The sequence below is a fragment of the Dendrobates tinctorius genome, unplaced genomic scaffold (assembly GCF_039654945.1).
Source record: "Dendrobates tinctorius isolate UK_male_01 unplaced genomic scaffold, ASM3965494v1 ptg000056l, whole genome shotgun sequence".
Classification (NCBI taxonomy): Eukaryota; Metazoa; Chordata; class Amphibia; order Anura; family Dendrobatidae; genus Dendrobates; species Dendrobates tinctorius.
In genome coordinates, this window is record NW_027361724.1 from 18,754,432 (window position 1) to 18,826,520 (window position 72,089).

The following is a 72,089-nucleotide window of genomic DNA, read 5'->3' on the forward strand; positions in this document are numbered from 1 at the left end:
CACTTACCCTGATCATGTGTCCCCCCGCCTGCTGCTGAGCTCCCTTGCGTCCTTTCTCCTCTGGGTAGGCCGAGATGTCCTCCTCCAGTCGCGGCCCACCTTGCACTGAAGCCGGGAGTTCAATTTGTTTGGCGTCCGCCCTAGTCGCGGGGGGCGGGCGCCGGAAATGACGTCACACCGGGGGCGGGACTTCCACCCGCGGCCTAGTCTCGGCCGAAGCCGCGGACTAAATTTTTTATCTGCCTGCCGGCCGTGTGGTGGATGTGCGCAGGAAACCCCGCACTCTATGGGCGCTGGAATCGGCGCCAGAACTCGGCGACTGCGCCGGGGTAGGGAAGGGGGACGGGGCTGACATCCTCTTTTTCACCTGCATTCCTCTGATGCCTGACGCCCTCCGAACGCTGCCGCAGGACCCTCCCCAGCCCTCCATACCTGACGAAGGAGATCCTCATGACAATTCCAGGTAGAGGGAAGGGGGTAATCTTCTGGACGGTGCAGGCACCCTAGCTCCGTCCAACTTCCAGGGTGAGGAGAGGGACCGTCCGCCGCCCTGCAGCACCGCCGTCTAGCGTTGGTGGAGCAGTAGGGGCCGCGCAGACCAGTCTTGTGCCTCTGTACAAGCCGACGGTTTCTATACCTAGGGGTGGACAGGGCTAAGTCTGGCATAATCTCCCACGTCGCGGGAGAGGATACGTGGAGGGACACTCGCACGTGCTCGCCCGTTGATAGTTTGGGGAAATCGGACCCTTTCAATAGGATCTGTTGCTCCGGTATTTTCTTCACAAAATAAAAAATAAAAAAAAAATAGAAGTCTGGGGAAAAACGGCTCAGATATGTCCCACGGTGCGGGAAAGGATACGCGGAGACGATACTCAACGTGTGCTCGCCCGTTGATGGTTTGGGGAGATCGGCCCCTTTCAATAGGGTCCGTCGCCCCTGTCTTATCTTCATAGTAAAAAGAAAAAGGAAAAAATAAATAAATAAAAGTCTGGAGACATGCAGACGTGTGTGCCTCCACAGGACACTAAGCAAAAAACTGGTTTCCGCCCGCGATTGGGGCAAGGGTGTATGTGGCGGAGGAGGAGCTAACCTTTTTTTGTTCACTTAGTGTCAGCCTCCAGGTGGCAGTAGCATACACCCACAGTACCTGTGTCCCCCAATGAGACGAAGGAGAAAATATTCAGCCTACCATACATCAGTGTCCATATAGTCCATAAGCGGTCTGATGCCAGGAGATGTCCAGTGCGGTTCAACTGGTGCTGTAAATCCAAATCCAAAGGAAAAAAGAGGGGGTCTCCAGCACCAAAATTAGTGACAAAAGATAAAACTCACATTTATTAGGAAGGTTTTAAAATCATATTCTTCTTAGGCCGGAGTCACACACAACGTGTAAAAAAATCAGTCCGATTTTGTAATGCAATAATTGCACAACTGTTTTCCGTATGTAGATCCGTATATAATTCATTTTAAATGCGATGATGCGATTTCCTTGCATCTAAGGATCCGTGTGACATCCGTATGGCATCCGTATGACGAGATCTTCTCGCCGGCTTGAAAAACGAGCAAATGATTGATTTCTGAGCTGAAAATAATTTTAAATTAATGTTTTAGGCTATTTATTGGTTGACCACCAAGTCAGCTTCTCCTCCTAGTTTGCTGTTGTGTTTCTCGAGCTGACTTGTGTGCAACATGTCATACAGGCTAACCTTTAACACCACTGAGCAGGTTCTTTTATACTGGGTTTTGCACCAACGTTTCGGGGAGCCTTACCCAGTGATTGTTGATCTGAGGAGGCGGACAAGAAGAATGTGGGTCCATCCACTTTTGAGACAACGGGTGACAAAAGGCCATTTTCACCGTCTGTATGCTTCACTACGCAGCCATCCAGACATGTTCTATCAATATTGCAGGATGAGCTTGCCCACATTTGATCTTCTCGAAACTGTGCGCTCTGGGATCACGTACAAGAACACTGTGATGTGCAAGCTATTTCGGCAGAGGAGCGTCTTCTACTGACTTTACGGTATGCTACCAACCTTAAAATGTTGTGGGGCTTTTTAAGATTTTTTTTAGATCCTAATTTTTTTTATTTGTGCCTCTAGCTTTCTGTCCACTGGTCTATCCTATGCGGGCCTACACCTTGAGTTCTTACTCGGTAAATCCACCATTTCAGGCATTGTCAGTTGGATCTTCCACCCCCACGTCAGCTTCCAGGGTCTAATCTAGAACCAGTGCCTTATGTGATGGTTGGTGATCAGGCTTTTCAGTTAACCAGGATCCTCATTAGGCCCTATCCAAGGTGAACGCTGGACCACCAGCGCAGAATTTTTAATTTCCGCCTATCCCATGCACGCCGCCTGGTGGAGTGTGCCTTTGACATTCTCACTGCCAAATGGTGGGTTCTGCAGCCTGCAATCCAACTAAGCGAACAAAATGTAAATCAAGTTATAAAAGCATGTGTGGTACTACACAACTTTACCCGAAAACATGACTGTCTTGCCAACAAAGCTTATGATGTTGCTGGTGTAAATACTGTCGGGCCTACTCAACATGGACATCAAACACGTCGGCCACCATCTGGACTTAAAGTGCGTGATGTCTTCGCTACTTATTTTGCTTTGCCGGAGGGATATACTCCTTGGCAAGACAATGCATTGTCTATGTTATGATTTGTTTGGGTGTGTGTGTGCTAAACACAAAATTTTGGTAAATTTCCCTTTTTTTTACCCAAAAATATAATATGTCTCAAATAAGACATTCCAAGCATCATCTAAACATTAAAAAAACTAGAAAACCATATTGACTTTACGCTTTTTACTTGCATAAATTGTAGTAGTTAACATACCATATTAATGTCATATGGCAAATATGGCCTGTATTTGAGGCCAGAAAGAAAGTTTGACAAAAGCAAACAATACTAAGAAAATTTTTAACACAAAATTATAAAACCAAGGCAAAAAAACACTCACAAATTTATATATGTAGGTGGTGGAGATGGTGGAGCAGCAGCCTGAGTGTTTTCGGTACTTTGTTGGCCTAATTGGCCATGATGCTGATTGGTGGCTGAGGCGGCATGATGGAGCATGGAAGGTACTTGGGGTGGAACATGCTGGTACTGTCCACTTTGGTAATGCGGGACATGCTCAAGGGCATTGACAGGGCCCATGTGCGGATACACCCCAGAATGTCCATGTTGACCATACCAATGTAGTGGCCACTCTCCTCCACTGGGTATGGTCAAGTGGCCATACTGGTGATGTACTGCAGGAGGATATACATGCCCATGTTGTGGGCGGTGTTGGCTAACACCTTGAGGTAGTTGTGGGGATGGACTACGCGTGGAAGGGGATCACTTTCAGGTCTAGTGTTATCCTCTGGTGGCACAGGCATTTGGAGACGGTTTGCCGGTGAAAGTTGGCATCTGTCTAGATAAGCCAAGATCTGAGTTGGGTTATTGGGTGGGGTGCAGGCATCTATTACAATTTGTAGAGCACCTCTGGCCCACAGCCTGACTTCTCGGGGTATTGTGCGTAGATAGCGAGCCAGACTCCGGGCATATGCCTCTTCCCCATCATCATTTGCAGTGCCGGACAGGTAGTTCAATACCCCAGTATCCACTTGGCGTTTGGTATCCAGTTTGCATCGCTCAGGCAGTGACACTACTGCAGCCTGTGGTGAGGTATCAAGTGGGAGGGTTGGGCTGCTACTCTGCCCACGGTCCTCCTCTTCTTGATTTGCCTCCTGTCCTGCAGATGGCCATGCTGGTGGTGGTGGATGGTGATTGCTAACTTGATGGGATGATGGTCCAGCCTGTTCTTCCCCTTCACCAACTGGGTCCACTTGGACCTCAGAGTCAGAGCCTGTCTCCCACTCTGTTATATTAGATTCAGTTCTATTTTTTAAGAAAAAGCCAATAATTAGTATCATACCTTAAGGAGTGGGGCAAACGTGCGGGAAAACCGGCTCTTTGGGACTGGAAGCCGGAGTGAAGAGAGTGCTACACTGACAGTGAGTGACACATTAGCCAATGATGGAACAGTAGTAGTCCCATCATCAAGTTAATGTTTTGAATATAAAAAAACAAACAAAAAAAACATACAGAACATACAACATATATCATACAACATAACATAGAGTACATACTTACCAATCAACTAATTCCCTGAAGCCCTCGTCTCCTTTAATAAAAATAAAATAAACAAACCTATACTTACCTTTCCAGTCCAGTTAATAACGAGGGTCCCACGACGATCTCCGGTGTAGAACACTGACATCGGGTAAGTCAGTGCTATACAGGGGCTTTTACGATGAACTGACAGCGGATCTAATCCTCTGCAGAGTATATCCCTCTGCCGCTGGGAAAGAGGTCCCGCAATCCTAACACTAATTCTCATGCAGCATTGCTGTAAAGTGAGAGCCTGAACTCAGGTACCTCAGTGATGCACTGCAGGAGGCATTGTCTCCTGTGTTATGAATGGGTCACCGCTGAGGATAGCAGGCCCAGGCTAAGCCACAGAAAACCAGAGAGGTTGGTAACTAAGCGGATGCAGACCCCTGATCCTGTCCAAACAACTAGCAGTAGCCGTGGAGCGTACCTACGATGATCCTAGACGCCTCGGCACAGCCGGAGAGCTAACTAAGCCTAAAGCAAGAAAGGGGAAATCTAAACTGCCCCGGAGCAGACCCCAAAGGAATAGATAGCCCCCAAACATATATTGTCGGTGAGACAAGATGAAAACACAAACGCAGGCAGAAAAATTGACTGTGCAAACTATGGGGCCCACACTGACTAGACAGGACAGGAAAGGAAAGACACTGTCTGCAATCACGCAAAAAACCCTGCAAAAAAGTCCAACACATCTGCTGCACAAAAACACTGAAGTTGCACGACTTCGCCCCCACTAATCAGCACTCTGGTATATTCTGAAAGCAAAGTAAAAAGGGACCAATAAAAAAGGGGACAAAACAAACTGGTACATGCAGTAACATATGGGCGGTGATTCAGCACAGCCACAGCTGGAGCTAGCTGACCCGCACAAAGCAGAGATAAACAAAACCAGATCAAATGCAAACAGAATAGCAAATGAACCACTTAGCTGAACATGCAGGGAAAGAGCAGGAGACATCAGACCTCAGGAGGCACAAGAAGAAAATCACCAGCATTGATAGAGGGAGTCAACTGTCTTAAATCCCAATCAGAAACCCCAGATCTCCAATCGTCTTCCTCATTATCAGGTGGCAGGCCTCTGTCAATCAGACCAGCTTCACTACCTCCAGTAACCACCAGAGGGAGCACAGAAAGAGGACTCTCAATCTGACCAGCTCCACTATCTTCAGTAATCACCAGAGGGAAGCCAGAGAGAGAATTCACAACACTCCTGTCAGTTCATCACTGGGAGGCCCTATAGAGCAGTGACATCACCTGATGTCACTGTTCTGTAGGGGAGATCGTCGTGGGACACTTGTTATTAATTGGACTGCGTCAGACAGGGAGTATACAGTTGCTTTATTTTTTTACTTTTCATTATAGGAGACCGAAGGTGTCGTTTGGATGTGGGCGTGCAATAAAAATATGATAACGGTGTTGTGTTTTATTTAATTAAAATACTTAATTCTTATGTGTGTGGTTTTTTAACTCTTTATTTATATAAGATTAATAATGGATAGGTGTCTTATTGACGCCTCTCCATTATTAACCGGGCTTAATGTCACCTTACAATAGCAAGGTGACATTAACCCCTTATTACCCCATATCCCACCACTACACGGGAGTGGGAAGAGAGGGGCTAAGTTACAGAATTGACGCACCTTATAGATGCGCCATTTCTGGGGCGGCTGCGGGCTGGTATTTGTAGCCAGGGGGGGGCCAATATCAATGGCCCCTTCCTAGGCTATGAATATTAGCCCGCAGCTGTCTGCGTAGGCTTTTCTGGCTATAAAATATAGGGGGACCCCACTTCATTTTTTGGGGGGTCCCCCTATTTTAATAGCCAGTAAAGGATATGCAAACAGCTGCGGGCTGATATTCAAAGCCTGGGAAGGGGCCATGGGTATTACCCCCTTCCCAGGCTACAAATATTGGCCCCCAGCCATCGGCTTTCCCCCTCTGGCACAGAAAATTGCGCGGGAGCCCACACCATTTTTTTTTTTTTTAAATGAAACATATTGTTCATTAATAAACATGGATATGGATAGATCTATGGATATATCTGTGGAAATATCTATTGATATATCTATGGATATATTTATGGATATATGTATAGATATATCTATGGATATATCTATACATATATGGATAGATATATCTATGCATCTATCTATCCCATATCTATCTATCTATCTATCTATCTATCCCATCAGGGGAGGACACTGACAGCTTGGGGCCCCAGTGCAAGAAATGTGCCTGGGCCCCCTTCCTTTTATGGCGACAAAGCTAAATATATACATAAATATTATATATATATATATATATATATATATATATATATATATATACACACACACACACACATTATATATACTAGCTGAAGAGCCCGGCATTGCCTGGGTATAGTAACCAACTGAGGTTAGCTATAACAAATTATAATGAATATATTGCACATAAAAACTTTTCACATCATATATTCAACACTACAGATTTGCAACACAAATTAATTAAATGATTACCCAAGTATTGATAGTATTTTATTTTCAGCCTTTTGAAAAACAACATGTGTATCTGTGTATCTAATCCTATCCTGTGTGATAATGTCTGCTGAGCTGTGTACCTAATCCTCTCCTGTGTGGTACTTTCTGCTGAACTGTGTATCTAATCCTATTGTGTGTTACTGACTGCTCAGCCGTGTATCTAATCCTATCCTGTGTGATACTGACTGCTGAGCCGTGTACCTAATCCTATCATGTGTGTTAGACTGCTCAGCCGTGTATCTAATCCTATCCTGTGTGATACTGACTGCTGAGCCGTGTATCTCATCCTATCCTGTGTGATACTGACTGCAGAGCCGTGTATCTAATCCTATTCTGTGTGATACTGTCTGCTGAGCTGTGTATCTAATCCAATTCTGTGTGATACTGTCTGCTGAGCTGTGTATCTAATCCGATCCTGTGTGATACCGTCTGCTGAGCCGTGTATCTATTCCTGTCCTGTGTGATACTGACTGCTGAGCTGTGTATTTAATCCTATCTTGTGTGATACTGACTGCAGAGCCGTGTATCTAATCCTATTCTGTGATACTGTCTGCTGAGCCGTGTATCTAATCCAATTCTGTGTGATACTGTGCTGAGCAGTGTATTTAATCCTATCCTGTGTGATACTGACTGCTGAGCTGTGTATCTAATCCTATCCTGTGTGATACTGACTTCTGAGCCGTGTGTCTCATCCTCTCCTGTGTGATACTGACTGCTGAGCCGTGTATCTAATCCTATCCTGTGTGATACTGACTGCTGAGCTGTGTATCTAATCATATCCTGCGTGATACTGACTGCTGAGCAGTGTATCTAATCCTATCCTGTGTGAAACCATCTGCTGAGCCGTGTATCTAACCTTATCCTGTGTGATACTGACTGCTGAGCCGTGTACCTAATCCTATCATGTGTGTTACTGACTGCTCAGCCGTGAATCTAATCCTAGCAAACAAAATTTCAAGGGCAGTGAACATATAATTATAGGTGGCCCTGACCCATGGTGACCACCCCATAACATGCACTAGCTGTGGAAAAACTCCCTATACTTTGTATACAAAAACACATGGAGTAAAAACATCCACCAAGGAAAATATAAAAAATAGTTTTATTCTGAAAAGTTAATAATATAGACAATGAAGTACATAAAGACGGGTCACATAATAAAAGAGCTCCATATGATAAGGAATTCAGGTACAGAAAAAACACACATGTAGCAATACTAACAGCAATGGAATGTGTATAATGGATATGCAGAGATAAATAAAGTGCCAGTGCTTAAAGTCTTTCTTTCAGATATCCAGAGAATCCCACAAAGTGACCCCCTCACAGTAATAAACCATCACAACATAATAACTCAAAATCTTAGTCTGGAGGCCACATAATGGAAAACCTGTTCAAAACCACTTACCCATAGCTAATTAGTATGCCACACGTGTAGCCCCTACGCGCGTTTCGCGTGGGCTTCGTCGGGGGGCTGTGATGGCATGTTCTGTCCCACTCTCCCTTATATCACCCCATCACAGCCGTGGATAGTCATCATAGATGGCGCATGTCATCACAACGGGACCCGGAGTTCGCGTCAATAAACAGCGCCAAAATGGCGGTGCGGCTCACCCAGAACGACTGGTGACGTCACTGAACCGCACACGTCATCAAACGGCGCCGGAAGTGGCACGCCGGTTATCTCAATGTGTAGGACATGCGCACTGATGATCTCCCAGAGCTGATCACCAGAACAACAGGTGAAGTCATCGGACCACCCACACAATACAGCGGCACCTAAAGATGACGCATCCATCGTCTCAGGATATGCGTTCTACCCATCTGGCGGTGCAATCTAGCAGCTGGAATCAAAAACAAATCCAAAGGCGCATCTCCAACAACAATACAGGAGATCTATACGCTATGAACCAATGCAATATTATATGCACCGCTGAACAAGATATAAAATATAATATTCACAAAATATTAACGCATCGGTGCACAATTAGCCCAATCCAGACCATTATAGACACGGAAAACAAAAAATATATATATATGAGAAATAAAAAATAATAAATAATATAAAATATAAGTGTTATATACATAAGTGTATGATACCATATGCATTAGAGACACGAGGTGAGAGAAAAACCTCAATATGTATGAATGCAGCTTTTTTCACAAAACTATCCCGCAGGAATATACAATAAAAAGGTGAAAATCTGAAGTGAAAAAAAAAAAAAAATATATATATATATATATATATATATACACATTCATATATATATATATATATATATATATATATATATATATATATATATATATATAATGTGAGAAAAATTCATTTAGAATATAAATCAATACCAAAGGTGAAGTGAAAACGTAAAAAGTGAAATACAAAAAAAAAAATATTAAGATAATAAAACATATTCAGACCACTATAAAGTGGAAACTATACCAAATAGTGCAAAACAGAGAAAAAAAAAAAACCAAAACACATGTGTACATATATATAGAAAGGTCGTGAATATATGATCCAGGCGCTCCAACATGTGTGAAAGTCTTCTTCCCGAAACCGTTGCTCAATGTCAGGGGTCCAAGAGGGAGGATGCTCACAGATACTCATTCTCATATGGCAATAAACTATAAAAGACACAGAACATACAAAATAAAAATAAATCCAAAAAACACAAATGTTATAAAAAGGAGGAAAAACTAATTTGCTCGTTTAAGCCTTTCGGTGTTACAGTGTCCAGAACTGCAATCCACTTGCATTCTCTCTGGGTGAGGAATCGCACCGCATCCCCACCTCATACCCGCAGCTCATACCCGCACCTCATACACCGCATACCCAATTGGATACAGTCAATCCCATATATCTGCAAGTCATTTGGATTACAGTTATGTCTCAGTTTGAAGTGCCGGGGAAGCGACTTGAGTCCACCAACATCATCCACATCACAGGCGGCCATAATGTCCCTAACGTGTTCACGTGTCCTTACTCGTAACTCACGTGATGTTAATCCTACATATATTAGGTTACACTTGCACTTTGCGTAGTAAACAACATGTGTAGTTGTACATGTAATGAACATGTTGATGTTAAAGGTTTTAGAGCCGTCCGAAGATGTGAATGATGTGGCCCGTACATGGTTTTTACATGCCAGACAATTTTTACATGGAAAAAACCCCTTCCTCCTATCTGCATTTCCAAATAAGGATGTGGGCCTAGTCACATAGTGACTATTCACTAGCATGTCTTTAAGATTTCGACTACGACGGGCCGTCATTTGAGGCACCACTGGTAAATTTTTACTGAGAGTTTGATCTGTCATAAGTATCGGCCAATGCTTTTTAAGGATCATCCGCATTGTTTCCCACTGTTGGTTTAATGTATATATACTTATGTATATAACACTTATATTTTATATTATTTATTATTTTTTATTTCTCATATATATATATATTTTTTGTTTTTCGTGTCTATAATGGTCTGGATTGGGCTAATTGTGCACCGATGCGTTAATATTTTGTGAATATTATATTTTATATCTTGTTCAGCGGTGCATATAATATTGCATTGGTTCATAGCGTATAGATCTCCTGTATTGTTGTTGGAGATGCGCCTTTGGATTTGTTTTTGATTCCAGCTGCTAGATTGCACCGCCAGATGGGTAGAACGCATATCCTGAGACGATGGATGCGTCATCTTTAGGTGCCGCTGTATTGTGTGGGTGGTCCGATGACTTCACCTGTTGTTCTGGTGATCAGCTCTGGGAGATCATCAGTGCGCATGTCCTACACATTGAGATAACCGGCGTGCCACTTCCGGCGCCGTTTGATGACGTGTGCGGTTCAGTGACGTCACCAGTCGTTCTGGGTGAGCCGCACCGCCATTTTGGCGCCGTTTATTGACGCGAACTCCGGGTCCCGTTGTGATGACATGCGCCATCTATGATGACTATCCACGGCTGTGATGGGGTGATATAAGGGAGAGTGGGACAGAACATGCCATCACAGCCCCCCGACGAAGCCCACGCGAAACGCGCGTAGGGGCTACACGTGTGGCATACTAATTAGCTATGGGTAAGTGGTTTTGAACAGGTTTTCCATTATGTGGCCTCCAGACTAAGATTTTGAGTTATTATGTTGTGATGGTTTATTACTGTGAGGGGGTCACTTTGTGGGATTCTCTGGATATCTGAAAGAAAGACTTTAAGCACTGGCACTTTATTTATCTCTGCATATCCATTATACACATTCCATTGCTGTTAGTATTGCTACATGTGTGTTTTTTCTGTACCTGAATTCCTTATCATATGGAGCTCTTTTATTATGTGACCCGTCTTTATGTACTTCATTGTCTATATTATTAACTTTTCAGAATAAAACTATTTTTTATATTTTCCTTGGTGGATGTTTGTACAGTGTATCTAATCCTATCCTGTGTGATACTGACTGCTGAGCCGTGTATCTAATCCTATTCTGTGTGATACTGCCTGCTGAGCTGTGTATCTAATACTATTCTGTGTGATACTGTGTGCTGAGCTGTGTATCTAATCCTATCCTGTGTGATACTGTCTGCTGAGCCGTGTATCTATTACTATCCTGTGTGATACTGACTGCTGAACTGTGAATCTAATCCTATCCTGTGTGATACTGACTGCTGAGCTGTGTATCTAATCCTATCCTGTGTGATACTGACTGCTGAGCCATGTGTCTAATCCTCTTCTGTGTGATACTGACTGCTGAGCTGTGTATCTAATCCTATCCTGTGTGATACTGACTGCTGAGCTGTGTATCTAATCCTATCCTGTGTGATACTGACTGCTGAGCTATGTATCTAATCATATCCTGTGTGATACTGACTGCTGAGCAGTGTATCTAATCCTATACTGTGTGAAACCATCTGCTGAGCTGTATATCTAACCTTATCCTGTGTGATACTGACTGCTGAGCCGTGTACCTAATCCTATCATGTGTGTTACTGACTGCTCAGCCGTGTATCTAATCCTATCCTGTGTGATACTGACTGCTGAGCCGTGTATCTAATCCTATCCTGTGTGATACTGCCTGCTGAGCCGTGTATCTAATACTATTCTGTGTCATACTGTGTGCTGAGCTGTGTATCTAATCCTATCCTGTGTGATACTGTCTGCTGAGCCGTGTATCTATTACTATCCTGTGTGATATTGACTGCTGAACTGTGTATCTAATCCTATCCGGTGTGATACTGACTGCTGAGCTGTGTATCTAATCCTATCCTGTGTGATACTAACTGCTGAGCAGTGTGTCTAATCCTCTCCTGTGTGATACTGACTGCTGAGCCATGTGTCTAATCCTCTCCTGTGTGATACTGACTGCTGAGCTGTGTATCTAATCCTATCCTGTGTGATACTGACTGCTGAGCCGTGTATCTACTCCTATCCTGTGTGATACTGGGCTCCCCCTGCAGTCTGTGTCAGAGGGTGGTCTGTGTTGGCACGGTAATAAATTGTGTTATTTGCAGCTTTACAGGACGATAACACCATAAAAATTATAAACATAATAGGCAAAATTGTTTGGTGAATTGGAATGCACGGGGTTAAAATTTCGCCTCACAACATAGCCTATGACGCTCTCGGGGACCAGACGTGTGACTGTGCAAAATTTTGTGGCTGTAGCTGTCACGGTGCAGATGCCAATCCCGGACATACACACACACATTGAGCTTTATTTATTATATATACATACATATATATATATACAGTATATATATAGCCACACACGCATACACGTATACATATTACATAGTCTCCTTTATTGTGTATATTGCTGTCCCTTTTACAGTGCCCTCTCTTTTTATGTACAGCACCGTCCCTTACATATTGGATTATATAGAGCCCTGTTTTTTATTACATACCGTCCTGTCTTGTTAGCTGTATAATGCAATGATGGCTGATGGAGCATGGGAAAGCTTCCTTTCTAATGGAGGAGCTGATGGACTTGTAGTCTGGTCACCGGCTCCTCGATCAGCAGTCATTTTATATCTAAAAAGAGAGGGGACCATGTTATAAAAGAGGGCACTGTGAATAGCAAAATTAACAAGAATACACTAAGCAAGAGACAGCACTATACATAACAGCAGAGGAAGCTGTATAATAAGGGACGGCACCATATATACTGTAACTAGAGAGGATGGTACGTAATAAGGGATGGTGTTATACACAATAAAAGAGGAAAATATGTAACTAAGGATGGTGTTATACAGAATTATTGAGTACAACATATGCTAAGGGACTGTGATATACATAATAAGCACGTACACTATATGCTAAGGGACTGTGTTATACATAATAAGTACGTACACTATATACTAAGGGACTGTGTTAGACATAGTAAGTGAGTAAATTATATACTAAGGGACTGTGTTAGACATAATAAGTGATAATGTCTTCCTCCACCTCCCCTTGTTCCTAAGGCCATTATAAGTCCCCCTTCCTCCCATCCCAATCACCCCTCATTGTCCTCCTCCCCCCTGCATCCCATTATTTTCCCCTCTCCCACCCTATCATTGCCATCTTCACCACCTCCATCATTGCCTTCTCCACCACCACTATCTTTGCCTGCTCCCCCACCACTCCCATTCTCATCATTGCCCATTCCACCACCTCCATCATTGCATTCTCCACCACCCACATTATCATTTATTTTTCACCCCACCACCCCATCATTGCCCTTTCCACCACCTCCATCATTGCCCTCCCCATCAGCCCCATCATTACCTTCTCCAGCACCCCCATCATGGCCTTCTCCTTCACCCCATCATTTCCTTCTCCCCATCACTCCCATCATTGCCTTCTCCAGCACCCCCATCATGGCCTTCTTCTTCACCCCATCATTTCCTTCTCCCCATCACTCACATCATTGCTTTCTCTCCATCACTCCCATCATTGCTTTCTCCCCGTCACTCCCATCACTGCCTTCTCCATCACCCCATCATGGCCTTCTCCCATCACCACATCATGGCCTTCGCCATCACCCCATCACTGCCTTCTCCCCATCACTCCCATCATTGCCTTCTCCATCACCCCCATCATTGCCTTCCCCCATCACTCCCATCATTGCCTTCTCCCCATAACTCCCATCATGGCTTTCTCCATCACCCCCATCATGGCCTTCTCCATCACCCCATCATTGCCTTCTCCATCACCCCATCACTCCCATCATTGCCTTCTCCATCATCCCATCATGGCTTTCTCCCATCACCACATCATGGCATTCGCCGTCAACCCATCACGGCCTTCTCTCCATCACTCCCATCATTGCCTTCTCCATCACCCCCATCATTGCCTTCCCCCATCATTGCCTTCTCCATCACCCCATCACTGCCTTCTCTCCATCACTCCCATGATCCCATTAATGCATTCTCTCCATCACCCCCATCATGCCCTTCTCTCCCCATCACGGCCTTCTCCTCATGCCCCCATCATATCATTGCCTTCTCTCCTCCAGGGCCAGGCTCCACCCACACACACACACACACACAATCACACACACAGACAGACACCACCTCTCTCCTCTCACCTGTCCGCAGCATCGCCCGCGCTTCCTCACTCTGGCACAGCAGCGGCCGCTGAATGATGACGTCATTCAGCGGCGCGCTCCTCTCTGTGTCAGAGACAGGAAGCGTGGCCTCCGGGCAGGAAGCAGGATGGATCCTTGTAGCTCCGTTCCTGCTATTTTCTCTTGCAGGCAGTGGAGCTGCTTGGATCGCTCCCTGCCTGTCGCTGCACATGAGGGCAATCTGGCCAGGGGCCTCCAGAGTCTCGGGCCAGATTGTCCTCATCATTAGCCGCCTTGCAGGGCCCCCTGGAGGCTCTGGGCCCCGATGCAGTCGCACGGGTTGAACCGGCGGGATGTCCGCCCATGTATCCCATATCTATCTATCCCATATATCTATCAAAATGCAACACGGTGCGTTTTTGTGCGCTCGGCGCAACGCCAAAAGGGCGCAAGCGCCGGCAAAATCATACCAGCGAACGGCCATGTATTGCCAAGTTTTTAACACTAAGGTTTGGATACGGCTTTAAAGAAGGCTACTACTTGCGATATACAGCAATTTTATTACAAAGCACAAAATTAAAGGAATTATATTAAATAGTATGATTGCGTATACTTTTGTATATTTTAAGAGACAAAGGTTAAGTACATATAAAGATTTAATACATATAAAAAGGTTAACTATATACAGTACCCCAGCAAAGAGCAAACAGATGAACGGCAAACTAGGGCACATAAATCACCACATTACCAGACGGAGCTATTTATCTGAAGTATTGCGGTATATATTTCTGTCAAAAACAGAGGTGCTTGCATGAAAAAACATGAATATTTCAATATGAAATGAAAAAAGAAAGAATATGCAGCACTCACCAATGAAGCTGAAAAACTGTGCGTCTTTATTTCACATGAATTCCATCAACAGATATGTGGACATGCAGGACGTTAGAGGAATGCTAGGGGAGGGAGGTACCGGACAACGGCTGTTACGCGATTGCTTGCTTCTACGGGTCCAGGTTAAGTACATATAAAGATTGAATACATATAAAGGTTAACTATATACAATATACTCACATCATCAATCACCAAGAGGCTTTTAAACATCATCCGTTTGGAATATCAGAGAAGCAATGCCAAGAAAGAGAACCCCTGGGAGATTCAATACACTGCATGGGCGTCCCCAATTATGCAGGTATCAACACTGTACATGTGTGTATAGGTATCCAAGTTGTGCTTCTGTCTTAGTCATGTTTCTCTGGCCTTATATACTAAATTACACTTATGTGTAACTTTAGCTTCATCCCATCTCTTCAAGTGGCTGGCTTTCAAGATTGGATGAAACTGATAACATGGCATCATCAGACATTGGGTCATAAACCCTTACAATAGAAAAGCCACATGGTTTTAGATAAAACCACCACAGACAGAGGTTAAATAAACCTTAATGTTTTACATTGACAAACAACAAATATAGATAAACATAGAACTGTTTGTGAAGTGAAATGGTTTCAGGTAATAAACAATAGTTCTCAAGATGAGCATTGTCTTGGTCTGTAACTGTTTGACCAGAAATGCAGCTCTGTCATGGTCTGAATGCATTCTGTATATTTCAATATGGACTCAAAAATAGCCATTTTTATATTCGCACTACAGGCCAGGGTACCCAATGCTAAATATAGGGTACGCTGATCGCATGCAGTGTCATGCGATCATAGGAGCTGACCGGAGGAGGCGCGGATGGGGTGGAGCTTAGCGGCGGCCCTGTGCTGCGCCTCAGAACGCTAGTCTGAAAGTAGCCTTAGTTGTGTGCCAGGAGCTGCCCCCTCTCACTACTGCGTGCACACTGCTGATGACGGCCATGGCTGCAGCCACGTGTGCACGCTGCGTTTCCCACTCCCCCATGATGCTGCACAATATGGAGATGCGCCCCTGCCCCCTCCTGACAATGACCCTCCCCCCACTCCGAAAAGACAACAGATTTCCTGGATTGCCTAAAGGAGGGGGGGAGGTTAAAAAACAAAACAAAAACATTCTCTTCCATGTCTTGGTGCCGCCCCCTGCAGCCCAGCACCCTAGGCACCTGCCCTCCAGTGCCTAGTGTTCAATACAGCCTGACCTTCCCATATGGGGTCAGGGAATTCATCGTCCACCACCTCATGTTCCACTTCCATACTCTGGACCTCCTGACTTGTTGACTTAAAGGGAATCCGTCACCCCATTTTTCCCTATCAGCTGCTGTCACCACCATCAGGGGCTTATCTACAGCATTCTGTAATGCTGTAGATAAGCCCCCGATGTAACCTGAAAGATAAGAAAAACACGTTAGATTATACTTACCGGGGGGGCGGGGGCGGTGGGTGTCGCGGTCCGGTCCGGCACCTCCCATTTTCATACAATGATGTTCTCCTCCTTGCTTCTCCCTCGGCTCCTCTGCTGTTGAGGGCAGAGTAAAGTACTGCAGTTCGCAGGCGCCGGGAAAGGTCACGTAAACTTCCCTGTCCCTTACTCCACGCCTTGTGCTTTTTTAAATTAGGTATATAGTATATGTTTGCGAATTTTCTGTTATTAATGGTGAAAAGACAATATGTAGCCTTGAAAAGGACTTTTGATTTTAGGATACAGCAGCAGTATACCTATGGTAGGAGGGTAAGGGAATAAACCCTGCCTTATACTTCTAATCCAAAACTATCCCTCCTCCACCAGCTCTCCCTACACTTAATGCAGATAACAGCAGTTTTACTAGAGAAATCACAGTATGGAGCCCTGAAAACGACTTTTGTTTTCAGGGTGTAGCAGCGGTATACAAGTGCAGCAATAGTAATTAAACACTGCCTATATGCTTGCTCTAATCTAAGCTCTCCCTCCTAGATCAACTCTCCCTTAAATTCTTCCAGAGGAGATTATGCCGAGCATCACATCATCGTGTCTTATATTAAGCCCCCATCACATATAGCGATCTCGCTAGCGAGATCGCTGCCGAGTCACAAGTTTTGTTACGCAACAGCAATCTCACCAGCGAGATCGCTGTGTGTGACACTAACCAGCGACCGGCCCCCCTGCCGGTTATCGCTGATCGTTCTGAAATAGCCAGGACATTTTTTTGATTGATGGTCTCCTGCTGGCCAGCACGCATCGCTGCGTCTGACAAGCGGGAGACCAGCGATCAGCGAACAGCGCGCTGGTAACTAAGGTAAACAGTGGGTAACTAAGCGGCGCGCGCTGGTAACTAAGGTAAACAGTGGGTAACTAAGCGACGTGCATCGCTTGTTACTCTGTGTCGCTGGTGCTGATCGCTGGTGAAGCTGCCTGTTTGACAGCTCACCAGCGATCGTGCAGCGATGCACCAGCGATCCTAACAAGGTAATATCGTTGTCGGGATCGCTGGTGCGTCGCTATGTGTGATGGGGCCCTAAGACCCAGTGGCGCAATGTGGCCGTCCAATCACAGTAATGCCAGTAGCCAACTGTAATATTAATATTGAGCAGAATGAATTTAAGCCTATTGGTTCTGCCCTCCACAACAGTCACAGTCTCTCATGTAGCCCCTTGGGAAAATTAATAGCCCAGCACTGGAATATAAAGTAACATTGCCTATAGTGTCCTCTCCTATATACTGGCCATTTATTCTACAGTAGTGTATCTACCTCCCCATCCAACCATCCATATAATCTAATCTTCTGTAATACTGGGATATATGGGTTATTATTGTCGATTTATCCCTGTTCAAATCAGTAGAAACTACTCCGCAATCACACTGTATGGCAATAATGACATTGTGGCATTTTATAAAAGTTTTAAGAGGTCAAGGTGGATAATTAGAGTTCATTTAATGTATATGGTAATGACTTGGTTGTATGGTCTGGTCACTTTAACCCCTTAGTGACAGAGCCAATTTGCAACTTAATGATCAGGCCAATTTTTACCATTCTGACCACTGTCACTTTATGAGGTAATAACTCTGGAACGCTTTAACGCAGGGGTCTCAAACTCGGCAGAGTAAATGGGCCGCACATAAAAAAAAATAAATAAAGCTGGCGGGCCGCATTCCTTTCAAACTTAATACAGTCACAATTGATAGCGGTATCTAAGGGGTTAAATGGCCGCGATCGGTGCTAATACCGATCGTGGCCGTTCAAATAGGATGTCAGCTGCGATGTACAGCTTACCTCAGCAGATGATAGTGTCGGCTCTGCATGTCAGCCGGTGCTATCATCTCGCTGTACACGCACAGCCACAGTCACCTGCACAATCCAGCAATGGGGGGAAAGTCATGCCTCCACTCTCTGCGCGCTGCTGGCATGATGTCATTACACAGCGCCAGAGGGATGTCGTCAGGCAGGACCACAGCCACTACGGAGCGGCGCACTCCTCTCTTCTAATGTGAGCAGTGGCGTAACTACAAAGTTATGGGCCCCCCATGCCAAAATACACGCACATCTCCGCTAAGCACACCTCATACACACGCGGCTCTGCTCCACACACCTCGTACATGCGCGGCTCAGCTCCGTACACACGTGGCTCCGCTACCTACACCTCGGTCCTCGTACACACGCGGCTCCGCTCCGTACACCTCGTACACACGCGGCTCCGCTCCGTACTCCTCGTACACACGCGGCTCCGCTCCGTACTCCTCGTACACACGCGGCTCCGCTCCGTACACCTCGTACACACGCGGCTCCGCTCCGTACACCTCGTACACACGCGACTCCGCTCCGTACACCTCGTACACACGCGGCTCCGCACACCTCGTACACACACGGCTCTGCTACATCCACCTTGTAAACCCCTCCTGATCCACACAGAAACTTACCCAGCACCATGACAATCAGCACAGACAAAGACAGCAGAGGTCTGCATACACTGAGGCCCCTGATCATGTGGCCCCCTGACTCCTCCTTCTCCTCTGACCTCACCCCCGCTTCCTGTGCACACAGAACACACAGCCATCGCGCACTCCTGGATGGCTGCGTGCCTTCCCCTTTCTACCTGCCTCAGGGGGTGAGACATGTGGTGCACCGCGGGCCGCAGATGACTGCCTCAGGGGCCGCATGAGACCTCTGCTTTAACGGATTCCGCTGATTCTGAGAATGTTTTTCGTGACATATTGTACCTCATGGTAGTGGTGAAATTTCTTGGACATGACTTGCGTTTATTTATGCAACAAATGGAAATATGGCAAAAAAAATTTAAAATTTTGCAATTTTCAAAATTTAATTTTTATGCCCTGTAAGATAGGGCTGACTGTGTGTGTTGGGGGCAGGGCCAGACTGGGACTAAAATTCAGCCCTGGCATGTGAAGGCGTTACAGGCCCACTTGTCACATGGTGACTCTATAACATATAGTCACAGCTGTGTCCAGTATTACAGCTCAGTCCTATTTATTGCTCTTGATTTGAACCCAGGACCCAAGAGCTGCATCCTGCTGATACCCCAACACTGGGCCGCTGCCCTGTCTCTATTACTGCACCTGCTGTGTGGTACAATGACCATCTTACTGCCCCACATAATAATGCCTCTTTTGTGCCCTATAGATGGTAAAATTGCCCCAAAACATATTAATGCACTGTGCAAATGCACTAGAAAACAGTATCTGCATTTTCCCCCCTAGAAAGTAATAATGCCCTATGTACACATATGATGGCCATTGTATTCTGAGTGCCCCTACAACAAATATGCTTCTTAAAGGGAAGGTCCCGCAATTTTATATAATTTGCAAAAAAGAGTAAGTAACAAAACACATTTTTTCAGCAAATGTTGTACTAACTAGGATTTATGGTTTGTTTGTAGTAATGTTTTAATGTAGCCACTGGGCGCTGCCATCTTGATTTGCAGATCTGTGGAGGATTCATACAGTCTGCAAATACGGCCATCCCTGGACATAGGAGACTGCGGCGTGCGGCGGTTCCCGACCCCACCATGCAGCCTCATTAGCAATGAACTGGGCACCCCCCTGTGGGCTGCACCATTCACTGCTGTAGGTGTGGCTGGGCGCCATTTTACTGTAGCCCAGTGCTATCTGCTGAGCTGCACTTACCCTCTATCACAGGACCACTTGTGGCATAACGGGTCCTGTGTTGTGAGGAGAGGCTGTAGATATGGAGAAGGTGGTCAGCAGAGGAGAGAAGCGCTCACTGGAGCCGGAGGATGGAGAGTGGTGAGTGCGGGTGACTTTCCTCTATGCTCCTCTGTCCTGCTTACTCCAGGCTCGGCCCTGTGCTTCCTGCTCTACTGTGTTCTTCTGCTCTGTCTCTGCCTCCTCACTCACCGCCCCAGTGATCTCCGGTAATCTGACACCTTCCCTTTTATGACAGCTTTTATGGCTGTCTGAGGAGGACAGTGACTTATACAGCCCATAGTCTAGTGTATAATTGGGGGGGCTGGAAGTTTCACCAGTGTGGGCATATCTGTAATACTGTCTGCTGAGCCGTGTATCTAATCCTCTCCTGTGTGATACTGACTGCTGAGCCGTGTATCTAATCCTCTCCTGTGTGATACTGACTGCTGAGCCGTGCATCTAATCCTCTCCTGTGTGATACTGACTGCTGAGCCGTGCATCTAATCCTCTCCTGTGTGATACTGACTGCTGAGCCGTGCATCTAATCCTATCCTGTGTGATACTGACTGCTGAGCCGTGCATCTAATCCTATCCTGTGTGATACTGACTGCTGAGCCGTGCATCTAATCCTATCCTGTGTGATACTGACTGCTGAGCCGTGCATCTAATCCTATCCTGTGTGATACTGACTGCTGAGCCGTGCATCTAATCCTATCCTGTGTGATACTGACTGCTGAGCCATGCATCTAATCCTATCCTGTGTGATACTGACTGCTGAGCCGTGCATCTAATCCTATCCTGTGTGATCAGGGCTGCCACTAGTAATTTCGGGGCCCCATACTGGCAAAATTTTCGGGGCCCCTTGAAACTCCGCCCAGGCTCTACCCAGCCCCGTCTCCACCCCTCGAACCTTCCAAAGTCCCACCACTCTCTCTTGGAACAACTCCACTTCTGCACCATGTCCTCACAAATCACACATTAACAGTTCCCATCACCACATACATAGCCAGCAGCTTTTGTTTTGGCCAAAAGATTTTTTTAATCCGCCACCACAACAAAGTAGACTCTTTTGGTCGGGCCCTACTCTACTGTAATTTACTAAACATTTGCTAAAATATCCAATACAATTTCGGTATATTTTTATTTATTTTTCCATTTTTAAAATTACCAATAATGCCACATACAAGGGACAAATACCACCGGACCATGACCAGCCACCATATTACCACCACACGGTGAACTAAAATCCCATATACAAGGAACAAATACCATTACGCTATGACCAGACCACATTTTACCACCACATAGTGACCGGGGCCCCACTCCAGGCCCACTCTGGTCATCGGGCCCTATCCAGTAAGGGCAGTAATGCCCTGATAGCGGCCCTGCTTAGGTCAGTGGGTTTGGGAAGAAGGATACTTATATTATAAAGTTTTCGGGAATATTAGGAATAATTAAGGTATATAAAAGAATTGTCCAGCTGAAAAGTGTATGGCCGGGGTCACACGAGTGATGATTCTCTCATGTGAGAGAATCAGCTTAATTATGCTACTGACTCTCGGCCCAAACTCTCATCCAAGTGTCATCTGATTCTCTTGCATGAAATAATCGGAGCACATTGAGAAGACAGGGAACTTAATTTCTCCATCTTCTCCATTGTCTGAGGTCGTGGATTCAGACTGCACTCAGCTGACAACTGAGTGCAGCCTGATGGTTCACACGCATCCATAGATTTCAATGGGTCCGTGTGATCCGAATTCCAAAGCCACTCACGGCATGCTGCAGATTATTTTTCCACAGACGAATTCGGTCTGTAGAAAAAAATCACAGATCTGCGATGCCGCATAGTATAACACTGTGCTAAGTGTTATGCAATAAAACATCACATAGCGCTCAGCCGTGTTATACGCTTGTGTGAGCGGGGACTAAGACCTTTCATTCCCCCTGCAGATCTTCTCTTATTAGCCTCTCATGCTGGAGTCCGGCCTCAGTTACTTTTCTGTAATACTGTGGAATTTTTGCATACTTTTAGGGTGTGTGCACATGTTGCGGATTCTGCTGTGGATTTTTCCACACAAATTTCACTGAATCCGCCAGTAAAATGACCTGCGTTTTACCTGAGGATTTTCTGCAGATTTTGTGCAGATTTCCAGAGCGTTTTTACACTTGTGGATTCCTATAATAAGAGGTGTAAAAATGCTGCGGATCCGCACAAAGAATTGACATGCTGCAGATTTAAAGCCGCAGCATGTGCACAACAGTTTTGGTTTTAGATAGACTTTTGGGCTATGTGCACACGTAGTGAAACTTGCTGCGGATTTTTCTGTGCGGATTTGGAAAAATCCGCAGGTCAAAAGTCCTGCGGTTTACCTGTGGATTAGCCCTGTGGTTTCACACCTCACAATGGAGAAGGTGTGAAACCACTGCGGATTCCGCACAAAGAATTGACATGCTGCGGATTTGAACCCGCTGAAAAATCTGTAGCATGTGCACTGCGTTTTTCATTTTCCATTGAAAACAATGGTACTGTACACCACAGCTTAGCTGCGGTTCCACAGAGCCAAAACCGCTGCGGATCCGCAGCAGAATCCGCAACATGTGCACATAGCCTAAGGCCTCTTTCACACATCAGTTTTTTGCCTTCAGGCGCGATCCGGCTTTTTTTGGAAAAAACGGATCCAGCAAAATGCAATGCCGGATCCGGTTTTTCCCCATTGACTTGCATTAGCGCCGGATCGTGCCGGATGGCATTGCGTTTCATCCGTTTTTTGCCGGATCCGGCAACTTGTCTCATTCCGGCGTCTTGAAAAAACGTCTACTGTAACTTTTTTTTGTCTCCGGCGAAAAAGCCGGAAGCGCCGGATCCGGCGCTTCCAGCTTTTTGCTACAATGAAAGTCTATGGGCGCCGGAATGCGCCGGATCCAGAAAAATACGGATCCAGCAACCGGATCCGGTTTTTGTAAGTCTGCGCATGCTCAGATCCAATTGGCCAGCCTCCAGGAACAGAGACGGATCCAGCAAAAAAACGGATCCGTTTCTACAGTTCTCCAAAATTTATGCCGGATCCGTTTTTTCTAAAAAAAGCCGGATCATGCCTGACGGCAAAAAACTGATGTGTGAAAGTAGCCTTAAGGGTACTGTACAATGCAGCAGAATCTGCAATGTGTGCATATACCCTAACATATACTGTGTTTATGAATATATATATATATATATATATATATATATATATATGTGTGCGGTTGTGTTACATGACATCTCTGGGAGATGCTATAAATCCTGATGAGCAGAGTCCTGGCCCCCTGTCCCCCTCCAGAGAAGGATAAGGCTGTTGTGCCCCCTCTGCCCCTGACAGGACACCACAGCTCCATTCTGAAGACTGAAGTGTTTTTTTTACAAAAGTTTGGAGAGTAAATGCAGGGAATCACGAGAGGGGGCACTCAGCTCTGCTGCTGTGTCCTGTCAGGGGGCAGGCTGTGCTCAGGGGTCTTATGCTTCTCTGTAGGAGGTGAGGGGGGCACTCAGCTCTGCTGCTGTGTCCTGTCAGGGGGCAGGCTGTGCTCAGGGGTCTTATGCTTCTCTGTAGGAGGTGAGGGGGGCACTCAGCTCTGCTGCTGTGTCCTGTCAGGGGGCAGGCTGTGCTCAGGGGTCTTATGCTTCTCTGTAGGAGGTGAGGGGGGCACTCAGCTCTGCTGCTGTGTCCTGTCAGGGGGCAGGCTGTGATCAGGGGTCTTATGCTTCTCTGTAGGAGGTGAGGGGGGAACTCAGCTCTGCTGCTGTGCTCAGGGGTCTTATGCTTCTCTGTAGGAGGTGAGGGGGGCACTCAGCTCTGCTGCTGTGTCCTGTCAGGGGGCAGGCTGTGCTCAGGGGTCTTATGCTTCTCTGTAGGAGGTGAGGGGGCACTCAGCTCTGCTGTTATCTTGGACTATAGCTGATACAGACAGGGGTCAGACTCAGGACATCGCAGCTTCCTTCCTTGGTGAGCAGCTGCTGTGCTGATAGTGTGACTGACGCTGTCACTGAGCACACAGCCCACTCACTGAGGATCCATCTGCTACAGGGACTGGACTAGATCCTGGCAGGACACTGGCCATACACTTAAACAACACAGGCTCAGACACTCACCGGGGGACTGAGGGCTGCACTGCTGCTCAGTGACTCACTCCTGACTGATGGGAGAATACTATAACTGCACTGCACTAAGCCCGCGCTCAGCCAGGATTGGTTGCTGGAAAGTCCCACCCTCCTGTTGCTCAGCACTGGCTGCCTCTCCCAGCTGTCTGTCACAGTGACTCCTGCTCCCTCCACACACACAGAACGCCGGTTTATGAAAATTCTGAGCGTGGGGCCCCTCCAGCTCCCGGGGCCCCTTACACCAGTAAGGCTAGTAATGCCCTGATGGCGGCCCTGTGTGTGATACTGACTGCAGAGCCGTGTGTCTAATCCTCTCCTGTGTGATACTGACTGAGCCGTGTATCTGATCCTCTCCTGTGTGATACTGACTGCTGAGCCGTGCATCTAATCTCTCCTGTGTGATACTGACTGAGCCGTGTATCTAATCCTATCCTGTGTGATACTGACTGCAGAGCCATGTATCTAATCCTATCCTGTGTGATACTGACTGCAGAGCCGTGTATCTAATCCTCTCCTGTGTGATACTGACTGCAGAGCCGTGTATCTAATCCTCTCCTGTGTGATACTGACTGCTGAGCCGTGTATCTAATCCTCTCCTGTGTGATACTGACTGCTGATCCGTGTATCTAATCCTCTCCTGTGTGATACTGACTGCTGAGCCGTGTATCTAATCCTATCCTGTGTGATACTGCCTGCTGAGCCGTGTATCTAATCCTCTCCTGTGTGATACTGTCTGCTAAGCCGTGTATCTAATCCTATCCTGTGTGATACTGACTGCTAAGCCGTGTATCTAATCCTATCCTGTGTGATACTGACTGCTGAGCCGTGTATCTAATCCTCTCCTGTGTGATACTGACTGCTGAGCCGTGGATCTAATCCTCTCCTGTGTGATACTGACTGCTGAGCCGTGGATCTAATCCTCTCCTGTGTGATACTGACTGCTGAGCCGTGTATCTAATCCTATCCTGTATGATGCTGTCTGCTGAGCCGTGTATCTAATCCTATCCTGTATGATGCTGTCTGCTGAGCCTTGTATCTAATCCTATCCCGTGTGATACTGCTCTCCTGAAATACTCTGTGCTGCTGTCACCCTGCTCCCAGAATCCTTGCTGCCTGCCATCCTCGGTGACTGAAGACCCCATTCCTCTCCTCAGATCCTGTCCTGGCGATGTGTGAAAGTGAGGAGACAGGTGCCTGATATATGGTGGAAGGAGCAGGGTGCTGTGCAGCACAGAGTATTTCAGGAGAGCAGTGTGCTGGTCTGTGGGGGGCACCCTGTTCGGTGCCAGGGATTGTACATAGAGCGCTGTGTTTTAGACACATGGATGGACCGTCTGCTCCACAGAAATCCAGGACACATTTCTGCTGATTGATGGCCTGTTCTGATCCAGACTTTACATGCAAAGACAGTCAGTAACTTTGCAGGCCCCATCAAAATGGCGGCTCACTGTGTTCCTAGATGTCATCCGATCTTTTCCCTTAGCAAACACCCAGAAGGGGAGGAGAGGAGTGACACCACACCCATGTCAGCGGACTCCACCCATAATTACTCCAGTGCAGTAATGTGAGCTAGTTGCACTAGGTTTTTGTGCCAAACTTCAGTAGCTGCTCCCCCTAGTGTTAACAAGTGGAAATGCCAAACTTTTTAAAATTATTTTTCATATTTTACAAATTTAAAAACAAACGATAATATTTTTTAAGAAAATGTAAACATTATTTCTTCACATTTTTTTCAATTACTGAAAAAAAAGTTTTTGGATGGCACCTTCCCTTTAAGTGCCTGCTTAACATCTACTAATGTCCCCTGAGTCCCAATGTACAACTCCTCTATATACATTATGATGGGGGAACTGTAACCCCTATATACAGTATAATACACCCACAGTTCTCTATACACAATATGTTCCCACAACTGCGCTCTACACAGTATGATGGGCCCACAGCTCCTCTGTACACATTACGGTGATTCCACAGCTCCACTATACACAGTATGGTGGTCTGACAGCTCCTCAATCATAGTACGGTGGTTCCACAGCTCCACTATACACAGAATGATGGGCCCACAGCTCCACTATACACAGTATGGTGGTTCCACAGCTCCACTATACACAGAATGATGGTCCCACATCTCCACTATACACAGAATGATGGGCCCACAGCTCCACTATACACAGTACGATGGTCCCACATCTCCACTATACACAGCATGGTGGGCCGACAGCTCCCCAATACACAGTATGGTGGGCCTACAGCTCCCCAGTACACAGTATGGTGGTCCGACAGCTCTGCTATACAGAGTATGAATGGCCCACAGCTTCCCTATACATAGCATGATATCCCCACTCTTCCCCCTAAAATACTGAATTATGAATCCCATAGTAGCCCTCAGACTATATAATGGCCCCCGCATTAGTCCCCAAACTGTATAATGGTCCCCGAATTAGTTCCCAAACTAAATAATGGCCCCCGCGTTAACTCCCAAACTGTACAGTATAATGCTCCCCCACATTAGCTCCCAAACTGTATAATGGCCCCTGCATTAGTCCACAAGTTATATAATGGCTGCTGAAATAGTCCTGAAAATGTATGAGGGCCCCCACACAGTTTTGGGGTCCCTCACACTATGTATACAGTAAGGTTCCCCCATTCTTTATTATGCCCCCACATGACACCACAAGTTTTAATAAAAAAAAATCATATACTTTTCTAACCCAGAATCCAGTGGCAAGGCAATGTGCTGTAACAGCACCGACTCCCGCACCAAATGTCAGAGTCCCGGTGCCAGAACTCTGACATCCTCGTTGTGCTTCGTTCTGTAGACCTGAGGCATAAAGTGATCTGACGTCTACAGAACAGAAAGCGGTGGTGCCGGAAGATCGTGTCTCCCTGCTCTACCGCAGGGCTTACCGGTGTATGCGCATCATACATGCTGATTAATTAAAGTAAGGGCAGTGTAGCTCTGGATGGGCGCCCTGAGCGCGGGGCCCGGGACAACCGTACAAGCTGCACCCTGGTATCTACGCTACTGTATACTGTGACTACAGACATCTGATATTACACCAGGCACATATTACCCTGTATATAACATCCGATGTCTGCGCACACAGTATATTATATCCCTAATATATCCTATACAATGTGTACAGACATCGGCTGTTATATACAGTGTAATATGGCATGCTAGATATTACACTACTACTGCAGACATCAGATTTTACACTATCACATATTACCCTGTAAATAAAATCAGATGTCTGTGCACATAGTATTGGATATGTCAGTGACATATTCTCCTATACACTGTATGTACTAAGTGCACTGTGTATATATATGACTGACTGATCACTCGCCCCAATTGGACAGACCATCAGCAGATTTGGCTTTCAGTACCATCTTTATGCTGATGACACACAACTATATACGTCTTCCCCCGACCTTACCCCCGCTGTACTACAGAACGCCAGTGACAGTCTGTCCGCAGTCTCCAACATCATGTCCTCCCTCTATCTGAAATGCAACCTCGCTAAAACTGAACTTCTTCTGCTCCCGCCATCTACTAACCTCCCTAAATCTGACATTTCCCTCTCCGTGGGTGGTACCACAATAACACCCCAGGAGCAGGCGTGCTGTCTGGGTGTTATGTTTGACACCAATCTCTCCTTCACATCCCATATACAATCTCTAGCTCGCTCTTGCCGCTTACACCTAAAGAACATCTCTAGAATCCGCCCTTTTCTCACTATGGAAACAAAAAAAACCCTCACTGTTGCATTGATCCACTCCCGCCTGGATTACTACAACGCTCTATTAATTGGCCTCCCCGTCACTCGACTATCCCCTCTCCAGTCCATACTTAATGCAGTGGCCAGGATCGTCCATCTGGCTAATCGGTACTCGGACGCGTCCGCTCTTCGCCAGCCCTTACATTGGCTGCCCATTCATTATAGGATCCAATTCAAAGTACTTGTTCTCACCCACAAAGCTCTCCACAGTGCGGCACCCCCTTACATCTCTTCCCTCATTTCTGTCTATCGGCCTAGCCGATCGCTGCGTTCTGCAAACGACTTTCGACTAACCTTTGCACTAATCCGTACCTCCCACTCCCGACTCCAAGACTTCTCCCGTGCTGCTCCTATCCTCTGGAATGCTCTACCCCAAGAAATCAGGACTATCCACAATTTTCAAAGTTTTAGGCGCTCCCTCAAAACACATTTGTTCAGAGCGGCCTATCACGTTCACTAATCAAAGTCATTCTATGTGTAAGTGTGCGTGTGTAGCTCATTCACTATCTCCATCCTTCACTCCCTCAAGATGGCTGGACCTTCATTGTAAATACACAATTGTAAATACACCCCTGTACTTTGTATCTCCCCCACCTCACTGTAGATTGTAAGCTCTCACGAGCAGGGTCGTCTTATTTCGTCTTATTTTGCTTTAATTATTGTATTGTTAACGTTGTTACTTATGACTTGTGTTTTGAAACTGTTAAACTGTAAAGCGCTGCGGAATATGTTGGCGCTATATAAATAAAGATTATTATCGCTCCTGGAGCGGGCTACAGGCCATACATGAGATGATATATGGTGGCTGTATATATTATATGCAGTGTATGATGTCCTGGAGCCGGGCTGAGGAGCAGTCAGCCTATGATCCTGTATACAGCTGGCTGCTGTGAGACTGGGAGTCATTGCTGCAGCTTGATCTTACACACAGATAGGGGGACGCTGGAGCTGATGACCCCACTGACAGCGCGACCCGATCTGTGTCAAGGTTCAAGCTGGGCAATAAACCATCTCACCTGCCTCAGCGAGTCAGCTCGACTGCAGACAACCAGACAAGGCAATATCTGACCCTGCCAGAGACCACCTGCCCCGGCCCCCTGCTCTGCTGACCTCATCACAGGAGCTCCTCTCAGGCCGGCCGGCTTGCAGGTGACGTCCACTCTCACATCATGCGGTGTGTCTGCAATACTGGGATGGCGGCACTTGTACAACTCTATGGTACAGTACAGTGCCGACCGGGAGGCCTAAACCGTCTGCACAGGGAGCTGCACAGCGCCCCCTGCTTGTGTACACAATCGCACTGGAGAATCAGCAGGGCCAAGGGGCTGCACAGAACAGCACAGCGCCGCCCCCTGGTCCTGCTGGTCTCATCAGTGCAGCGTGATAGTGTGTGCAAGGCAGACTATGCTGCCGGGTGTGCGTGCTGAAGAGGGAGAGGAGGTGATCAAGCGGCCCACCAGTGGGACCGGCCGTTGTGGCATTTGCCAGAAATGCCTGATGGCCAGTCCGGCTCTGGTTGGAGGACACTCGTTTAGCATTGGGATGAAGGCACGGGCATGTTTTCTACACAAAATAGTCTATTCGGGTAAATTTTACTCCGCATAAACCGCCATGTTACACATCACACACATAGTCCTTAGCACTTCCTAGTATACGGCTTAACTCGCAGTCACTAAACACGCCGGAGCACTTTGCCCAGTTCCCTTGGGCGACTGCACGCCGAACAGTTCATTTATTTCCACGGAACACAATAGGCACCAACAGATGACATTAAGTCGCAGTCTCTAAGGCTATGTGCACACGCTGCGGTTTTGACCGCAGCAGAACTGCAGCAGTTCTGCAGACAGTGTACAGTGGCTTGTTATTCTATGGGATTTACATTCCGCTGTGCACATGCTGCGGATTTTTAACTGCGGAAAAGCTGCGGTTTTGAATCCGCAGAAACAATTGACATGTCAACTATTTCTGCGGATTCTGCTGCGGTTTGCCACCTATTCCATTGTCCAGGTGGCAAACCGCAGGTAAAACCGCATGGTTTTTTTCAAGTATAGTACATAGCAAATATGGCGGTCTTAAATAGCCCAAAGTAGCCAATCACCATCAAGAATCCGCCCATAATTAATAAATAGCAGTAGTATACAGAGAAAATATATAAAAATACATACCATATAAGTGACAATACAGTGTGAACATAATCTTAAAACATATTACAGAAATGGTGCAATCTTATCAACAAATGATGAAAGTAAACAAAAAATAAATCCAATCCCATATGTATAACCACCAATCATATGTCAGCGTCCCCAAGTATCATAGCAACCCCATACCAATCAGATGTAGTCATACAGAAAACGTCACCAATCAAACTAACCAGCCAATAGATATATTCCCAAAAACAGGCGCCAACCCAGCAGCCTATTAAATTTACCTACACATTTTAAGATGTGATAGATCCGCCATCCAGCGTTCAACATCCGCCCACCAGAGTCACTACGCAGCGCCAACATGTTGCTGCAGAGGAGATGACATCACAGGACACAAATCCCGCGATAACACTCCAGGACGCGGACCGTGGTGTCATAGATACCGCACATGCGCAGTAGCGCCCAGCGCGGTCAATGTATCTGTACCTATAGAAGCCCATATCAGTCAGGGCGCGGTCACATGACAAAGTCACATGACCGCAATCCCAGAAACCAATGTCAATCAGGGCGCGGTCACATGACAAAGTCACATGACCGCAATCCCCCCCCAAAAAAATGCCAGCGCTTATGTATCCACAAATTATAAATATATATAAAAACCAACTCCATGGTAATCAATAAAGCATATAGCGCAAGGGCGGAATTAAGCAAACCAGGGTCACTATAACTATTCCTTCAGCAGCCTGTGTCAATCAAAAAGCGATCAAATGGCACAGTCACATGACCGCGGTCAGCAAACCAAACGGAGCGCTTTTACAAAGGGATCCAGTGCGTGAACAAATGGAGAATGTAAATAAGCCATCATCATGGCAATCTATACAAACCTCACAATGTACTCATTAAATCATAAATTAGAAACATCTCTATGGGCCCAAATATAAGAAATATAGAAAAATATAAAATTGACTGTATAGGAAATAACTTTATTATAGCATAAATATACAGAGACAAGAGGGCATGGGGATTGAGAAATATGCAAATTCACATAAAAAAAATGGTAAATATACAAAAGCTTCAGGACAATTCAGTCCCCATGTCCTCCGGTCACTTCAAAACACCATTCATGAAAAAAAAAACAATTAAAACCAACTAATGCTAATTAAAAACCAAAAAATGATGCTGTCAAGACCTATGTGGACTATTTAGTACAAATTTGCAGATTATACTCAAGGTTCAAGCCTTTCGGCTGTAGTGTACCCAAAGTCGAAATCCCCCTCAATTATTTTCTTTTTAACAATATAGTCCTGTCACCACCCCGTCTCAACATAGGGACCCCATCTATCACCCTAAACCGTAACTGATTCACAGAATGTCTGTATTCAATGAAATGCTTCGGTGTTGGTAGTTCAAGGAGTTGAGTTCTGATAGTACTCTTGTGTTTACTGATCCGTGCCCTAACTTCCATAGTGGTCTCACCTACATACATCAACCCACAAGGGCAGTTGATCTCATAAATAACAAAACTGGCAGTACACGTAAATCGTTCCTTAATCAAAAATTTCTTCCCAGTATGTGGATGATTGAAGCTGTCACTCTTGATCATATTCCCACAGCACGCACACCCGAGACACGTAAAGTTGCCAAGACTCAAAGGGCCCAATGTCAATTGTCACAGAATTCTACTAGGCCCCACATCTGCTCTCACCAATTTATCTTTTAAATTGTATCCACGCCTATACAATGAAATTTGGTCTATTAGCAAACTCAGGCACCTCTGGTAACCCCTTTCGCAGAAGGTCCCAATGTTTATTCAAGATTCCATTGATTTTGTCACTAATAGGGCAAAAAGTTGACACAGATGGTACCCGTGTATTAGTCGTTTTATCACGTTTACAGCAGAGTTCATCAGAAGTCATAGCCTTTTCTTTAAAACGTTTAACATGTCCCACCGGATAACCCCTATTGATGAATTTATGACACATCTCATCAAGTCTACTGTTCAGCTTATTCTCATCCTTAACTATTCTCCACACTCGTAGCATCTGGTTCCGGGGGAGAGACTCAACCATCTTCCTTGGGTGGTTACTATTGTACAACAAAAGACTATTCCTATCAGTTTCCTTAACATAGAGATCTGTACACAATGCACTCCCTTCTTTGTATACCATTGTGTCCAAAAATTGGACTTGAGTCAGAGATTGTATTAGAGTAAATTTCAACTCTGGATAAATTCTATTCAATTATGTTTGGAAGTTGTATAAGTCCTCAACACTACCCTCCCATACACAGAAAACTTTGTTGATGTAGCGCCACCAGGCCCGGACATGGCACCAGTAGATGGAATTGTACACATGCCGGTCCTCAAATACCGCCATATAGATGTTTGCATAAGTTGGGGCCACATTGGACCCCATGGCGGTACCACGCACCTGCAGGTAATAATCATCCCCAAAAAGAAAATAATTCTTCCTAAGGATGAAACCTAACAGGGAGAGGACCAGCTGTGCACATTCTGGGCCCACGTCCGAGCCTGATAGCACCACACCGACTACTTCCAAGCCCTTGTCATGCTGAATAGAAGCATACAGTGAGGCCACCTCAAATGAGGCTAACACTCTATTAGAACCATCCTTAATATCCTTGATTTTACCCAAGAAATCATTCGTGTCCATGATATATGACCGTGCTGATGTTGCAAACAGTCTCAAAACCTTGTCCAAAAAAATAGCCACTTTATTAAAAAGCGAACCCCAACCGGATACAATAGGGCACCTGGGAGGATTGAAAAGATCTTTGTGGATTTTCGGAAGGGTATATAGAATTGGTGTCACTGGAATATCCACAATCAAAAAATCCATCTGCTTCTGGTCAATGAGTCCATTAAAAAAGGCATCATCCATCAGGAGTCATAATTCACTAAGAAAGCGAGAGGTAGGATCACCTGTCAATTTAGTATATACACATCAACATCCGACAATTGTTGCAAAATCTCAGCCTTATATTTGTTGGTGTCCATTACTACCACAGCTCCACCTGTTATGAATGAGTCACAGTAGGAGGCAGACACAAAAATAGAAGCTACGTCCAGAAAACCAGAGAAGTTGGCAACTATCAGATTGCAGACCCCTGAACCTATCAACACAACTAGCAGTAGCCGTGGGGGGTTCCTACGGTGCCCTAGACCCCTCGATCACAGCCGGAGAGCTAAATAGCCTAAAGACAGAAAAGGAAATCTAAACTGCCCCAGAGCAGACCCCAAAGTAAAAGGCAGCCCCCAACATATAATGACGGTGAAGCAAGATGAAAAAACACTCACACAGATAGAAAGATAGGCTGCGCAAACGATGGGGCCCAAGCTAACTAAACAGGACAGGAAAGGAAGGTTGCTGTCTGCAATCTGCCAAAACCCTATCAAAGACATAAGCCAACAGGCTGATATGGAAAAAGACCCTGAAGCAGCTAGGCTTCAAAAAACTATATCAGCATTCAGGTATTTTCTGAAGACAGAGCTAAAGGAATTCAGCTCACCCCAGCAGGGAATGGCAGAAATCCAGAAAAACAAAGCAAAACAAAGTCAAAGCACAAATGCAAAAAGCAGAGCAGAAAACTTAGCTTTAGAAGAGCAGGAATTCAGACTGGTCTCCAAGAATCCCTCAGAGAAATCACCCGCAGGGCAGAAGGACGTTGGCGGCCTTATATCCAGTCAGTAACTCCACTCAGCCAGTCATCATCATTAGGCTCAGGTGCTTGATAATCAGGCTCACTACCTTTCTTTACAAGAAGAGGGAGTTCATCGGGCCTCAGTGGTGAAGGGGAAAATGAACTCACAACATCCACCGTTGTCAGCATTTTTAATTGTGATAGCTGTATTCTTAGATAGCCTTTGTAAAGCTTGTCTCTCAACAAGGCCAAGGTTACCCTTAGCATTATATCGAGAACTTTTCTTTAATTGTGCAATCTCTCTTTCAACCAGCTGGATGTAGGACTCAACAAAACTATTCTTAACAGGGGGCTGGAAATTACTCTTAGAGTACAAACCAACTCCATGAAATGTGAAACCAGAAGACTTACAATCAGTCAAAACATTAGAAACCTCCCGTTTATCTGAAAAATATGACGTTAATCGTAATCTTCTAAAGAACGAGAATAAATCACATTCAATCTCGAACCAATCAGGAGAGTTCACAGGACAAAACGACAGTCCTTTGGATAAAATATCATAATCAGCATCTGTCAATACACAAGATGAAATATTTACAACTAAATTGTCCTGCATCAGGACAGGCATCGCACCCACACAGATCAGACCTTGATCACCTATCCTAAGGAAAAGCCCACTGCAGCACCTTTATACACCAGCCAGCCCACTGCAGCACCTGCATAAACCAGCCAGCCCCCTCCACTGCAGCACCTGTATACACCAGCCAGCCCCCCCACTGCAGCACCTGTATACACCAGCCAGCCCCCCCACTGCAGCACCTGTATACACCAGCCAGCCCCCCCACTGCAGCACCTGTATACACCAGCCAGCCCACTGCAGCACCTGTATACACCAGCCAGACAGCCCACTGCACATATGATAGTGGCCTCACATATAGCCCTGCACATATAGTGGCCCCACATATAGCCCTGCACATATTATAGTGGCCCCACATATAGCCCTGCACATATTATAATGGCCCCACATATAGTATCATGGGCAAATATAATATATATCTATGTATCATCACCACCTGCCCCGCTGCCTACTGAGCCCAGCACCTGTTTACACTAGCCCCACTGAGCTTGCACCTGTATACACCAGCCTGCTCCCCCACTGCAGCACATGTATACACCAGCAAGCCCCCCCACTGCAGCACCTGTATACACCAGCCAGCCCCCCCACTGCGGCACCTGTATACACCAGCCAGCCCCCCCCACTGCGGCACCTGTATACACCAGCCAGCCCCCCCCATTGCGGCACCTGTATACACCAGCCAGCCCCCCCCCCATTGCGGCACCTGTATACACCAGCCAACCCCCCCCCCCATTGCGGCACCTGTATACACCAGCCAGCCCCCCCCACTGCAGCTCCTGTATACACCAGCCAGCCCCCCCCACTGCGGCACCTGTATACACCAGCTGGCCCCTAACTGCGGCACCTGTATACACCAGCTGGCCCCCCACTGCGGCATCTGTATACACCAGCCTGCCAGCCCACTGCAGCACCTGTATACACCAGCCAGCCCCCCCACTGCAGCACCTGTATACACCAACCAGCCCCCCCACTGCAGCACCTGTATACACCAGCCAGCCCACTGCACCACCTGTGTACATCAGCCAGCACCCCCATGGCAGCACATGGATACAACATCCAGCCCACTGCAGCTCCTGGATGCACCAGCCAGCCCACTGCAGCACCTGTATACACCAGCCAGCCCCCCCACTGCAGCACCTGTATAGACCAGCTGGCCCTCCCACTGCCGCATCAGTATACACCAGCCTGCCAGCCCACTGCAGCACCTGTATACACCAGCCAGCCCCCCCACTGCAGCACCTGTATACAACAGCCAGCCCCCCCACTTCAGCACCTGTATACACCAGCCAGCCCCTCCACTGCAGCACATGTATACACCAGCCAGCCCACTGCAGCACCTGTATATATCAGCCAGCCCCCCACTGCAGCACATGGATACACCAGGCAGCCCACTGCAGCACCTGGATACACCAACCAGCCCACTGCAGCACCTGTATACACCAGCAAGCCCCCCCCCACTGCAGCACTTGTATACACCAGCCAGCCCTCCCACTGCAGCACCTGTATACACCAGCCAGCCCTCCCACTGCAGCACCTGTATACACCAGCCAGCACCCCCACTGCAGCACATGTATACACCAGCCAGCCCACTGCAGCACCTGTATACATCAGCCAGTCCACTGCAGCACCTGTATACACCAGCCAGCCCCCTCACTGCAGCACATGGATACACCAGCAATCCCACTGCTGCACCTATATACACCAGCCAGCCCCCCCACTGCAGCACCTGTACACACCAGCCAGCCCCCCCCACTGCAGCACCTGTATACACCAGCTGGCCCCCCCACTGCGGCATCTGTATACACCAGCCTGCCAGCCCACTGCAGCACCTGTATACACCAGCCAGCCCCCCCACTGCAGCAGCTGTATACACCAGCCAGCCCCCCACTGCAGCACCTGTACACAACAGCCAGCCCCCCCACTGCAGCACCTGTACACAACAGCCAGCCCCCCCACTGCAGCACCTGTACACAACAGCCAGCCCCACCACTGCAGCACCTGTACACAACAGCCAGCCCCCCCACTGCAGCACCTGTATACACCAGCCAGCCCCCCCACTGCAGCACCTGTATACACCAGCCAGCCCCCCCACTGCAGCACCTGTATACACCAGCCAGCCCCCCCTCTGTAGCACCTGTATACACCGGCCAGCCCCCCCACTGCAGCACCTGTATAGAACAGCCAGCCCCCCCACTGCAGCACCTGTATAGAACAGCCAGCCCCCCCACTGCAGCACCTGTATAGAACAGCCAGCCCCCCCACTGCAGCACCTGTATAGAACAGCCAGCCCCCCCACTGCAGCACCTGTATACAACAGCCAGCCCCCCCACTGCAGCACCTGTATACAACAGCCAGCCCCCCCACTGCAGCACCTGTATACAACAGCCAGCCCCCCCACTGCAGCACCTGTATACAACAGCCAGCCCCCTGCAGCACCTGTATACAGGAGCCAGCCCACCCCTGCAGCACCTGTATACACCAGCCAGCCCCCCCACTGCAGCACCTGTATACACCAGCCAGCCCCCCCACTGCAGCACATGTATACACCAGCCAGCCCACTGCAGCACATGTATACACCAGCCAGCCCACTGCAGCACCTGTATACACCAGCCAGACAGCCCACTGCACATATGATAGTGGCCTCACATATAGCCCTGCACATATAGTGGCCCCACATATAGCCCTGCACATATTATAGTGGCCCCACATATAGCCCTGCACATATTATAATGGCCCCACATATAGTATCATGGGCAAATATAATATATATCTATGTATCATCACCACCTGCCCCGCTGCCTACTGAGCCCAGCACCTGTTTACACTAGCCCCACTGAGCTTGCACCTGTATACACCAGCCTGCTCCCCCACTGCAGCACATGTATACACCAGCAAGCCCCCCCACTGCAGCACCTGTATACACCAGCCAGCCCCCCCACTGCGGCACCTGTATACACCAGCCAGCCCCCCCCACTGCGGCACCTGTATACACCAGCCAGCCCCCCCCATTGCGGCACCTGTATAGAACAGCCAGCCCCCCCACTGCAGCACCTGTATAGAACAGCCAGCCCCCCCACTGCAGCACCTGTATAGAACAGCCAGCCCCCCCACTGCAGCACCTGTATAGAACAGCCAGCCCCCCCACTGCAGCACCTGTATAGAACAGCCAGCCCCCCCACTGCAGCACCTGTATACAACAGCCAGCCCCCCCCATTGCGGCACCTGTATAGAACAGCCAGCCCCCCCACTGCAGCACCTGTATAGAACAGCCAGCCCCCCCACTGCAGCACCTGTATAGAACAGCCAGCCCCCCCACTGCAGCACCTGTATAGAACAGCCAGCCCCCCCACTGCAGCACCTGTATAGAACAGCCAGCCCCCCCACTGCAGCACCTGTATACAACAGCCAGCCCCCCCACTGCAGCACCTGTATACAACAGCCAGCCCCCCCACTGCAGCACCTGTATACAACAGCCAGCCCCCCCACTGCAGCACCTGTATACAACAGCCAGCCCCCTGCAGCACCTGTATACAGGAGCCAGCCCACCCCTGCAGCACCTGTATACACCAGCCAGCCCCCCCACTGCAGCACCTGTATACACCAGCCAGCCCCCCCACTGCAGCACATGTATACACCAGCCAGCCCACTGCAGCACATGTATACACCAGCCAGCCCACTGCAGCACATGTATACACCAGCCAGCCCACTGCAGGACATGTATACACCAGCCAGCCAGCCCACTGTAGCACCTGTATACACCAGCCAGCCAGCCCACTGCAGCACTTGTATACACTAGCCAGCCAGCCCACTGTAGCACCTGTATACACTAGCCAGCCAGCCCACTGTAGCACCTGTATACACCAGCCAGCCAGACCACTGCAGCACCTGTATACACCAGCCCCCCCACTGCAGCACATGTATGCACCAGTCAGCCCCCCACTGCAGCCCAGCACCTGTATTCACTTACTCACCAGGTCCTAGACACACCATCACTCCAATCCTGGCAGGCATCCAGTGATTACAGGCGGGCGCAGGTAGGCCGGAGGTCCTGAGCCTCTGGTCTCCTCCCCTGATAGGTCAGCGCTGCAGACTGGAGCAGGAGAGAAGAGCGTGCTGTCTCCGTCCACAAAGAACGTCCTGACGTGCAATGTCAGACGTTCTTAACCCCCTCCTGTGCCACAGACTGGTGAGTGATGATGCAGCTTCTGCCAGCACGCATACCTGTGTAAAACCGCCGTGCCCGCAGATTTAAAGGGCTGGTGGAAAGAATTTTAAACGGGCCGGCGGCCAGATATGCAGGCGCCGACACTCCAGCGGCCCACAGAGTCACTTATATCGCGGCCCAGCGGGAAAATGCCCGGTTGGGCAGATTACCAATCCGGGCCTGCCACAGAGTCACTTATATTGCGGCCCAGCGGGAAAATGCCCGGTTTGGCAGATTACCAATCCGGGCCTGATTATGAGAGTTAGTAGTCTATACTGCAGCTCAGTGTAGGGCAGATATTTTTATTCAGGAGCATTATAATGACTCTGCTATTTTTAAGGGCACTGTGTCAGGATGTGCTGCAGAAGACCGGAGAAGATGGAGGTCTGCAGAGACGAGCTGTGGATGAGAAAAGTCATCATGGGGTCTGGACGAGATGGAGACTAAAAGAAAGAGAACAACTCTAATCAGAGAAGATGTCACAGGTAAGATACCTGGATGTAAATGCTCATTTGTGATCTTGCCTGCGTCTCATCAGTACTGTGGTTCCTGAATGGTTCACAGTCTGATGACTGGTAACAGCAACTCCCAGTATCTCCATTTTTAAGGACATACTGGGAGTTGTAGCTTCATGGTATACAAAGGTATATGGGGTATACCGAACATTACAATTGATGTACCATGTACTGATGATGGTTCAGGCGATGTATTTATGTACTGATGCGTGTGTGCGACTCTGTCTGTTTGAGCGTGTCTGCAGCTATGTCTGTGTATCTGTAATTTTATGTATTTTTGTAAGATGTGTGTATGTAACAGTGCATTGTGGTGTGTAAAAACATTCATGTGTGGGCACATTTACTAAATCTATAAGGGCTCTTTCACATGTGTAAGGGAATTACTTTTGCCTTTCCATGTTTAGAAACAGACAAGTGAAATTTACTAACCTTAACATAACTGTAACCTTAGGGATATGATTGTATTGAGCGGGTTCAGGAGCTGAGCCTGCTCCATACCGGGCAGATGTCAGATGTGATACATAGCTGGCGTCTGCCTGTAACAGCAATAATCAGAGCTCACCTTGATTGCTGCTGTTTTAAGTATTTAAATGCCCCTGTCAATCGCTGACAGCAGCATTTAGATATCACGATGGCTGGTGCATTCACTCACCTGCTCCCATCAGCTCCCTGTGACGCAGTTGCAGGTTGCTGATGAGTTGCCACGTATTGCTGCCATGTTAGTCGTTCAATGAATCCCAGCCTGAGTTTTGGCTCCTTGGACGATGTTACAGTCAAGGTGACGGGACATTATTACAGCACGCTCACTTGGTAGTTAGTGGAGACTGTAATGTTTCCCACCTTACACCGACCCTATGACCGGAAGTAAGTTGTGGCAAGGAGAATAAAACTTAATTTTCTCCTTGTAGCTAACGCTTTTCCATTAAGCCAGTTAACCAGGCTTTAAACCCTATTTACCTGCAGATTAACCACATTTTTGCAGATAAATAACGTATTTCAAGGTGACAAGTTACCCTTAATGGGAGGACTCTGTCAGTAAAGAATGGCTACTCAAAAGAAGTCCTGTTTGTTTTAACTCAATCTCCACCTCTCCCCTCTAATTTGATTGACAGCTCTGGCTTCATAGATCCAGAGAACGATGACGATAGATGGAAAATACAGAACTTTTTCTGATGTTTCAGGGCTGTCGATGGGCAAAATGGAATTTCAGCTCCCTCCAAACAATTTGTATTGGGTTCAGCTCTAGAGACTGGCTAGGCCACCCCAGGACCTAGAAATGCTTCTTACAGAGACACTCCTTAGTTGCCCTGGCTGTGTGTTTTGGGTCAAGGGAATGAGGTTGTTGACCAAAATCTTGCATTATACGACCCATCCATCCTCCCTTCAGTACGATGCAGTCGTCCAGTCCCCTTTGCAGAAAAACACCCCGAAAGTATGATGATTCCCCCACCATGCTTCACAGTTGGGATGGTGTTCTTGGGGTTACGCTCATCCTTTTTCTTCATCCAAATGCAGCGAGGGAAGTTTATACCAAAACGTTCTATTTTGGTCTCATCTGTCCACCTTACCTTCTGTAGAAAAAAGTTAATTCAGCTCACCCTTATGATGATGTCCACACCGCACATGAATAGTTCTATCCGAGCAAGGAAGCGTCTCTGCTTGACGTCAAGTGCTTGTTAAAAAAGGGAAGGTATCCAGCTTTATTGAGACAGATTAAAAGGTAATAAGCTGGTTAATAGCCAGTATATACTGGAGGAAGGAATGTCCTAGATAACTGGACGCGTTTCGAACACGTGTGGTGCTCTTAGTCCTCAGTTTCACAATGAGCAGTCTTGCAAAAGTTAAAATACTCCCCAAACAGGTTGATTTGATTGTCTGTGCCATCTATATATATGACATGTACTGTTGCAACTTAAATGTGTTATATGTTGTTTTTTGTTTTTTTTTCTCGCTCCCTCTCTGCCATGTTATCTGGGTGTTAACCTTTTTCTAGTGGAGCAATTATCTTCATTTTTTCACCACCTGTTTGGGGAGTATTTTAACTTTTGCAAGACTGCTCATTGTGAAGCTGAGGACTAAGAGCACCACACGTGTTCGAAACACGTCCAGTTATCTAGGACATTCCTTCCTCCAGTATATACTGGCTATTAAGCAGCTTATTACCTTTTAATCTGTCTCAATAAAGATTTTTCACCTTACCTTCTCCCATGCCTCCTCTGGATCATCCTGATGGTCACTGGTGAACTTCAAGTGGGCCTGGACATTTGCTGGCGTGAGCAGGTGGAACTTACTGTACGTTCCATGCAGGATTTTAATCCATGACGGTGTACTGTGTTACAAACGGTGATTTGTGAGACTGTGGTCCCAGCTCTCTTCAGGTCATTAACAAGGGCCTCCATTGTAGTTCTGGGCCGATTCCTTAAATTTATCAGAATCATCCTTAGCCCATAAGACGAAACCTTGCATAGAGCCACAGACCAAAAAAGATTGACAGTTATTTGCTTTTCTTCCATTTTAATAAAAAATAAACTTTGATATTGGGCAGTGCACATTACAGTTCTTTTGCACACTGTATAGTTTGCTAAAAGGCACACGTGAGAAATGCTGACAAATGAACAATAATACCGTTTATGGTAGCTGTCACGGGGTCCTTCTCTGATAACACACAATCAACAGAGTGAGGGAAGTGTGAACAATCCCAATACCTTTATTGTAGGCAAAAATAAAAGGTCCATGAACAATTCATCACACTGGGGCTACAATAGTCCAGAACACAAATGTAGTTCAGTAACAGGATGAATGTCCAATAATCCGGCGGACAGAGGATAAAATGGGTCCATATGCTTCCCCTTCTCTCTGACGTGCCGTCTTCACGTGATCATCACCATACAGGGTCTGACTTGTACAGCTCCTGTCCTCCCCTGCCCCCTCCTTATGTCCACGGGTAGTCAGACAGGTTGGGGTGGTTTTCAAGCCTCCCAGACCTGACAAAGGTGCCTTGGGGATTATGGCACTACAGGGGGTCATCAAGAGACATAGATACAGTCAGTGTTAGGCGTCGGGTTACTGCAGCTGCACAGCAGGAATCCAGAGCCTTGCATTCAGCGGTCTCCCATTCTCCACTGACCACTCAGGAGCCTGCACAGCAATCCCGGTGTCCCAGACGCTCTGCTCAGACCAGCTCTGTGGGTCTGGCTGTTGCTGCCACCTCTGGTCCAGCAATAGCATCGCAGGCTGCTCAGCAACAAGCCACTCCAGAGGCTAAGTCCTTCCGTCGCTCTACTGGGCATGTTCACGAGACGATCTCCCATTGGAGATCGGGAGTCACATGCCCAGGTCCTTCTCGTGATCTGATTGGTCCATCTCAGGGATCTGGAAGCTTCCGGAAGGTCCCAGCTATAAAAGGTTCGCATGGCCACTCGGCCATGCGCTAATATAGTCTCTAGTGGCTAACTGTGTCAATGAGGATGGATGCATGTACCTGCGAATGACTCATTAAGATCCCCTCCCTCTGATATTCCGAGTGTGTATAGGGACTTAGGTTTACAGTCAGTGGCAAGCTACAGCCACAATAGCATCCTCCACAGGGCTAGCGTCCGATAGTGCGCCTCCTACCGGGCATTGTCGATTAGCGGCAGTGTCGGTTGCCGTGCTGCAGTCTGCAGCTCCTCTTGGCGTCCGAAGTAGCGACGCCACACGCACGATAGGTCTAGACGGACGCTGACCCTCTGCCTAGGTTCCAGCTCCTGTGGTCATATATCGTATGTGCACTTCTCTGAGACCTGTGACGTTAACAGGCTCAGCCTTTTGTGTTTAGCACTTAGGCGTCTTTGTGAATAAACAGAGATCGCTCAGCGCACCGGGTGATGTTCAACCCACTTGCGTTATACTGCCATATTGTACGTCCGCATTATCTAGCAGCAATGTTAACACCTTCTGCATGGTAGACCCCGGGCGGTGAACGCACTTTACGTTATGTAATATTTAGTGCGTTACGCCATCCCTAACAGTCAGGCTGCAGACAGTAAGTGAGCTAATTCAATTATCAGACTTGGAAAGTAATTGAGACTCTAGACAATATGGGGAATACACGGAATGATACAGGGCAACAAGAGAACACTATGGAAATCTGTATAATATAAATAGACACAAAATGATACCCACATAACATATCACACCATCATAGTAGCCATAGGGTGGGCCCCTAGAGTCGATTGCCCTGTTGGGCCCTAGGTACTCCAGTCCGACCCTGTATCTATCTATCCTATATCTATCTATCTAACTACCTATCTGTCCCATATCTATCTATCTATCCCATATATATCTATTTATCCCATATCTATCTATCTATCTATCTATCTATCTATCTATCCCATATCTATCTAACTATCTATCTAACTATCCCATTTCTATGTATCTATCTATCTATCTATCTATCTATCTATCCCATATCTATCTATCTAACTATCTATCCCATATCAATCTTTATATTTATCCCATATCTATCTATCTATCCAATATCTATTTAACTATCTAATTATCCCATTTCTATGTATCTATCTATCTATCTATCTATTTATCTATCCCATATCTATCCATCTATCTATCTATCTATCTATCTATCTATCTATCCCATATGTATCTATCTATCTATCATCTATTGTAAGGTAATGATTGTTATTCAGGTAGGGGACACATGTTAGGCAACCAGATAACCAGGTCCGGCACGGGTTTCTCATATACAGTGGTGGGCAAAAGTATTGGCACCCCTGCAATTCTGTCAGATATTACTCATTTTCTTCCTGAAAATGATTGCAATCACAAATTCTTTGGTATTATTATCTTCATTTAATTTGCTTGCAAGGAAAAAACACAAAAGAGAATGAAGCAAAATTAAATCATTGAACATTTCACACAAAACTCCAAAAATGGGCCAGACAAAAGTATTGGCACCCTCAGCCTAATACTTGGTTGCACAACCTTTAGCCAAAATAACTTCCAACAACCGCTTCCGGTAACCATCAATGAGTTTCTTACAATGCTCTGCTGGAATTTTAGACCATTCTTCTTTGGCAAACTGCTCCAGGTCCCTGATATTTGAAGGGTGCCTTCTCCAAACTGCCATTTTGAGATCTCTCTACAGGTGTTCTATGGGATTCAGGTCTGAACTCATTGCTGGCCACCTTAGAAGTCTCCAAAGTGTGTTTTGGGTCATTGTCCTAATGTAAGACCCATGACCTCTGAGGGAGACCCAGCTTTCTCACACTGGGCCCTACATTATGCTGCAGAATTTGTTGGTAGTCTTCAGACTTCATAATGCCATGCACATGGTCAAGCAGTCCAGTGCCAGAGGCAGCAAAGCAACCCCAAAACATCAGGGAACCTCAGCCATGTTTGACTGTAGGGACCGTTTTCTTTTCTTTGAATGCATCTTTTTTTTTTCCTGTAAACTCTATGTTGATGCCTTTTCCCAAAAAGCTCTACTTTTGTCTCATCTGACCAGAGAACATTCTTGCAAAACATTTTAGGCTTTCTCAGGTAAGTTTTGGCAAACTCCAGCCTGGCTTTTTTATGTCTCTGGGTAAGAAGTGGGGTCTTCCTGGGTATCCTAAAATACAGTCCCTTTTCATTCAGACGACGACGGATAGTACGGGTTGACACTGTTGTAACCTCGGACTGCAGGGCAGCTTGAACTTGTTTGGATGTTAGTCGAGGTTCTTTATCCACCATCCGCACAATCTTGCGTTGAAATCTCTCGTCAATTTTTGTTTTCTGTCCACATCTAGGGAGGTTAGCCACAGTGCCATGGGCTTTAAACTTCTTGATGACACTGTGCACAGTAGACACAGGAACATTCAGGTCTTTGAAGATGGACTTGTAGCCTTGAGATTGCTTCCTCACAATTTGGTTTCTCAAGTCCTCAGACAGTTCTTTAGTCTTCTTTCTTTTCTCCATGCTCAATGTGGTACATACAAGGACACAGGACAGAGGTTGAGTCAACTTTAATCCATGTAAACTGGCTGCAAGTGTGATTTAGTTATTGTCAACACCTGTTAGGTGCCACAGGTAAGTTACAGGTGCTGTTAATTACACAAATTAGAGAAGCATCACATGATTTTTCAAACAGTGCCAATACTTTTGTCCACCCCCTTTTTTATGTTTGGTGTGGAATTATATCCAATTTGGCTTTAGGACAATTCTTTTTTTGTTTTTTTCATTGAAGACAAATTAAATCAAGATAATAATACCAAAGAATTTGTGATTGCAATCATTTTCAGGAAGAAAATGAGTGTTATCTGACAGAATTGCAGGGGTGCCAATACTTTTGGCCACCACTGTAACTCCAACAGTCCATGCGGTTTATTAAGCATCATAAACCAAAGCCATATGCAACAGAAAGTTCATATAAAACAGCATAGAGTCCATGACAGAGTTCTGCTCTGTATCCCTGTGGGCACACAGGCTTTGCTCCATCCAGCCAACATGCTATACAGTCTCTTAGTAACACTCCCGTGTCCCGGTTACCTCATAGTTGCTTCACCACGGTGCAGACATCGGTTCTCACTCCTGGGAGCTCTCAGACACGTGCAGCCATTATGCACACAGGCACTCCGGAAGGCAGACACATCTTCCAGCGAGACCTTGCACACGGACCAATCGGGTCCAAGCATTTTCCTCATGTGACCTACCCTAGCCACCTTATATGGTCCGTAGCCACGCCCACCGGATCACATGGCTATGACGTCATCACAGGTCCTTCAATCATTCACACACATATACTTTACTATGGCGTTCTATACACACCTAGGTGGGATTGCAGGTAGCTGGTTCCGCCTGTCTCACCAGCTCCCTGGAAAGCTCTCCCTGACACAGTGTAATGACAGCTCAGCAGTACCTCTGCTGATCAACACACATTTTCAAGCTTCCATCCCAAGGCCACCTACCTTGGGATACATAATGGTCATTCAGCATCCTGCCACTCATCCTCTCTCCTGGGACACCCACACAGTGCCCCCTAGCGGACACAGTGGTCGCTACACCACATACCTCCCCCCTCTGTTTAAACTTGTGGGGTTTAACACACAACATTACCCCGGGATCTCGAGACCGGGCACTCATTACACCTTGCTCAACAGGTCGAGAGAACCGTCTCCATCTGTTTTGTCTATCGTAGGGCCTCATCTCTACATTAGGCCTCCCTCGCCCCCAGCAGTCAGAATATCGGCCTTGGTTTTTGGCCTTCCAGTCACAGTCCATCAGAGTGACCAGACACTCTTTAGTCTCCACCTGTCTGCAGTGCGCTTCGTCACCTGACCTTTCTCTCACTGACCGGCTCTCCCTGTGGGTACAGTCAGAAGTCCCACTCCCAGTCGCGTCAACTTTCTGGCCTGAGTCTGACCTATTTAGTGTCTCACAGGAGCTAAGGTCTCTCAGTTTCGTCTTGCCAGTAAAATTGCCACTCGCCGATTTTTGATGTCCCTGCCTTGCTGACATTCTTTGGCCACCTGTCATGTCACTACTTGGAGGAACCCTTCAGGACCTTACATCTTGGGTTGAAGGCTCCCGCCACCTGGTGTTACGTACCTCTTTATTGATCCACCGACGGTCCAGCCTCAACTGCTCAATCTCTTGCAGGTACCCCACTCGATACTCCTAGAGCATCCGAAAGTTTCTCAGGCTTTCCATGGAGCCGACCACCATGATGGGAACCATGGCCTCTTCACTGTATACCTGGACTTCATCATCAGGAGGGATCCTCACCCTCACCACACCGGAGATATTTACAAGGTCTTGCATTACCTTCCTGAGTCTTCCAATGATTCTCCCAATCAGACCTTTGGGTACCGGAATTACATCTTTCTGCAAACCCAGCCAATCCATAGCCTCCCTTGCTAACTCTAGGCGTCGAGCAGCTTTCATATTACTCCGCCTGACCAACTGGTGTGGAGACATTGCAAATGCATTTCTTTCAGGATAGCTACTCGGTTTGCTGTATCTTCCCTGGCTGATATTATCACCAACTGCCGAGTCTCAGGTGCCCAGTGCACCTTACACGCTTTGACGGCCTTTTTAAAAGCCTCATGCACACCTTCCTCAGTGCAGGCTTCTTGCTTGTCTTCGGGCACCTCAATCACAGACTTGAAGGTCGTGGTCTTGCTCTCTTCCTGGACAGAAGGCTCTGGCTTTACCACGGACACTTCCCTTACTACAGTTGACCCGACCGGGTGACTCTCTTCTTCAGTTCTTAGCTCACAAACTTCATGAGATTTTATCTCTTCACGACCCTTTGCCAAGATGGGTACTGGCATTTCCGTCTTATCACTCGTGCTCGGCTGCTGTAAGTCTTTGTCCACCTTCTTCTCCCGCAGAAGACCTTTTACTGCTCCTCTGAGTTCTTCCATCTCTTCCCGAAGGGTCTTGTTCACGTTTTGACACGTTGACAGGTGACCTCTGGGCTCCAAGACTTCTTTCTCGAGACCCTCCACCCTATGCTCGGCCATTTGTCTCAGGACCCTTTCTCGTTCGAGATGTTCTTCCACTGTCTCTTATATCAACTGTATCTCATGATCTTGTTCTCTTTTGGCCAGCACGTGTCGCACTACTACTTCTTTAATTATATTTTCAAAGGGTACCACTGGATCAGCCCCGTCAGTCGAGTGAACCCTCCAGTTACCGTCCACCCATGTGTCTAGTCCAGTCGTCTCATCTCCCAGCCCACCATCCGTCATGTCACGAGTTGTCAGGTCCGTAAGTTGGGCAAATGTACCCCTTCCTCCGGTCACTTCTACATCTGACTTGTCCACTTTAGGAGGCGTTACCGTCTCAACGTCTGTTAGCTCAACATTAGAAACATCTCCATCCCCGTGCCACATATCATCAAACAAGACTAAGTCCTGGCCCCTCTCAAAGGGATGCACTAAGCTTGGTGGAATACTGCCACCTTGGCACTTAACCCCCTTTGTCATCTCGATCATGACTCTGTCCACTGTATAGTTCACAATGACCCCATGGTCGCAGCGAACCCTGACGTTTTTCTCGGTCAGAGATAAAACGAGAGGAGTTCCTGTCAGAGTCACCTGACTCTTTGAGTCCAGCCTACCAGAGACTCCTTCCCGATGCAGCATCACGGTACACACCTGTGGCCTGTCGTTATCCGGAAAATACATGCCACACTCCGAAAAAGTCATACACACACACTGTGGTTCCCCAGACATGTCCACTGAGGTAACCAGTGCTGCCCCTTTTGAAAACTCGGCCCCTTTCTGGACCACCATCCCAATTTGGGCCACCGCCCCCCTCTGGGACTCCACCCCTTTTTGGGTTACCACAGCCGATTTGGGTCACCACCTCCCTCTGGGACTCCACCCCTTTTTGGGTTACCACCCCGATTTGTGTCACCGCCCCCTTTCGGGATTTCCCCATGTCATTTCTACAGGTCTCCTTAGACCACAGTTCACACGACACAGTTTGTCTCTTGGGCCTGTACTGGCCCTTGAAGTACAATACCACACAAGTTCTTGCTGGCACCGCCACAGCTCCTGCTGTCACCGATCACCGACACCTCCGGCTGCCGCTCACACACAGTTGCTGGTGTCACCTTCGTTACACCGACAAGTTACAGGAAGCCGCTTGTCCCCTTCGTAACCCCACCGAGTTACAGCAAGCCGCTTGTCACCTTCGTAACCCGTCGAGTTACAGCAAGCCGCTTGTCACCTTCTTGACTCCCCTGAGCCACCGCAAGTTGAGTTGAGAAGGAAAAGAAAAAAAAACACACACACAACACAAAACTCACGTGTCCTGTCTGTGTGCTATTCAGGACGTCCGTCTCCTCCTGAGACCGTCCAACACACAGGGCGCACCGGGTGCTATTCAGGGAGCCGACCCTCCTCCCAGGGTTTCCCAACACACCGGCCTCACCAGGTCCAGGGGCTCAGTGGGTGCTATTCAGGACATCCGTCTCCGCTTGAGACTGTCCAACACTCACGCCTCACCAGGTCCAACGTCACAGCACATGTTCCAGGGATCCGATGCTTTTTGAGGAGAGTTTCCTTGCTCTTTTGGGTTAGATAGCAGAATGAGTCTTGTGCATCAGGTGGCGAAGCATCAATCTGTCCAGCTATTGTTTTAATTTTCTGCAACAAGTCTCTCCATGTCGGGTGTAACAGACTAATGTTATACAGCTTATTTACAAATGGAAGTGGATTGTTCTGTGGTTTTGTGATCGATGACAGAAATCCTTCACTTTCTCAGGTGTCCACGGAACATGTTGGGTGATTCTCCTATCTGTCTGACCATTTATACAAGGCATAGATTGTTCTCTGACAGGATAGGCAAAGGTCTAATGTGACATTTATGTCTCAGTCATCCTGTCTATCTAATTTAGTTTGTTTTTTTCAGGTGATCGGTAGTTCCTCTTCCACTCCACAATAAACTCTTCTTCCCCAGGAATAGATATCTCTCCCCATACACCTGGGGTAGGATGGCAAGAGAAAAATTCAGGGACTGCAGCCTTCATTTTTTTTACAAGCAGGGCAAAAAAGTGCCCGTTTTTACGGACTGTCCTGTTATTTCAGGACTGTTGGCAGCTTTTATCGGGGGATGAGGAGGAAGCGTGTTGCCTAGAGCTCACATGGGGTCTAGTAGAGAAGAACTTGTGTGGAGGCTTGAGAATTCGGAGTCTGCACATAAAAGTGCCATGTTCATGGGCCTAATGGTTATTTTGCAGCTGTCCTGAAAGCTTATAAAAGAGAAATAGGGCTGAATGTGTGTAAATTTCGGTATCATTCGTTCCATTGGTTCTAGAGACGCATGATTGTGGTGAGCACCGTACTCGAGCTCTCCCACAATCATATTACACAAGGGAAATGTGTTTACTGCAGGCGTGTAAGTGACCCTCTACAGCTATCAGTAATAGAGGGGGTCCTGTTTTGGATAATAAACCAACATGATCACAGCTGTTCCAAATTAAAAGAAAATTGCTTTATTAAAACAAGAGTTTGTTCACACAATTATGTAATATGGCCGAGAACTATCCGATGATTTATCAGATAGCACTAGGCCCGATGTTATACCATGGGGCAGAGCAGGACTGTAATTTTTTTCTTATACTTATTCTACATGAGAAAAAGAAATCACAGCAATGCCAAGTGGCCACCTCCTGATGGGCACCATCAAGAATGTTCGTGAAGTGACCATATAAAATCCATGATCATCCTTCAGCTTGGTTCAGCTGGACGTGGCTCTTCTTTAGCACATGATGTTCACGAAGGATTCACAAAAGCATTTTTTACTAAGCAGATACTCAATTTCTTGTTTAAATTGTCTTTATTGAAAATGTTCTAATTATTATATAAAATGGAGTTAAACAACATGAAGGAAAGAAAAGAAAAAATATGGGGAAACAAGGGAAAATAAAGGGAAGGAACTATCACTAAGCAATAACAGTTATTCTATCTCTGATACATGTACCAAGAGATACTAAGATCAAGGGTAAGACAATGGAATTATCATTTCTTTCACAGTATCTCATCATTGTATAGTTTCATTGTCACATATTATGTAAGCTAGCCATGTTCCTGATCAGGGCTGCCATAAGGAATTTCTGGGCCCCATACTGGCAAAATTTTGGGGCTCCCTTGAGACTCCGCCTAGGCTCCATCCCAGTTGCGCCTCCACCTTAGCCCCATCTACACCCCTTGAACTTTCCACAGTCCCACCACCCACCCTTGGAAAAACTCTTCTGCCCCCCCGTTCTCACCATGCACACAGTAACAGCTCCCATGGAACCATATCACATACATAACCATCAGCTTTTGTTTTGACCAACAGATATTTAAGCCTGCCACCACGACAAGGTAGACTCTTTTGGCAGGGCCCTACTCTACTCTAACGTATTAAACATTTATTAAAATATCCAATAGTCTTTTTAGGTATATTTTTCTTTAATTTTCTTTAAGGGAATGTGTCTCATAAATTTTTTTAGCTAATTGAAATCAGATTGTGATCATCTTTTTCATAATCTGTATTTCTGATTGCAGATTATTGTATTCTGTTTCCTGTACATTTATGGAAGCTGCTTTCTTGCCTGACTGGAGATAAGGACATTGGACATATACATGTATATATAAATATATATAGATATCATAAGACATTATAGGGAACTCTATTTCCTTCTAAGAATTTTCTATTTATATTCTCATGTTGTAGTGACATGCAGATGTCATTGTGTAGGAAGGGGGAAGAGGTGAGTTGTGACACTACATACTGTGAATTGTGAATTCTGTTATCTCTCAGATTATGAGCTTGCAGGCAGGGCCCTAATTTCTCTTGGTATTTGTTGTTTAAGTGATTATTGTTATTCTGTAATGTCTTTTATTGTCTGCACAAGTCCCCTCTAAAATGTAAAGTGCTGCGGAATATGTTGGCGCTATAGAAATTAAAATAATTGTGCTATTATTGTAATCCTGCCTGTTATGATAATGAGGGGACTGCTAATAAGGGATCTCTTCTGGACATGTCAGTCTGCTAGAAAAGCCGTTTCTTTTTATTTTATGACATAAGGGGTGACAAACTTTAAAGTAAATTCTTGCAAAACTTTAAACTATGACTAAAAGAATTGGCCATTTTCTGGTTATTGTTGACGAATGTGTTTGAGATGATAAGGCTCTTACTAATATGGCCTTTCTTGAATTTCAGCACCAAGTATGAAATATGGGAAATAGAAATATAGACTATGCTGAATTTCTCCACTAAGTGCCTTTCAATCATCTCACAAACACATTGGATAACAATAACCAGAGAATGGTCAATGCCCAAAACATAAAAGCTTTGTAACACATTCCCACTAAATATTTTGCTAACTAAATCTATTTTTGCATAAGAGTCATTTAGTTAAATCAATTGGTCAATTACATAAGGTGAAAAATTACACTGCCAATAACAAAAGAGAAAACAAACGAAACAGACAAAAAAGACAACACATATAGCCAATCAACACAATGAAAATAAGGTAATTTTGTGAGATCAGAGAAAAATAATAAAAAAACGACAAAGAGTACTGCACACGATCTAAGGAACTGAACTATGTCCAACCCCCCTCTATGTTCTGCTCCCTAGGCCACGTACACTAGTAAGGGTAGTCATGCCCTCATGGCGGCCCTGTTTCTGCCTATCGTGAAATGACACTTGTTGAAAACCTACACTACAAGAAGTATGTAGCTAGCCTGCGTAGATCATGGGTTGTCAGACATTCATTCTTTGCTACCTATAGTTAACGTTTCATTTAAGCATTCACTCAATCATTATTAAAAGGAAACTGTCATCCCCTGGGACATATATGACCTATTACTATGGGCACACAAGTAAAAAGTAATAGTCCTACCTGTATGCCTAATATTAAAGATCTTGTGGAGAAATGTTATATACTGTCTATATGTTAATGTTTTCTTCCAGGCTTCCATAACATTTCTCCACAACAGAACCATTAACATGACTCATGCAGTTAGGACTAGCTTAACATTTCTATTACCTGTATGCCCATATTATACGTCTCTGAGAATGACAGATTCCCATTCAAGCATAAACACACATATATTAATTCTTATTTATCTAATAGCATGATGACAGCTGTCCAGACGTGCATCCCACCACAAGAAGCAGTCTGGAGTAATCCCCAAAGAATGAAACTTATACAGATCCCTGCTGCAGACTTACAGCAGGAATCTGTGCAAGAATACTGAAAGCTCAGAAAGTGTGAGAGGAAAGCTGTAGTGAGCTTACCTGCAGCAGAGCAGTACCTGAAGCAAGTGACTACTGGGAAGTAGCCAGAGGCAGAGTCAGACGCCGAGTAGCGGCGGTGACTGGCGATGCCTGAAAGTAGTTATATCCTACCAGAGTCAAGCCAGGAGGTCGGTGTGGTGCCAAAGGGTTAAAGACAGAGAGTGGTCAGGACGTAGCCAAATGTCAGAAAAAACGGAGATAGCTGAATAGTACAAAGGGAGCAGACTGGTGGGAAGTCAGAGGAAGCAAGACAAAGGTCAGAGCCAGAATAGACAGTAAGCACAGATTTACAAGGCACAGAACGAGAAAAAGACCGGGTCATACACTGAGAGACAATCAGACAAAAGAGTATGCAAGCACACCAGGGGTCAGACACACAGCCATGAATTAATGTATCACTGACAGGGAACTCAGACAGGAGCGGGTAAATATAGCCCTCCCCAAACCAAAAGGAGGCCAAAAAATTAACCATGAGAGGATGGGATAAAGAAATCCCATCCATAGCTATGACAGAAATCATCCTCCGTGACAAAGCAAGTGGCTAAGCATCTCCCTTTGCTCTTAGGATATTTACTCATGTATGAGTGCTGCTCAACTATTGGGGTGCAGCTGTGGGACCCTATTTTCAGAGATGATGTCCTCCACCCAAGTCTCAAAAAGCTGAAAGGGTCTTCAGGAGAGATGGGTAGTCGAGCTAGGCTATCAGACGGTCACCTCTGTAGCTGTAGTGTCATCCTTCCTATGGTTCCATTCAGGGGTGGACAGGGGCGGAAATTATATTGGTGCAACTGCACACAGGCCAAGAAATAAGGGGACCCATTTCCACCTCCACAGTAGATGAATTTGTGTGTTATGATGAGTTATTGGGCTGATTAGCGTGAAGACAGAATATAACATTTCTCCACAACAGCACCATTAACATAGGGCATACAGTTAGAACTAGCTTAACATTTCTATTACCTGTATGCCCATATTTATAGGTCATATACGTCTCGGGGGTGACAGATTCTCTTTAAAGCATAAACACACATATATTAATTCTTATCTATCTAATAGGATGACAACAGCTGTCCAGACCTGCATCCCACCACAACAACCACTCTGGAGTAATCCCCGGAGAATGAAATCTATCAAGATCCCTGCTGCAGACTTACAGCAGGAATCTGTGCAAGAATACTGAAAGCTCAGAGAATGTGAGAGGAGAGCTGCGGTGAGCTTACCTGCAGCTGTGCAGGACTTGAAGCAAATGACTACTGGGGAGTGGCCGGAGGCAGAGTCAGACGCCGAATAGAGGCGGTGACCGGCGATGCCGGAAAGTAGTTTGAACGTACCGAAGTCAAGCCAGGAGGTCGATGAGGTGCCAAAGGGTTAAACACAGAGAGTGGTCAGGACGTAGCTAAATGTCAGAAAACCGGAGATAGCTGTACAGTACAAATGGGGCAGACTGGTGGGAAGTCAGAGGAAGCAAGCCAAAAGTCAGAGCCAGAATAGACAGTAAGCACAGAATCACAAGGCAAGGCACAGAACGAGAAAAAAGACCGGGTCATACACTGAGAGACAATCAGACAAAAGAGTATGCAAGCACACCAGGGGTCAGACACACAGCCATGAATTAATGTATCACTGACAGGGAACTCAGACAGGAGCGGGTAAATATAGCCCTCCCCAAACCAAAATGAGGCCAAAAAATTAACCATGAGAGGATGGGATAAAGAAATCCCATCCATAGCTATGACAGAAATCATCCTCCGTGACAAAGCAAGTGGCTAAGCATCTCCCTTTGCTCTTAGGATATTTACTCATGTAAGAGTGCTGCTCAAACTGTTGGGGTGCAGCTGTGGGACCCTATTTTCAGAGATGATGTCCTCCACCCAAGTCTCAAAAAGCTGAAAGGGTCTTCAGGAGAGATGGGTAGTCGAGCTAGGCTATCAGACGGTCACCTCTGTAGCTGTAGTGTCATCCTTCCTATGGTTCCATTCAGGGGTGGACAGGGGCGGAAATGATATTGGTGCAACTGCACACAGGCCAAGAAATAAGGGGACCCATTTCCACCTCCACAGTAGATGAATTTGTGTGTTATGATGAGTTATTGGGCTGATCATTAGCGTAAATACAGAATATAACATTTCTCCACAACAGCACCATTAACATAGGGCATACAGTTAGAACTAGCTTAACATTTCTATTACCTGTATGCCCATATTTATAGGTCATATACGTCTCGGGGGTGACAGATTCTCTTTAAAGCATAAACACACATATATTAATTCTTATCTATCTAATAGGATGACAACAGCTGTCCAGACCTGCATCCCACCACAACAGCCACTCTGGAGTAATCCCCGGAGAATGAAATCTATCAAGATCCCTGCTGCAGACTTACAGCAGGAATCTGTGCAAGAATAGTGGAAGCTCAGAGAGTGTGAGAGGAGAGCTGCGGTGAGCTTACCTGCAGCTGTGCAGGACTTGAAGCAAAGGACTACCGGGGAGTGGCCGGAGGCAGAGTCAGACGCCAAGTAGAGGCGGTGACCGGAGATGCCGGAAAGTAGTTTGAACGTACCGAAGTCAAGCCAGGAGGTCGGAGAGGTGCCAAAGGGTTAAACACAGAGAGTGGTCAGGACGTAGCTAAATGTCAGAAAACCGGAGATAGCTGTACAGTACAAATGGGGCAGACTGGTGGGAAGTCAGAGGAAGCAAGCCAAAAGTCAGAGCCCGAAAAGACAGTAAGCACAGAATCATAAGGCAAGGCACAGAACGAGAAAAAAGACCGGGTCAAACACTGAGAGACAATCAGACAAAAGAGTATGCAAGCACACCATGGGTCAGACACACAGCCATGAATTAATGTATCACTGACAGGGAACTCAGACAGGAGCGGGTAAATATAGCCCTCCCCAAACCAAAAGGAGGCCAAAAAATTAATCATGAGAGGATGGGATAAAGAAATCCCATCCATAGCTATGATAGAAATCATCCTCCGTGACAAAGCAAGTGGCTAAGCATCTCCCTTTGCTCTTAGGATATTTACTCATGTAAGAGTGCTGCTCAAACTGTTGGGGTGCAGCTGTGGGACCCTATTTTCAGAGATGATGTCCTCCACCCAAGTCTCAAAAAGCTGAAAGGGTCTTCAGGAGAGATGGGTAGTCGAGCTAGGCTATCAGACGGTCACCTCTGTAGCTGTAGTGTCATCCTTCCTATGGTTCCATTCAGGGGTGGACAGGGGCGGAAATGATATTGGTGCAACTGCACACAGGCCAAGAAGTAAGGGGACCCATTTCCACCTCCACAGTAGATGAATTTGTGCGTTATGATGAGTTATCGGGCTGATCGTTAGCGTAAAGACAGAATATAACATTTCTCCACAACAGCACCATTAACAAGGCATACAGTTAGAACTAGCTTAACATTTCTATTACCTGTATGCCCATATTTATAGGTCATATACGTCTCGGGGGTGACAGATTCTCTTTAAAGCATAAACACACATATATTAATTCTTATCTATCTAATAGGATGACAACAGCTGTCCAGACCTGCATCCCACCACAACAACCACTCTGAAGTAATCCCCGGAGAATGAAATCTATCAAGATCCCTGCTGCAGTATTACAGCAGAAATCTGTGCAAGAATACTGAAAGCTCAGAGAGTGTTAGAGGAGAGCTGCGGTGAGCTTACCTGCTGCAGAGCAACAACTGAAGCAAGTAATAACTGGGGGGTGGCCGGAGGCGGAGTCAGACGCCGATTAGCGGCGGTGACTGGCGATGCCGGAAAGTAGTTAGATCGTGCCGAAGTCAAGCCAGGAGGTCGGTGAGGTGCCAAAGGGTTAAACACAGAAAGTGGTCAGGAGGTAGCCAAATGTCAGAAAACCAGAGACAGCTGTACAGTACAAATGGGGCAGAGTGGTGGGAAGTCAGAGGAAGAAAGCCAAAGGTCAGAGACAGAATAAACGGTAAGCACAGAGTCACAAGGCAAGGCACAGAACGAGAAATCAGACCGGGTCATACACTGAGAGACAATCAGACAAAAGGGTATGCAAGCACTCCAGGGGGTCAGACACAAAGCCAAGAATGAAAGTATCACTGACAGGGACTCACAGGAGAGTTTAAATATAGCCCTCCCCAAACCAAAAGGAGGCCAAAAAATTAACCATGAGAGGATGGGATAAAGAAATCCCATCCATAGCTATGACAGAAATCATCCTCCGTGACAAAGCAAGTGGCTAAGCATCTCCCTTTGCTCTTAGGATATTTACTCATGTATGAGTGGTGCTCAAACTGTTGGGGTGCAGCTGTGGGACCCTATTTTCAGAGATGATGTACTCCACCCAAGTCTCAAAAAGCTGAAAGGGTCTTCAGGAGAGATGGGTAGTCGAGCTAGGCTATCAGATGGTCACCTCTGTAGCTGTAGTGTCATCCTTCCTATGGTTCCATTCAGGGGTGGACAGGGGCGGAAATTATATTGGTGCAACTGCACACAGGCCAAGAAATAAGGGGACCCATTTCCACCTCCACAGTAGATGAATTTGTGTGTTATGATGAGTTATTGGGCTGATTAGCGTGAAGACAGAATATAACATTTCTCCACAACAGCACCATTAACATAGGGCATACAGTTAGAACTAGCTTAACATTTCTATTACCTGTATGCCCATATTTATAGGTCATATACGTCTCGGGGGTGACAGATTCTCTTTAAAGCATAAACACACATATATTAATTCTTATCTATCTAATAGGATGACAACAGCTGTCCAGACCTGCATCCCACCACAACAACCACTCTGGAGTAATCCCCGGAGAATGAAATCTATCAAGATCCCTGCTGCAGACTTACAGCAGGAATCTGTGCAAGAATACTGAAAGCTCAGAGAATGTGAGAGGAGAGCTGCGGTGAGCTTACCTGCAGCTGTGCAGGACTTGAAGCAAATGACTACCGGGGAGTGGCCGGAGGCAGAGTCAGACGCCGAATAGAGGCAGTGACCGGAGATGCCGGAAAGTAGTTTGAACATACCGAAGTCAAGCCAGGAGGTCGGTGAGGTGCCAAAGGGTTAAACACAGAGAGTGGTCAGGACGTAGCTAAATGTCAGAAAACCGGAGATAGCTGTACAGTACAAATGGGGCAGACTGGTGGGAAGTCTGAGGAAGCAAGCCAAAGGTCAGAGCCAGAATAGACAGCAAGCACAGAATCACAAGGCAAGGCACAGAACGAGAAAAAAGACCGGGTCATACACTGAGAGACAATCAGACAAAAGAGTATGCAAGCACACCAGGGGTCAGACACACAGCCATGAATTAATGTATCACTGACAGGGAACTCAGACAGGAGCGGGTAAATATAGCCCTCCCCAAACCAAAAGGAGGCCAAAAAATTAACCATGAGAGGATGGGATAAAGAAATCCCATCCATAGCTATGACAGAAATCATCCTCCGTGACAAAGCAAGTGGCTAAGCATCTCCCTTTGCTCTTAGGATATTTACTCATGTATGAGTACTGCTCAAACTGTTGGGGTGCAGCTGTGGGACCCTATTTTCAGAGATGATGTCCTCCACCCAAGTCTCAAAAAGCTGAAAGGGTCTTCAGGAGAGATGGGTAGTCGAGGTAGGCTATCAGACGGTCACCTCTGTAGCTGTAGTGTCATCCTTCCTATGGTTCCATTCAGGGGTGGACAGGGGCGGAAATTATATTGGTGCAACTGCACACAGGCCAAGAAATAAGGGGACCCATTTCCACCTCCACAGTAGATGAATTTGTGTGTTATGATGAGTTATTGGGCTGATTAGCGTGAAGACAGAATATAACATTTCTCCACAACAGCACCATTAACATAAGGCATACAGTTAGAACTAGCTTAACATTTCTATTACCTGTATGCCCATATTTATAGGTCATATACGTCTCGGGGGTGACAGATTCTCTTTAAAGCATAAACACACATATATTAATTCTTATCTATCTAATAGGATGACAACAGCTGTCCAGACCTGCATCCCACCACAACAACCACTCTGGAGTAATCCCCGGAGAATGAAATCTATCAAGATCCCTGCTGCAGACTTACAGCAGGAATCTGTGCAAGAATACTGAAAGCTCAGAGAATGTGATAGGATAGCTGCGGTGAGCTTACCTGCAGCTGTGCAGGACTTGAAGCAAATGACTACTGGGGAGTGGCCGGAGGCAGAGTCAGACGCCGAATAGAGGCGGTGACCGGCGATGCCGGAAAGTAGTTTGAACGTACCGAAGTCAAGCCAGGAGGTCGATGAGGTGCCAAAGGGATAAACACAGAGAGTGGTCAGGACGTAGCTAAATGTCAGAAAACCGGAGATAGCTGTACAGTACAAATGGGGCAGACTGGTGGGAAGTCAGAGGAAGCAAGCCAAAGGTCAGAGCCAGAATAGACAGTAAGCACAGAATCACAAGGCAAGGCATAGAACGAGAAAAAAGACTGGGTCATACACTGAGAGACAATCAGACAAAAGAGTATGCAAGCACACCAGGGGTCAGACACACAGCCATGAATTAATGTATCACTGACAGGGAACTCAGTCAGGAGCGGGTAAATATAGCCCTCCCCAAACCAAAAGGAGGCCAAAAAATTAACCATGAGAGGATGGGATAAAGAAATCCCATCCATAGCTATGACAGAAATCATCCTCCGTGACAAAGCAAGTGGCTAAGCATCTCCCTTTGCTCTTAGGATATTTACTCATGTATGAGTGCTGCTCAAACTGTTGGGGTGCAGCTGTGGGACCCTATTTTCAGAGATGATGTCCTCCACCCAAGTCTCAAAAAGCTGAAAGGGTCTTCAGGAGAGATGGGTAGTCGAGCTAGGCTATCAGACGGTCACCTCTGTAGCTGTAGTGTCATCCTTCCTATGGTTCCATTCAGGGGTGGACAGGGGCGGAAATTATATTGGTGCAACTGCACACAAGCCAAGAAATAAGGGGACCCATTTCCACCTCCACAGTAGATGAATTTGTGTGTTATGATGAGTTATTGGGCTGATTAGCGTGATGATAGAATATAACATTTCTCCACAACAGCACCATTAACATAAGGCATACAGTTAGAACTAGCTTAACATTTCTATTACCTGTATGCCCATATTTATAGGTCATATACGTCTCGGGGGTGACAGATTCTCTTTAAAGCATAAACACACATATATTAATTCTTATCTATCTAATAGGATGACAACAGCTGTCCAGTCCTGCATCCCACCACAACAACCACTCTGGAGTAATCCCCGGAGAATGAAATCTATCAAGATCCCTGCTGCAGACTTACAGCAGGAATCTGTGCAAGAATACTGAAAGCTCAGAGAATGTGAGAGAGAGCTGCGGTGAGCTTACCTGCAGCTGTGCAGGACTTGAAGCAAATGACTACCGGGGAGTGGCCGGAGGCAGAGTCAGACGCCGAATAGAGGCGGTGACCGGCGATGCCGGAAAGTAGTTTGAACGTACCGAAGTCAAGCCAGGAGGTCGGTGAGGTGCCAAAGGGTTAAACACAGAGAGTGGTCAGGACGTAGCTAAATGTCAGAAAACCGGAGATAGCTGTACAGTACAAATGGGGCAGACTGGTGGGAAGTCAGAGGAAGCAAGCCAAAGGTCAGAGCCAGAATAGACAGTAAGCACAGAATCACAAGGCAAGGCACAGAACGAGAAAAAAGACCGGGTCATACACTGAGAGACAATCAGACAAAAGAGTGTGCAAGCACACCAGGGGTCAGACACACAGCCATGAATTAATGTATTACTGACAGGGAACTCAGACAGGAGCGGGTAAATATAGCCCTCCCCAAACCAAAAAGGCCAAAAAATTAACCATGAGAGGATGGGATAAAGAAATCCCATCCATAGCTATGACAGAAATCATCCTCCGTGACAAAGCAAGTGGCTAAGCATCTCCCTTTGCTCTTAGGATATTTACTCATGTATGAGTGCTGCTCAAACTGTTGGGGTGCAGCTGTGGGACCCTATTTTCAGAGATGATGTCCTCCACCCAAGTCTCAAAAAGCTGAAAGGGTCTTCAGGAGAGATGGGTAGTCGAGCTAGGCTATCAGACGGTCACCTCTGTAGCTGTAGTGTCATCCTTCCTATGGTTCCATTCAGGGGTGGACAGGGGCGGAAATTATATTGGTGCAACTGCATACAGGCCAAGAAATAAGGGGACCCATTTCCACCTCCACAGTAGATGAATTTGTGTGTTATGATGAGTTATTGGGCTGATTAGCGTGAAGACAGAATATAACATTTATCCACAACAGCACCATTAACATAGGGCATACAGTTAGAACTAGCTTAACATTTCTATTACCTGTATGCCCATATTTATAGGTCATATACGTCTCGGGGGTGACAGATTCTCTTTAAAGCATAAACACACATATATTAATTCTTATCTATCTAATAGGATGACAACAGCTGTCCAGACCTGCATCCCACCACAACAACCACTCTGGAGTAATCCCCGGAGAATGAAATCTATCAAGATCCCTGCTGCAGACTTACAGCAGGAATCTGTGCAAGAATACTGAAAGCTCAGAGAATGTGAGACGAGAGCTGCGGTGAGCTTACCTGCAGCTGTGCAGGACTTGAAGCAAATGACTACCGGGGAGTGGCCGGAGGCAGAGTCAGACGCCAAGTAGAGGCGGTGACCGGAGATGCCGGAAAGTAGTTTGAACGTACCGAAGTCAAGCCAGGAGGTCGGTGAGGTGCCAAAGGGTTAAACACAGAGAGTGGTCAGGATGTAGCTAAATGTCAGAAAACCGGAGATAGCTGTACAGTACAAATGGGGCAGACTGGTGGGAAGTCAGAGGAAGCAAGCCAAAAGTCAGAGCCAGAATAGACAGTAAGCACAGAATCACAAGGCAAGGCACAGAACGAGAAAAAAGACCGGGTCATACACTGAGAGACAATCAGACAAAAGAGTATGCAAGCACACCAGGGGTCAGACACACAGCCATGAATTAATGTATCACTGACAGGGAACTCAGACAGGAGCGGGTAAATATAGCCCTCCCCAAACCAAAAGGAGGCCAAAAAATTAATCATGAGAGGATGGGATAAAGAAATCCCATCCATAGCTATGATAGAAATCATCCTCCGTGACAAAGCAAGTGGCTAAGCATCTCCCTTTGCTCTTAGGATATTTACTCATGTAAGAGTGCTGCTCAAACTGTTGGGGTGCAGCTGTGGGACCCTATTTTCAGAGATGATGTCCTCCACCCAAGTCTCAAAAAGCTGAAAGGGTCTTCAGGAGAGATGGGTAGTCGAGCTAGGCTATCAGACGGTCACCTCTGTAGCTGTAGTGTCATCCTTCCTATGGTTCCATTCAGGGGTGGACAGGGGCGGAAATGATATTGGTGCAACTGCACACAGGCCAAGAAATAAGGGGACCCATTTCCACCTCCACAGTAGATGAATTTGTGCGTTATGATGAGTTATCGGGCTGATCATTAGCGTAAAGACAGAATATAACATTTCTCCACAACAGCACCATTAACAAGGCATACAGTTAGAACTAGCTTAACATTTCTATTACCTGTATGCCCATATTTATAGGTCATATACGTCTCGGGGGTGACAGATTCTCTTTAAAGCATAAACACACATATATTAATTCTTATCTATCTAATAGGATGACAATAGCTGTCCAGACCTGCATCCCACCACAACAACCACTCTGAAGTAATCCCCGGAGAATGAAATCTATCAAGATCCCTGCTGCAGTATTACAGCAGAAATCTGTGCAAGAATACTGAACGCTCAGAGAGTGTGAGAGGAGAGCTGCGGTGAGCTTACCTGCTGCAGAGCAACAACTGAAGCAAGTAATAACTGGGGGGTGGCCGGAGGCGGAGTCAGACGCCGATTAGCGGCGGTGACTGGCGATGCCGGAAAGTAGTTAGATCATGCCGAAGTCAAGCCAGGAGGTCGGTGAGGTGCCAAAGGGTTAAACACAGAAAGTGGTCAGGAGGTAGCCAAATGTCAGAAAACCAGAGACAGCTGTACAGTACAAATGGGGCAGAGTGATGGGAAGTCAGAGGAAGAAAGCCAAAGGTCAGAGCCAGAATAAACGGTAAGCACAGAGTCACAAGGCAAGGCACAGAACGAGAAATCAGACCGGGTCATACACTGAGAGACAATCAGACAAAAGGGTATGCAAGCACTCCAGGGGGTCAGACACAAAGCCAAGAATGAAAGTATCACTGACAGGGAACTCACAGGAGTGGGTAAATATAGCCCTCCCCAAACCAAAAGGAGGCCACAAAATTAACCCTGAGAGGACGGGATAAAGAAATCCCGTCCATAGCTATGACAGAAATCATCCACAGTGACAAAGCAAGTGGCTAGGCATCTCCCTTTGCTCTTAGTATATTTACTCATCTAAGAGCGCTGCTCAAACTGTTGGGGTGCAGCTGTGGGACCTTATTTTCAGAGATGATGTCCTCCACCCAAGTCTCAAAAAGCTGAAAGGGTCTTCAGGAGAGATGGGTAGTTGAGCTAGGCTATCAGACGGTTACCTCTGTAGCTGTAGTGTCATCCTTCCTATGGTTCCATTCAGGGGTGGACAGGGGCAGAAATGTTATTGGTGCAACTGCACGTAGGCCAAGAGATAAGGGGACCCATTTCCACCTCCACAGTAGATGAAATTGTGCATTATGATGAGTTATTGGGCTGATAATTAGCGTAAAGACAGAATATAACATTTCTCCACAAAAGCACCATTAACATAAGGCATACAGTTAGGACTAGCTTAACATTTCTATTACCTGTATGCCCATATTAATAGGTCATATGCGTCTCAGGAGTAACAGATTCCCTTTAAAGCATTAACACTCATATATTAATTCTTATTTTTTCTAATAGGATGATGACGACAGCTGTCCAGACCTGCATCCCACCACAACAACAACTCTGGAGTAATCCCGGGAGAATGAAATCTATCAAGATCCCTGCTGCAGTATTACAGCAGAAATCTGTGCAAAAATACCGAGAGTTCTGAAAGTGTGAGAAGAGGGCTGCGTTGAGCTTACTTGCAGCAGAGCAGGTCCTTAAGCAAGTGACCACCGGTGAGTGAACGGAGGCAGAATCAGGAGCCGAGTAGCGGCAGTGACCGGCGATGCCAGAAATTAGATAGATCATGCAGAAGTCAAGCTAGGACGTCGGCGAGGTGCCAAAGGGTTAAACACAGAAAGTAGTCAGGACATAGCCAAATGTCAGAACACCGGAGATAGCTGTACTCTACAAATGGGGCAGACTGGTGAGAAGTCAGAGGAAGCAAGCCAAAGGTCAGAGCCAGAATAGACAGTAAGCATAGAGTCACAAGGCAAGGCACAGAACGAGAAAACAGACCAAGTCATACACTGAGAGACAATCAGACAAAAGAGTATGCAAGCACACCAGGCGTTCAGACACACAGCCAAGAATGAATGTATCATTGACAAGGGAACTCAGACAGGATCGGGTAAATATAGCCCTCCTCAAACCAAAAGGAGGCCACAAAATTGACCATGAGAGGACGGGATAAAGAAATCCCATCCATGGCTATAACAGAAATCATCCTCAGTGACAAAGCAAGTGGCTTTGCATCTCCCTTTGCTCTTAGGATATTTACTCATCTAAGAGTGCTGCTCAAACTGTTGGGGTGCAGCTGTGGGACCCTATTTTCAGAGATGATGTCCTCCACCCAAGTCTCAAAAAGCTGAAAGGGTCTTCAGGAGAGATGGGTAGTCGAGCTAGGCTATCAGACGGTCACCTCTGTAGCTGTAGTGTCATCCTTCCTATGGTTCCATTCAGAGGTGGACAGGGCAGAAATGATATTGTTGCAACTCCACACAGGCCAAGAGGTAAGGGAAACCATTTCCATCTCCAGATGAAATTGTGCATTATGATGAGTTATTGGGCTGCAAAGGACTCATATACTGTTCTTGCATAGGGGTCCTCTTCTATCTGTGTAAGTCAGTGGCTCCAATGTATAATTAATTTCCTGCAATGAGAATCACATCACATTAATAATTTCCAGGCAATCAAGCTCAATACAATCAATCCTATAACTACCACTATGGGGTTTAGCAAAGTTGAGATTACCGTATATACTCGAGTTTAAGCCGGCACGAGTGTAAGCCGATGCACTTAATTTTGCCACGGAAAACTAGGTAAGCTTATTGACTTGAGTATAAGCCGGGTATGCAATGTCCCCTCATCCCTGTCCTGCTCTGTGTGGCTTTTTCCCCTCCTACTATGCACAGCTCGGCTCCCTGTCCCATCCTTCTATGCATTGCTCAGCTCCTTGTCCTTTCCCGTGCTCCCCTGTCCTCCTCCATGCTCCTCAGTGCTCCCCGTCCTCCTCCGTTATCCCAGTCCTCTTCCATGCTCCCCCTCCTCCTCTGTGCTCCCCCATCCTCCTCCATGCTCCTCATTGCTTACCGTCCGTCTCAGTGCTCCCTCAGTACTCCTCTGTGCTCCCTCGTCCTCCTCAGTGCTTTTCGTTCTCCTCAGTACTTCATCCGTCATCCTCCGTGCTCCTCTGTGCTTCCCATGTCCTCCTCAGTGTTTCTTCCGTCCTTCTCGATGCTTCCCTCTGTCTTCCTCTGTGCTCCTCAGTGATTCTCCTGTCCTCCTCAGTACTTCCCCTGTTCTCCTCCGTGGTCTTAAGTGCTTCCATGTCCTCTTCAGTGTTCCCCCGTCCTCCTCAGTGCTTCCCCCATCCTCCTCAGTGCTTCCTCTGTCCTCCTCAGTGCTTCCCCACCCTCCTTCTTGCTCCTCAGTGCTTCCCCTGTCTTCCTCAGTGCTTCCCCATCTTCCTCAGTGTTTCACCCATCTTGCTTAGTGTTTCACCCATCCTCCTCAGTGTTTCACCCGTCCTCCTCAGTGCTCCCCCCGTCCTCCTCAGTGCTCCCCCAGTCCTCCTCATTCGTGCTTCCCCCGTCCTCTGCCATCATACTCACCCTCCTTGTGTGCTCCCCTCATCCTCCTCAGTGCTCCCCCAGTCCTCCTCATCCATGCTTCCCCCCATCCTCCTCCATCATACTCACCCTCCTTGTGCCATCGCTGAACGTCCCTGCATCCTCCGTTGTCCTGGGGCCGGCAGCTTCTTCCTGTGTTGAGTGGTCACATGGTACTGCTCATTAAGGTAATGAATTTGCCTCCACGCCTATGGGAGTGGAGTCGCGTCCTTATTCATTACCTTAATGAGCGGTACCATGTGACCGCTCAACACGGGAAGAAACTGCCTGCCCTGGTACAATGGAGGATGCAGGGACATTCAGCGAAGGCATGAGATGGGTGAGTTTGATGTCCCAGTCACTGGCTCCTGATGCCGCTCCCCCTCCCCCACTGGCTTTCTGCAAAATGACTTGCATATAAGCCAAGGGGGGGCATTTTCAGCACAAAAAATGTGCTGAAAATCTCAGCTTATACATGAGTATATACGGTATATTGTTTATCCCAACTGTGATAGACCCCATCCAGAAAAAGGGATTCCATCACTCCTTGCATATATCTCTAGCTTTTTGTTGCAGCTCCTTTACTTTATCCATGTTTTTCTATTGAATCATATGCATCTTCAATCCAGGAGCAGCATTCCTCACCGATAACAGCACAAGTGCCCCCTTCAATCGCTAACAGGTAGTCAAGAGCCATTCTCTTCTGAATGGCCACCATCCCCTTTCGTTGACATCAGAAGTAGAAGCTAATGGGGGCACAACCAACAACCAAAACATTTGATGAAATGACAAATAAGAGCCAATGTGGGTGGGGCCAAAAGCCATAGCATTCTTTGACATCATATGACGCATCTAATGGGGGCGGAATCAACAATCCCAACACTCTAACACAGGGGTCCTCAAACTATGTCCCGCGGGGCACATGCAGCCCGCTGAGGACATTTATCTGGCCCCTGGGCCCGGCCGACATTGATCTTCACTACAGTTCAATGCCGGCGGGCCCTGTAATTTCGGGTGGAATGACGAGACAGCAAAGGAAGGCAACCCATATGCAGCACAGACGACGTGATTGTCATTATGCCACCTGCACGGCCTGATGTGACGTCACGCCGCCTGTGCTAGAAGAAGACGGAGTCAGCGTGCCTCTTCAGAGCAGTGGGGGACATAGGTGAGTACTGTTAGGTTTTTTTGTTTAAGTTGGGTCAGGTCTATGCTGCCTATTAGGAATATTTGCCTGCCTGTTAGTAGCATTTATCTGCCTGTTGGGGACTATGCTGCCTATTGGGGACATTTACCTGCCTATTGGAGACATTTACCTGCCTACTGAGATCAATGCTGCCTATTGGGGAAAATGCTGCCTATTGGAGACATTTACCTGCCTATTGGGGACAATGCTGCCTTTTGGGGACATTTACCTGCCTATTGGGGACAATGCTGCCTATTGGGGACTATGCTGCCTATTGGGGACAATTACCTGTCTATTGGGGACAATGCTGCCTACTGGGGGCTATGCTTCCTATTCGGGACATTTACCTGCCTATTGGGGACATTTACCTGCCTATTGGGGACATTTACCTGCCTATTGGAGACATTTACCTGCTTACTGGGGACCTATGATGCGTATTGCACTTTATATTTCATTGAATATTGATATATTTGATCTTTTCATTTTTTTATTTTATTTTGCACTTTTCCAGTGAACGAGGTATTGGAGATATACGGAGAAATACATATGCGATTATAGTATATATTTAATTGGGTCCAATTTATTGTTATACAATTGTCCCTACCTGCACATTGTTTTTAAATTGATTTTAAATATACAATTTTTACCACTAATATAATAAAAATTATTGAATTAATTATATCCTGCTTGGTCTTTTCTGGTCAAGGGGTCCTTTGGTAGATTGGGATTTGGCTTCGATTGAAGTGCATTGCCCAATATACTAGGCATCAAACAATATGAATCCTACCAATGTGGGGGAATATTTGAATAGTTTCACTACCTATGGAGCTAATATGTATATACATCGGTGTTGTACAAGAATTTCCCAATATTGGTTGGATTTATATTTTTGATTTAGACTACATATTACTATAATGTCTCAATAACATCTGACAATTCCATAATTGTCTCCAGGTTACATGTGTTCGTTTTACAGGATATAACTTTAATCTCCCAGATTTGGATGATTCTATAATAATTCATGGCCTTAAAATCAAGAAGTCGTCATGTTCCAGTTATGGCTGAGGGAATTCTCTCAGTTATAAGTGTTCTTTGGACCTGATGAGCAAGAAAGTCAGAAACCAATAAAATGTGATGGATAATCGGGAAGTCATTGTCATTTCTGTACTTGGAGATAAATCCTGTCACATCCTATATATCCCTTTACTATTGGAAGAAATGCTGTAAAACTAGGACATCACCTAATCTGAGGGGTTCACTATTTGTTTTGGACCTGCTTGTATCATATAGAATAAAGACTCCTTAATGAATAAAAAATAAATGAGAAATAGATGATAGAAGAGAATGAAGGACAGAACCAGAGAAAACATAGAACCGACTTACCTGTCTCTCCACCGTCTGCAACTGTCAAATGGAATGTTGGCTCTGCAGCTCCTTACACAATGTGTGTGTGTGATGTCATAATGCAAGGGGGTGGAACCAGAAACCACAACATTCTGTGACGTCATCAGCAGGAGCAACAGTTGTTATTTAACCCCTTAATGACCGTCGATACTCCTTTTAACAGCGGTAGTTAGACTACTTTCACATTTGCGCCTTTTTGTGCAGTGTTTCGTGCACACATAAAACGCAACCAAAAAACACTTGCAAACGCATGTAAATGCAGCGATTTTTTTATGCATTAGCGTGCGCATGACGACAAAAAAACGCAGCGTTTGTATGCGTTTTTGCATGCATTTGTATTTTTATGCGCATGCGTTGTCTAGGTGTCACATTTCACAGGAGGAAAATCCTTGAAAAATTCTTGAAACAGACTCCACCAATGGGACACCAGTGGGCATGTGTCATGGGAATTCTTTATGTATACCCTGTTTACAGCTGAATTCTTCAGATTTGGTTACTTTTTCCTTTGTGAAAATGGATCTGCGTTGGAAGAGTTTTCACTTTAACTTGGATCTGGACATCGTGCTGGCTCAGGCTTTTGCATTTGCTTGCCAGCAACAAAGGGAGACAGAGACAGCGAAGACAGCAGCAAGGGCCTTTGTGGATACATCCGATTATTGAACTCTGGGAGAGCCGTGGAGCGTACCACACCCTCTGCAACGAGCTCCAGGGAAACCCAGCAAAATTTAGTAACTATACCTGGATGTCCCAAGAAAGCTTCATGGATTTGCTTGCTCGTGTTCAAGAAGCCATCCGGAGACAGGACACAGCTCCGTCATGCAATTCCTCCTGAGGAATGGCTCCTGGTCACATTACGGTACGTGATATTTACAAACCAATGCCTGCTTAATTTTCTTTGTACTGACATGTACTATTCCAAAGCCTGCAGAATTATTGTTCTGCCATGTACTAAACAAAAGCCTGCAGAATTATTGTTCTGCCATGTAGTAAACAAAAGCCTGCAGAATTATTGTTATAACACACAAAAAAAACCAATGAATGATTATTACGGCAAAAACTCAGAGCAATATTAATCAACCACAGCAGAATTAGTTTAAATTGCCAAAATATACAAATTTTATTAAGCACAATTTGCTACACAAAATATCCAAACATTACAAATTGTTCACAGATGACAAAAAAGGATACTGCTATCCAAACAGGGAGCCATATTGCACGTTTGCCCATAAACAGCATACACTGTGACTATTTAATTCAAAGCAGGCATAGCCTGTATACAATTGTAATGAGAATTAATCATACAGTAGGCCACTAGTTGGTACAGACAGCACCCATAATTGTTAAATTCATGTATACTGGGTAAGCATATTTAAATAAAAGGAAAAATTCCTTAATTAAAAAAGGCACAGCCTATATTTAAATACATGGAGACTCTAATCTCAAAAATATGCCACCTATCTATTTGTATATACCACACCTAACGGTGATATAGTGGTGTGCAGCCAATTAGATGAATGTAATAAGGAGAAACTCCCAGAGAAAGGGCACTTACATGTTTGTTAGTGTATGATGCTGGCTTCCCCGTCGCCCCAACGCGCGTTTCGCTTCTCTGTTTGGCAGATTCCTGGCTACTGGAGAGACCCTGTCATCACTCCACTTCCAGTACCGAATTGGAATATCCACCTTGTCGGGAATAGTTGCGGACACCTGCCGGGCTTTGTGGGACGTTCTCTGTCCAGAATTTATGTCCCTGCCAACCGTGGAAAAGTGGATACATATTGCTGAAAAATTCTGGACAGTCTGCAATTTCCCCAACTGTTTGGGAGCGGTGGATGGGAAACACATCCGGATAATCAAACCCAAAAGAAGTGGATCGGAGTACTATAACTATAAAAAGTACTTTTCTACAGTACTCATGGCCATTGCGGATGCAGACTGTCTATTTGTTGCAGTGGACATTGGGGCATTTGGCTGTGGGAATGACTCCCAGGCTTTTAAGAACTCGGACATGGGCCGGAGGTTGTATGGCAACCATTTCAATGTCCCCATGCCACGGCCTCTTCCCCACACCGAAGGTCCACCACAGTCATTTGTAATGGTTAGGGATGAGGCATTTCAAATGTGCCAAAACCTGATGAAACCCTACTCCAGCCGGGACCTGGGTCACACCCAAAAAATCTTTAGTTACAGACTGACCAGGGCGCGAAGAACTGTAGCGTGTGCTTTTGGTATTCTTGTCTCCAGATGGCGCATTCTCGGCACAGCCATTAATCTTAAACTGGAAACAGTGGATGAGGTGGTGAAGGAGTGTGTGGTTCTTCACAATTTTGTTATGGCTAAAGATCATCCTAACTTTGAACCCGATGAACCTGCTGCAAACTCATTGCCTGAATTCACAGTGATTTTGGGCTGCAATAGCATCCTTCACTCTTTATGACACCTGACCATCTGAGAATAAATATTAATATAGGATCTCCACTGTGGCTTTAGTATGAACGCAGACTGGAGAAATGATAAAGTTTATAAAACATCTACAATCCCCAGGCCTGGTGTCATGGTGAAGTTATCACATCTGGCCAGGTTAATACACATATGAGTTAAACTCCAGCATCGCTCCAGTCTGCGTGCAATAGATAATGCAAACTGAAGCGACGCTGCAGGTTAACTCATGTGTATTCACCTGCCCAGGTGTGAAAAATAGTTATGATACGAGGCCAGGGTATTGTAGATATGACGTGTATTTTCTCCATCATCTCTTCAGTTTATTCACCACACACTGAATAGAGGATGTGGTTAATTACAAGGTATATCTAGAATCCCCCGGCCTTGTGTCACAAAGAGTGAAATGATAATGGTAAAAACACACCATCCTCAATTCACTCTTTATGATACCTGGCAAGGTAACAATAGATATGCCTTGCACTCAACACCATCCTCTATTCAGTCTGTGCAATATTAGCAGACTGAAAAGACTGGTGGTGAAAATACAAGTCATATATTTGTGATTTTGACTACACATCTCCAGGAATGACACAAAAAACATGTGTCATTAATGGAGCTATGTGGTGGCAAAAACACAATGTATGGCGCAGTGTGAGTACGGCGCAGTGTGTGTAGGTGGTGAAAAAAACATTAATCAAACAGTATTAGGGGAAACCAGGCTTTGAAATTTATTTAAAAAGAAAAAATTAAAACAACTTTTTTGGAAATGACATTTGGGGGAACATGGTGGAAAGTTGGGGGTGTGGAGTGGCGAGGAATGGCTGGAAGGTTAGGAAGGGGTTCTAGGGGAAGGGGCGACGAAAGTTGGGGGGAAAGGAGCTCAGGGATGGAAGTCGAGGCAGGTGAGTCACAGTGTCAGGTGAGGGGGGAGGGACAGTCAAAGTTTTCCTCTTTTTGTGTCTCCTGTGATCTTGTGTCATGCCTGGACCTC

General features: G+C 46.3%; 1 long non-coding RNA gene across 4 annotated transcripts; it reads right to left on the minus strand.

The window, feature by feature from the left end:
* Positions 1-9,009: 9,009 nt before the first annotated feature.
* On the minus strand, positions 9,010-38,712 carry LOC141091828 (uncharacterized). Of its 4 annotated transcripts, XR_012232593.1 has the most exons (5): positions 19,021-19,925; positions 16,549-16,644; positions 15,085-15,215; positions 12,572-12,698; positions 9,010-9,312 (listed from the first exon to the last, which is right to left on the minus strand). It is a non-coding gene; the product is annotated as an uncharacterized lncRNA (long non-coding RNA). The 4 variants fall into 4 exon arrangements; XR_012232592.1 differs by lacking the exons at positions 16,549-16,644; positions 19,021-19,925 and adding an exon at positions 38,595-38,712; XR_012232590.1 differs by lacking the exons at positions 16,549-16,644; positions 19,021-19,925 and adding an exon at positions 20,245-20,690.
* Positions 38,713-72,089: the final 33,377 nt, after the last annotated feature.